We start from the raw sequence: 72089 nt of genomic DNA, 5'->3' as shown, positions 1-72089 counted from the left end.
TATACTAACGTTCACAACAGACGCCTTAAAATTCGAACCCTTCTCGCGTAAGTAACTTTTTCTTCCTAGCAAAATCCTATTCTCAATGCATTTTTGTATATACGAATGAATCTGACTGTTTCTTTCATAGTATATTGATTTCGCCACCTCGTATTTTACCATATAAAATTACCTCTGATTCCTATTTTTAACACCAGATTATTCGTCCTACTTGTACTATACTAACGTTCACAACAGACGCCTTAAAATTCGAACCCTTCTCGCGTAAGTAACTTTTTCTTCCTAGCAAAATCCTATTCTCAATGCATTTTTGTATATACGAATGAATCTCACTGTTTCTTTCATAATATATTGATTTCGCCACCTCGTATTTTACCATATAAAATTACCTCCGATTCCTATTTTTAACACCAGATTATTCGTGCTACTTGTACTATACTAACGTTCACAACAGACGCCTTAAAATTCGAACCCTTCTCGCGTAAGTAACTTTTTCTTCCTAGCAAAATCCTATTCTCAATGCATTTTTGTATATAAGAATGAATCTGACTGTTTCTTTCATAATATATTGATTTCGCCACCTCGTATTTTACCATATAAAATTACCTCTGATTCCTATTTTCAACACCAGATTATTCGTGCTACTTGTACTATACTAACGTTCACAACAGACGCCTTAAAATTCGAACCCTTCTCGCGTAAGTAACTTTTTCTTCCTAGCAAAATCCTATTCTCAATGCATTTTCTTATATACGAATGAATCTGACTATTTCTTTCACAATATATTGATTTCGTCACCTTTTATAATTCGAACCTTTTTCCGGTAACAAAGTTTTCCTTTTCACCAAAATCCTATTCCCAATGCATTTTCGCATATATGAATGAATTTGGCTCTTCGCTTCCTGGCTCTAGACGATTAATTTCTCCTTGTGTTCTTATCACGCCAGGATGGAAACCAACACAACCGAAATTTTTTCAAACACCGCCATGCAAATAAACAGTCTCAAACTCATGATCAAATGCTTAAACCAGGACCTGAGAGAACAAATAAAAAATATGGAGAAACAACAAAAAGAAATTACCAAAATGAAAGGCCACATCATGTCTGCCGAGGCCAGAATCGCCGCTGTTGAGAAATCTTTTAAAGTCTTAAAAAAGGAATTCGAAACAGAAGAGGCCATGCTCTCCGATCTAGGTGACACGAGTAAAAATGAGGAGCTCCTGTTAATGTCGGAAATGGAAGAGTCAGAAGAACCTCGCCCCGGCCCTTCTTCAGCAACCGAATAGCTCGGTTGCTATTTAACGGATCAATTCCCAATAACTTCTCCATGAAAATGTATCTGGTTTTCTGCTGTCCTTGCTTTTCCCATTAACATCAGCTCCTCTACCTTTATTTTGCCTCCCAGATCCGTGAGCATCTCAAACCCTCCTACTATCATTTTGTGCGCACTATTGTTAAATTCATCTTTAAAGTGTAACTTTTTATGCTACTTATAAATTCCTCCTTAAATAACTTGTATATTTAGTCTAATTTTTCCCACTATCTTTAAATTCCTGCTTAAATAACTTCCTTTATTCTCTATATAGTAACACTCCCTTGACTAAGATATGTTTCGTTGCAAGAATCTCTCACGACAGTCCATATAACTATGAAATATTTGCACCAGTTATAAATTCGTCTTTGAATAATTTGTATATTTAGTCTCATTTTGCCACTTTCTTTAAATTCGTGCTTAAATAACTTCTTTTTTTCTTGATATAGTAACAGTATCTCACGACAGTCCATATAACTATGAAATATTTGCAGCAGTTATAAATTCGTCTTTGAATAATTTGTATATTTAGTCTCATTTTGGCACTATTTTTCAATTCGTGCTTAAATAACTTCCTTTTTTCTTGATATAGTAACAGTTCTGTTCTTATAAATGTACCCATTCACAAACATTTATTTTCTTACAACAATCTCTCACCACAGTCCATTTAACTATGAAATGCTTAATGAAATGGAAAAGCCATGAATAGCCGACTTCAATTTCCGAGACGGGATATGCTCTATTTATTCAAAATGCCAAACATAATCCAAAAACCAGCACTCAACCTTAAATCGAGACCCAAACAAGTGTGAAATCACTTAACTTAAAAAAAGAGAATGCATCCAGGAAAATCTTCCATGTTAACAAAAGTCTGATTACTTCCAAATTGCTATTATTTGGCAAATTGATAACTTCATTTAATCTCCGCATTTACACACCCACTATCCGTACAGTAACCAGATTCCAAGATTAAAGTGAATAATTTCCCTGAGCCCACGAACACTGTATTCGTATGCCAAAGCTGTCAAGTTCGAAAGAAAAGTTTTCCGAATCCAAAAAGTGAGTACCATTTTCAAATTTTTATCAAATTTTTATCAATAAGACAGCCAATCTTATCAGCAGAGTGATGATCTATTTCTGAATCTCCTTTCACTTTTTTCCACATACTTTAAATTATTTCAATCTTTAAAAACAAGATTTACTTCCTCATGAAATCTATTTTAATACTTCTCCTTTAGCACATCTTCAAACATCTACTATTGCTACTACAATTATCATATCACAATCCCAGGAAAAACTCAAACTGATACTTTCATTTTAACCCCTTTCTAGATATGGCACAATACATTACCATCGTCCTTGGCTACAACTCAAAGGTTTGTATACAGTAACCTATTCCTTTCATTCACAAAACCTTTATTGAGCATCGAAATTCACCCATTCATCACATCTTTATCTTTTTTCCTATTTCAAAAAACCAAAATTCTTCTCATTATTGATCATAACCATATATTCTTCCAACATCTCTTTTTCAACCTTTAATTCACAGCCAACATTTCCTTATTTTAGAAAGTTATTTGGAAGCCTGAACCAATGGCTTCATTGAAAAGAAGAGTGTCGCGGCTTTTAAATTTTAGCCGAACAACACCATTCTATCTCGCCGACCGCGAAAGCAAACCCCTACATAACATCAGGTAATATGAGTTCATGTTAACGCACAACTTTTTATTCATCGACTATCATTGTGACCAACAGAAGGCCTTATTGTTACCCTTCTTCCACCCCCTGCGCATACAAAATTCTCAATTTATTTTCACCATCTTTTTCATAGACCCGGAACAACCGTTTACATCTGTCTGAAAACGAAACAGATAAGCAAAGTCGAAACACGCAAAAAAACAGAAAAAGCAAAAGGACCCACCATATCAATAAACTGTAACCAAGGGAATATTTATTTTTAAGAGTTACCATATATATATTTCTATTCTTATCCTCGAATAAATGACAAACAAAGTTGTAACCCATTGTCTATTTTCATTACTCCTTCTAGGTATTTTCCCATAATTACAATCTGGAACAATATTTCTCACGGAATTATTATATAAGAACAATAAGGCAGTACCAAGCATATTAAATCCGCATATTTTCATGAATAAGTATCGACACAACTACCCAATTAGAAAAATATATACATTATAAATTAATGCTTCCTCAATCATCTACAGCCACCATTCCGAAACACATTTAATCACCATATCAATTAAGCTCAAAGCAGCCAATTAAACAAAGCATACAACCTATATCTATCTTATTTTGCAATTAACAACCAAAATAAACCTAAATGTTTACCCCATCACCTACAACCACGCTGCAAGGTAAGAATATATAGAGTTGCCAGCACCAAACTGATTCATTCCTGATCGAGAACATTCAAACTCACACTCAAAGTGTCACAAAACACAACCGGGTAAGTTTTTAATTTAATACTTACTTGTATACCTTGAAATATTTCTTTTTTAAATTTAATGCCTTTGCAGTTTGATATTTACTCTTATTCCCAGTAAACATTTTTCTATATATTTGCCTTCAACTTCATTGCATATTTTTAGAATTGACATTACTTTTTTCACCTCATATTGGCATGTTCCCTTAGTTTTTGCTACCTACACTTACCTCGTAATTCGCGAACACGAAGTTGATACCCACTTATTCCCCTGCTATCTTAACCAGATAATCGCTATTGGATATACAAATCGAAATTCGCACTTTCCGGCACTAATGGTTAAAATTGAGAAATTTATTGCCTATTTCCATAAAATCTGCACAGTCCATAAGCATATTTAAACCAACAATAATCAACAATACGCAGATTGAAACAGAGACGACCGCGCAGACACATACTTAGATAGAGGTTTATCTACTGCCACTTTGTTTTCAAGTAAGTCAGTTTCCATTCAACCTTCCTGTTTTGAAATATAAATCTTTCATTCCTAAAAAATAGAAGCATTTCACTTTCACCATGAATTTCACTTTTTTGAATTTTGAAATTTACTGTTATTTTGTGTGCAGGTTAACCTGGTATATATTCTACCAGACAAGCTGTTGAATAAGCTGTCGAATAAATTGCGACTTTATTTTCAAGTGAGCCCCGTTTAGTTTTAGTTTTATTTTCCTCTTTTTAAAATATTCTCTTGCGCTGCCACTTCATTTTCTCCTTGATTTGCAACCTCGCAATTTTGAAATTTACTGTTATTTTGTGTGCAGGTTAACCTGGTATATATTCTACCAGACAAGCTGTTGAATAAGCTGCCGAATAAATTGCGACTTTATTTTCAAGTGAGCCCCGTTTAGTTTTAGTTTTATTTTCCTCTTTTTAAAATATTCTCTTGCGCTGCCACTTCATTTTCTCCTTGATTTGCAACCTCGCAATTTTGAAATTTACTGTTATTTTGTGTGCAGGTTAACCTGGTATATATTCTACCAGACAAGCTGTTGAATAAGCTGTCGAATAAATTGCGACTTTATTTTCAAGTGAGCCCCGTTTAGTTTTAGTTTTATTTTCCTCTTTTTAAAATATTCTCTTGCGCTGCCACTTCATTTTCTCCTTGATTTGCAACCTCGCAATTTTGAAATTTACTGTTATTTTGTGTGCAGGTTAACCTGGTATATATTCTACCAGACAAGCTGTTGAATAAGCTGCCGAATAAATTGCGACTTTATTTTCAAGTGAGCCCCGTTTAGTTTTAGTTTTATTTTCCTCTTTTTAAAATATTCTCTTGCGCTGCCACTTCATTTTCTCCTTGATTTGCAACCTCGCAATTTTGAAATTTACTGTTATTTTGTGTGCAGGTTAACCTGGTATATATTCTACCAGACAAGCTGTTGAATAAGCTGCCGAATAAATTGCGACTTTATTTTCAAGTGAGCCCCCATTAGTTTTAGTTTTATTTTCCTCTTTTTAAAATATTCTCTTGCGCTGCCACTTCATTTTGTCCTTGATTTGCAACCTCGCAATTTTGAAATTTACTGTTATTTTGTGTGCAGGTTAACCTGGTATATATTCTACCAGACAAGCTGTTGAATAAACTGCCGAATAAGTTGGGACTTTATTTTCAAATGAGCCCCTTTAGCTTTAGTTTTATTTTCCTCTTTTTAAAATATTCTCTTGCGCTGCCACTTCATTTTGTCCTTGATTTGCAAGCTCGCAATTTTGAAATTTACTGTTATTTTGTGTACAGTTTAACCTGGTATATATTCTACCAGAAAGCTATTGAATAAACTGCCGAATAAGTTGGGACTTTTTTTCAAGTGAGCCCCCTTTAGCCTTTGTTTTATTTTCCTCTTTTTAAAATATTCTCTTGCGCTGCCACTTCATTTTGTCCTTGATTTGCAAGCTCGCAATTTTGAAATTTACTGTTATTTTGTGTGCAGGTTAACCTGGTATATATTCTCTCAGACAAGCTGTTGAATAAACTGCCGAATAAGTTGGGACTTTATTTTCAAGTGAGCCCCCTTTAGCTTTAGTTTTATTTTCCTCTTTTTAAAATATTCTCTTGCGCTGCCACTTCATTTTCTCCTTGATTTGCAACCTCGCAATTTTGAAATTTACTGTTATTTTGTGTGCAGGTTAACCTGGTATATATTCTACCAGACAAGCTTTTGAGTAAGCTGCCGAATAAATTGCGACTTTATTTTCAAGTGAGCCCCGTTTAGTTTTAGTTTTATTTTCCTCTTTTTAAAATGTTCTCTTGCGCTGCCTTTGTTTTTGTCCTTGATTTGCAAACTCGCAATTTTGAAATTTACTGTTATTTTGTGTACAGTTTAACCTGGTATATATTCTACGAGACACGCTGTTGAATAAACTGCCGAAAAAATTGCCACTTTATTTTCAAGTGAGCCCCCTTTAGTTATAGTTTTATTCTCCTCTTTGTAAAATGTTCTCTTACGCTGCCTTTGTTTTTGTTCTTGATTTGCAAACTCGCAATTTTGAAATTTACTGTTATTTTTTTTTCCAGGTTAACCTGGTATATATTCTACCAGACACGCTCTTGAATAAACTGCCAAACATTTGCGACTTTATCTTCAAGTAAGCCCCACTTTTATTTTGTTAATCTTTAATAATATCAAATTTCCATTTGAATTTTTTTAAATCTTTTCTTACTCTTTGTCTTTAAAAATTTTCTAATTTCTATTATTTTCTGTGGAGCTTAAGCTGGAATATTTTTGCAATTATTTTGCCATCCTCCCTATAGTAAAACACCGTTGATATGCCACGTCGACGCCACCGACTACTTACTGTTGAAGGTCAAAGAAGACGCGAACGTCAGCGTCGTCAACAACGGCAGCAACTGCAGCAACGGCAGGAAGCTCAGGAAGCCCTGGAAGGTGAAGACCCTGCGCTTCACGACCAACGAGTAGCCCGAGCTTTACAGGAACTTCAACAGTTGCAGGAAGCACATCCTGAAGCTGAACGTGGCCATGCTCAAGCCGCCATCGAAAATATTCAGCATGAAATCCATGCTCAGGCACCACTTCAAGTTCAGGCCCCACCTCCAGTTCAAGCCCCACCTCCAGTTCAGGCCCCACCTCATATCCAGGCACCACCTCATATCCAGCCTCCACCTCATGTCCAGCCACCGCCCCCTCTTCAGCAACTACCTCGTGTTCAGTTACCAATACAACATCATTTGGGCTTGATGAATCGCTTTTGCAATCATTGCGCGGGGAAATATTTTGCAGAGGAAAGGAATACAAATGGTGTCTACACAAAATGCTGCTTTGAGGGCAGGGTCAACCTACAGCCAATTGCACCTCCAGCCCAAAACATAGTGGACCTCTTTACAGAAGAATCACCCACTTCACGCCATTTTCTTCAAAACATCCGCCATTACAACTCTGCATTTGCCATGGCTTCATGGAACGCGCCCATCGACCAGCACCCTGGAAGAGGTCCTAAAGTCATTACGATCCATGGCCAGGCCTACCATCTTACAAGTGCTGGTGAGCCACTCCCTGGTGAACGCCCCAGGTATAGTCAGCTTTACATCCTAGACACTGATCAGGCCTTGCAAGAGCGCGTTGCTGACCCTAGAAATGTCAACCTAAGACCAGAACTCATGACATTGATCCAACGAGAACTTATGGCTGCTAACCCTTTTGCAAGGCAGTACAGAAACATGGGAGAAGTAATACAACAACAACGAGCCCTTGCAGTTCAAAACAACCAGCCACTTTTACCAGTACGAATGATCATAGCACATCGTGCACTGCAAGATCGACGCTATGATGAACCGATAGTTTCCGAAATAGCAGCTGTTTTTGTCGGAGATGGAGGAGCCCCTCCCAACCCAGCAGAGAGGGACATTGAGACTTACCCAAACAACCAGCGTAACACTGTAAAAATAAAGGCAACATCTCCAGCAGCAGATCCAATGACCTACCCTCTTCTCTTCTTCAGGGGTGAATCAGGTTGGCACACACAGCTTGCACGCAACCCTGCCCCTGCCCCTGCCCCTGCCCAACAAGGGCGTCAAAGGGCAAGGGTTGCCAATCCAAGACTACGCATTTCATTTAACGAATTTTATGCTTTTAGGGTTGCCGTCCGTGATGCATTTTCCACAATTCATCGCTCAAAGCTACTCTTTCAACAGTACCTGGTTGATGCATTCACAAAGATTGAAGGCAATGAATTAGAGTTCATTAGAAGAAACCAGGCTCAACTCAGAGTTGAATCCTACCAGGGACTAATGGACCATATTCACGCACGTGCAGAAGAAGAGCATGCAAATATAGGGCGTATTGTCATACTGCCCTCCACATTCCATGGTAGTGACAGAAACATGTACCAAAACTACCAGGATGCCATGAGCATTGTCGTAAAGTTTGGAAAACCCGATATCTTTCTTACAATCACTGCCAATCCACGATGGCCAGAGGTGACTGAGAACCTCCTTCCACACCAGCAACCAAGCGACAGGCCTGACATCATCAGCCGTGTCTTCCATTTGAAACTCCAGGAGCTCCTTGATGACATCCTGAAAAGACACCTGCTAGGACATGTCATCGCGTACGTATACACTATCGAGTTTCAAAAACGTGGTTTGCCCCATGCGCATATGCTCATCTTTTTTTCAAATGCAGACAAACCACACGATGCTGCAGACATAGATCGCTTGGTTTCAGCTGAAATCCCCGATCCTCGAACCAGCCAAGAACTACATAACCTGGTCAAGAAGCACATGATTCATGGCCCATGTGGTGATCTTGACCCTCATTGCCCATGCATGGCAGAAGGGAAATGTACCAAAAACTTTCCAAAGCCATTAAACCAGCGGACAGAGTTCAATGTTGATGGCTACCCACAATACAGACGACGTGGTCAGCATGCAGCCCAGCTACGCAACCACCTCGCCAATGACTCCTGGGTAGTTCCCTACAACTCTCATCTGCTCATGAAATTCAATTGCCACATGAATGTAGAAGTGTGCACAAGCGTCAAAAGTGTAAAGTACATTTTTAAATACATCCACAAAGGGAGCGACTGTGCACACGTTGAGATCAGAGAAAACACTCTCCATCACGATGAAATCCTCCAATATTTAAACGCAAGATATGTTGGACCACACCAGGCTGTGTTCAGAATCATGCAGTACAAATTTCATGACAGAAGCCACACAATCATACGCCTTGCAGTACATCTCCCTCTACAGCAGAATGTCTACTTCCAAGAGGGGCGTGAACAGCAAGTTCTACACAGAAACCTGAACACCACACTCACTGCTTGGTTTCAGTTGAACAGCAATGATCAAGACGCACAGCAGTACCTTTACCATGAAATTCCCGAACTCTATACATTCGACAAAGCAACAAAAACATGGAAACGAAAGGTATTCTTATAATAATTATTACATTTACTTCTCTTATCATTATCCATTTTTGATTATCATAAAATAGTCGACGAATTTCCTTCCACTTATGTGCCAAGCAACATTTTCACACAATTGTAACACAACCTCATGAACAAAACTTCCATATCTCTTTCCTTTATAGGTACGTTTTGTCTCTAAAATTGTTGGCAGGATATACCAAGTCCAGCCATCCGACCCAGAGAGACATGCTTTACGACTACTTCTTCTCCATAGAAGAGGTGCAACATCCTTTGAAGACCTCAGAACAGTTGATGGTCAACTACATGACACATTTAAGAATGCAGCAAAAGCCATGGGCATATTAGACGATGATGCCGAGCTTATACGTTGCCTAGAAGAAGCTGTGATCATTAACATGCCACCGCAGATGAGACAGCTCTTTGTAACGCTCATCATCTTTCAGACTCCAGCTGACATCAGAGCTCTTTTCGACCAGTTCAAAGTGCCCATGTCTGAAGATTACATCCGACATGATAGACGGCTTCACAATGACCCAACAATTGACTTCCAGGACAGACACATGTACCTGTGCCTTTGGGACATAAACACCCTGTTGAAAGTCCACGGAAAATCAATCGCAGATCCAGAATTTTCTGAGTTGCCACAGCTGCCAGACAACTTTCGGAATCCAGAGCAAAATGAAGAAAACATCGACATTGCTCAGGAAAGAGACCTTGGACAACAAATGTTGCAGTTCCTCAACAATGAACAACGTCATATCTACGACACCGTCATGGAAGCTATCCAGACACATTCCGAAAACAACTGCTTCTTTGTTGACGGTCCAGCAGGAACAGGTAAAACTTTCCTGTACAATACAGTTGTTCATAACCTCCAAGCAGCAGGAATTACTGTTAAATGTGTTGCTTATTCAGGCATTGCAAGCACATTGCTTATCAATGGAAGCACAGCACATTCTACATTCCAGATTCCTATTCCCTTATTATCCGATTCCACATGCAACATAAAGCGTCAAAGCGTTAAAGCTCAAAAGCTTTTGCAAACTACTGTATTCATCTGGGATGAGGCCTCGATGATCCCAGTTAACGCTTTGAAAGTAATTGACATCCTACTCAGGGACATTACTCGAAATGACAGACCCTTTGGAGGTAAATTCATGTTTCTTGGTGGTGATTTTAGACAGATTCTTCCAGTTGTTCTTAAAGCAGGTAGAGAACGAATTGTGCAGGAAAGCATGAAGAATTCACCTCTCTGGCGCCATTTCCGCACGTTTCAACTCATCAGAAACATGAGAGCCATCCAAGACGAAACATACCGAGAGTTTTCTGATTGGCTCTTAAGAATTGGAAACGGAGAAGAACCACAGGATCAAGAAGGTCAAATCACCTTGCCTAACCACATGCTGGTGCAGTCACTCGACGAGATTGTTGACTTTCTTTATCCGCCACCACCACCCGGAGAGCCAGACATAATGGCCAATCCAGAAGCAATGTCAGAGCGCTGCTGTCTAACACCCACCAACGACGCCTCCCATGAAATCAATCAACTGATTTTGGATAGGCTCCGTGCCCCTACCCAGACATACCTCAGTGCTGACAGAGTAATCACTGATGATCCCGAGGAAGCTGCAGCATATCCTATTGAGTTCCTCAATTCACAGACACCAACTGGTATGCCACTTCACGAACTAGAACTCAAGGTACAGCTCTTTTCTGATAAGGAAACTTTGTTCTATATTCTTTAATCTTTTCCTAACATAACATCAATGAACCACTAACTATTTTACTTAATGTCCTTTTTTCTCCAATATCCCGGTTCTCTAGAATAACAGACACCCATTTCTCTTTTCAAACACCAAGCTTGGTGCAACAATCATCCTCCTGAGGAACATCAATCCCAAGAAGGGTCTTTGCAATGGAACCCGCCTAATCATCCGGGATTTACAACACCACCTGATTTGGGCAGAAGTCATTGCTACTGAGCACAGAGGACGCTACGTCATGATTCCTCGAATCACAATGTCCTCTAAAGACACCGCCCTACCCATTGACATTGCCAGACTGCAATTTCCTGTGAGGTTGGCGTACTGCCTTACCATCAACAAAGCACAGGGACAGTCGTTAAGGTATGTTGGCGTTTACCTCCCAGAACCTGTTTTCACACATGGCCAACTCTACGTTGCCATGTCCAGAGCCAAATCATTTACAGGCATTAAGGTTCTGTTGCCACGAGGTAATAGAACAAAAAATATTGTATACCCTGAAGTATTACAGTAAAAATACTTCTAAACCTCAGCACCCCGCCACACGCCTGCATCTATTTTGTAACAATTGCAAATGACTGCGTGTATTCACTACATTTTCATTGTATGCTTCCGTGTCTTTTCTCTTCTCATTTTCTAACATCTATTCTTTCTAATTCAATTCATTTCTTCCTGCTTCTGTGAGTTATGCTTTTACATGTTCCTCGACATTGCCTATGGGAACATGTGTTTCCTTCTCAGTGGAAACTCCAGCAGCTTATAACTTGAAATGATTTATAATTAATTACATCTACAAATTCGCTTACAACATCTTTAAACAAACTTAAAACTACATTTAATATTTTCAAGCTGTGAACCGCATTTTCCACGCAAAAAGGAAACCCCAAACAAAGGGTGCCCCTTGACGTGGTGTTTGGGCTTTCTCACTAATGCACCCGGCAAATGTTTCAGTACACTTTCATATTTTCTACATTATTCATAACAAACTAAAGTATAACAAACTAATACATGTTTCTCTTCTCTCTGAGCGCTGAAGTCAAACACCAGGATTGCCAGAAGATGATATTACACAAGAAAACTGGTTCAATTCAATTAAACACGTTCAGTTTTACAATCATGGAACAGTTATCTTATCAAATAAGGAACAGTGAATAAAGTAGAAACATATTTTCGTCAATTAACATCCTCCTTCCTCGTATTGTAAATGCTTTTTCCCTGTTTCAGAACAATTACTACCAAATAGAAACTACGACCACCTATAATTCCAACGAAACTCCACCTTACCCAAAAGTAAATAATGCAAAATAGATAAACAAAGGCATGACTAACAAATGTAACCAAACCTCTAGCCTCCTCTAAAGTCTAATTCCTTTAGTAATATTTTTAAAAAGTTTATTCTCTATTCAATTTCGTAACATCGTTGTACCTAACCTTTACAATGTTTATTTTAATTGACTTTCCACCATTAGCTAGCCAAAGTATACTACTCGACCTATTTAAAATTTACATCCTAGATTCGCTGGCAGTATGTATTTATTCTTGCAGTACCTAATAATAACAATCATTATGTTATTGATGATGATGACGAAATGATTATCTCTGCCTGCAAATAATCTGCCATTCATCCTAACGACGAAAAACGCTGCATTTGAAAATTAGATTTAATCTTCCCCAGCAAACAATCAGTGCAAACGACATCACATATCTTAATGTTTTATCCAATCATATGGTTTGGCAAAATCACTAACGATACCTTCAAGATCAACCATTAAAGGCAAAATCAAGAGAGCCTTTATAAACATACAAAAAATTTTTTTATGGAGCATATACTACACCGTATATCCTAATGTTTTATTTAACCATAAGGCATTCGTAAAATCACTAACAATAAAGAACCCCTGAAGATCACTGATGCAATTAAAATTAAAAAAAACTTCCATAAAGATAAAGAAATATTTTTAAATTTAGCACAAAACAAAGAAATATTGCGGATATTCCCTACATTAAAAAAGGGCAAGCGGTGCCATTCTCAGTAATTAAGGAAAGTTCATATAAAGATTAAATTATTTTCAAATTTGGAGGGGGTGAAGAGTAAATAAATAAATGACTTTGCTGGATGGCTCTTCGTGAAAATATCGAAATTTGAGCCTATACATATAAAATGGAGGTCAGGGACAACCAAAAAACAAGCCTATTGCTTTATAAAACTTGAAGCCCACATCCATCGGTAGTAAAATCTCAAAACGAGCCAGAGACGCCCCAGCTGATATCAACACACCACCTAGCAACATTGAAATCACGTGATTTCAATCAGAAAGGAAGATTCTGTTTAAAGTACCTAAAATCATTAACAAGAAAGCTCTCCTAAAGATCATTCATCTAATCAAAATTAAAAAAATTTTTATTGATAAAAAAATCATTTTCTAAGGGAGCATAAAACAAAGAAATATTGCCAATATTCCCTAATTTAAAAAGGAGAAAAATCAAGGCATTTTCAGCAATAAACCACCCTCTCTAAAAACCCTCTCAAAATGCAAAGGCACTTGGAAAAGAACGAAGCAATGTTCAACAGCGAATCGCACTTAATTATATTTGGTCCAGATATGTAGGCACTTGGCACAGTCAAAGCCATTACATTTATTATTGCTCATTATACACGAGGAAACAATGCTACCCAGCCCTTGCAGTGAATGACCTTAGGTCTAGATATCTGGGCACTTGGCACAGACAGAGCCATTATATCTCTTATTGCTCATTATGAATAAGGAAACAATGCTATTCGGGCCCATGCAGTGATTGACATTAGGTCCAGATATGTGGGCACTTGGCACAGACAAAGCCTTTACATTTATTATTGCTCATTTTACATGAGGAAACAATGTTACTCACTCCCTTGCAGTGAATGACCTTAGGTCCACATATCTGGGCACTTGGCTCACTAGAGACATGTCAATCAATTGCTCATTTACAACGTCTCAAATACAGTTATTTGGCAAAATTCATTTATAGATTGAGGCTTTGATCATTCACCGACTTTTAATCCGTACAGTAATAAGCCCTCCTAAAGATCACTCATCAAATTAAAAAATTAAAAATGCCTTCGTGAAGAAAAATAGTTACTTCTTAAGGAAGCATAAAACAAAGAAATATTGCAGATATTCCCCACATTTAAAAAAACAAACGATGGCAATCTCAGTAATAAACCACCCTCTCTAAAAACTCCCTCAAAATGTATGGGCACTTTGCAAACGCCAAAACAATACTCCGCAGCAAATCGCGCGAAAATTACATTTGCTCTAGATATCTTGGCAATAGGAACATACAAAGCAACCATATTTATTATCCCTCATTATAAATGAAAGAGCAGTGCCACTCAAGACCTTGGAGTGAATGACATTAGCTCTAGATATCTGCCCACCCTGCTCACTAGACACGTGTCAATCATAATTTTTTATTAATATCGTCTCATTATAAATATTATTTTAATTGCAAGAGACTCTCCCTACATTTGAAAATAATCACTTCCAAATACGATACACTTCACCACATACAGTAGAACATTTGATCCTTGCCCAAATACATCTCAATAAATTAAAATTTTGAACTACGTCCTTATTTATAGTCATTGATATTTTTTGCCTTTTTATGGAAGGGAGACTAGCCTTTCTTGGAGAACCCGCCAAGGCGGGTTCTTGCAAGCCCCTATACCCGAAACTTTTTTCCATTCTTGGAGAGCCCGCCAAAGCGGGCTCTGGGTGGACCGCCGGCCCGCGGCACGCCGAGCCAGTGGACCGCCGGCCGCGGCACGCCCACCCAGTGACCCGCAAAACCCCCCAAAGCCGAGATGCAAATTAGCAAAGAACGAACTAACGCCATGCCCAACACACAAAACCCCCCTCACACAAAACCCCAACACACACGGCTTCGCCCCCCGCAGAGGCGTGCCCCCCGCAAAGGCGTGACTCTCGCACAAAAGAGGCTCCCGCCAAAGAGAGGCTGTGGCGTGCTCCCACGCAGAGGCTGCGACAACCACGCCCTCTGCCATCACAAAATTTTTCCTCAAAAAAATGTGCAAAAAACACTCGCACTCCTGCAGAATTCAGCGCAAAAATCACTCGCGCTCCTACGCGATTTTTACTCGCACGACTGTCACAGGCGCTAGAGGGCGGGGACCTTTTCTTCCCCCTCTCCTCCCCGCCCTCTAGCGCCTGTGACAGGAGTGCGAGTAAAAATCGCGTAGGAGCGCGAGTGATTTTTGCGCTGAATTCTGCAGGAGTGCGAGTGTTTTTTGCACATTTTTTTGAGGAAAAATTTTGTGATGGCAGAGGGCGTGGTTGTCGCAGCCTCTGCGTGGGAGCACGCCACAGCCTCTCTTTGGCGGGAGCCTCTTTTGTGCGAGAGTCACGCCTTTGCGGGGGGCACGCCTCTGCGGGGGGCGAAGCCGTGTGTGTTGGGGTTTTGTGTGAGGGGGGTTTTGTGTGTTGGGCATGGCGTTAGTTCGTTCTTTGCTAATTTGCATCTCGGCTTTGGGGGGTTTTGCGGGTCACTGGGTGGGCGTGCCGCGGCCGGCGGTCCACTGGCTCGGCGTGCCGCGGGCCGGCGGTCCACCCAGTCTCAATATACTAAAATCCTACTATGCAAATTAGCTTCGAAACAACGAATGTGCTACTATGCAAATGAGGGGCAAGCACGTCTGCACACGGTCTCACCCACTCGACGCCTCTTCGAACGAGATCGGTTTCGAGGCCTCCTCGAAACGTCCCGCTTTTTCCTCCCTTCGATCCCGTCCGTCGACGTGAGTCTGCAGCTGGCCTTCGATTTTCGATTCGGTCCCGTCTTCCTGCCTGAAAATCCTCGAAACAAACTTTTTCTAGGCGGAAGTTGCTTTGCTTGCGGACCTGATTGCCTCTCCGGAGAAAAGGTTACGTCGGGTCGTTAAGCGTGTTAGGCTTTGTCAGCGAGGTCGTTAACCGCCACCTCTTTGTGCGGAGGGCAATTATCTCCGCAGAGTTACTCTGCCAAGGCTCTGCTAATCACCATCGATTTTTTTGGCACCAAAAACGGTGCTGCGTCACAGCTCGGTTCTCCCTTCTGGATGCGAGTTTCGATTCGAATTTTTGGGAATCAAAACCGGTCGAATGCGACACCTTTCTCCCAAAAACTCAGCATCGTACGAGCAAAAGTTATGATTGTCATGATTTTGCCCTGTACTGTAATGTACAGTACAGCAGTGTACGAATCCTTTGTGTTAGGACTCTGGCTCGACCGTGATTGGTCGAAAGTTTGATCGTTATAAGTACTAAGAATGCGATCTCATTGTTTAAACTAGACGCTCATGCTTATCATGTTCGAATTTAGCTGTACCACTACTTTTTACATTACGTGTCCGTTCTCTTTGCCATCTTTGTTTACTTGGTGAAATCGAAAAAATAAATGTCAAACCCTCGAAAAACTTCTTCCTGATTTTTTATAAGGGGCGTTGGATTTAAATGAAAATCACACAGAAAAGAAAAATTAAGCTAACCAAATCCTGTCCGAGTGGGGGTACGGGCCCCCCCATCCCGCCATCCCCCATCATTGTAACAAAGAATTGAAAGCTCAATAAAATCAACAAGAATTTCCTATCCACATGCACTTCACTGAGCATTCCAAACATACGATTGAAGTTAACACGGACGTAAAAATGCCGAAATTTTCGAAAATGAAACTTTACAAGAAAGTTTGTTTTGGTTGCGGACGATTCAGGATGTTTCCCTTCCTAATCAAACTAAAGCATTGATGCGAGATCATTAAGTGGCAACCTGATTGTCAGTGCGGATCGTTAGCGATCATTAACCTTTCCTTCTGCAAAGCTCCGCGGTGAAAAACCAACTTTTTCGATTTGCTAAACTTGCTGCGTCATAGCTTGCCCCGCCGTTGTTTTACGCAGTATAAGTCGGTTGACAGCATTTTTATGATGGAAAAAACTTTCTCAGTCGTTTCGAAAACAAATTGGAAGCTTATCTTTACAATTTCATTCTCGCTTGCGACACCTTTCTCCCAAAAGCTCGAGACCGTACGAGCAAAAGTTATGATTGTCATGATTATCTCATCATTGTTGCTTAAACTACTAGGCACTCTCATGGTTATCATGGTCTTTTGGCGATGCGTTCCGATGACGTAGCGATTTGCATTGTTGCAGGGACAGTTTTTTTCCCGGTAACTGAAAAATTCCCTTTTATGGGGGATCGATTGATAAATGACCGTGCAATTTGTGTCAAAACAGTCTCAACAGGACAAAACCATGATGAATTGTCGCGAAGATCATTTTCCAGCCAGGTGCATTTTAGAGCACAAAACAGCTCGCTTGCGACACTTTTCTCCCAAAAGCTCGAGACCGTACGAGCAAAAGTTATGATTGTCATGATTATCTCATCATTGTTGCTTAAACTACTAGGCACGCTCATGATTATCATGGTCTTTTGGTGATGGGTTCCGATGACGTAGCGATTTGCATTGTTGCAGGGACAGTTTTTTCCCGGTAACTGAAAAATTCCCTTTTATGGGGGATCGATTGATAAATGACCGTGCAATTTGTGTCAAAACAGTCTCAACAGGACAAAACCATGATAAATTGACCCGAAGATCATTTTCCAGCCAGGTGCATTTTAGAGCACACGGTTGGAAAGAAAGGTTTGGAAAAAGAAGTCTGTTTCTCACAATGGACCCTTGATTTTGGACGCAATTTTCACTGTGAGTATTGTTTATTCTTTTCGCTTATGTTTCTGCACCTTGCCCTGCCATTTTTCTAACAAAACGCCCTGCCCCTGCCGCGAAATATTTAATAGTCGCCCCTTTATTGAATACTATGTTTCTGTTGCTCTTTTATTAGCTACAACATTGAATTTACCGTCTGTTCTTCTGCTGTTTTTGCAGGACAGTGTCGAGAACACGATTTGAATACCTTTCCTAAATTGAATATTCATCAGGTTAGTGCGTTTGTTTTCGGCGTTATTTTCATCCCTTTTCGTTTATCTACGTTTCAAAATAGAGGTATTTTATATTTTATTATTTATCAATTTGTGCAACGAATTCTCAGCGAATTGTGACGCCTAGATTCAGGAAATTCAAACTTTATAGGACAGTTTTGCCTGACGAGTTGCGAACGACGATCAAGCTACGCCCCCTTTGTGATGTGACCCCATTGTCTGCAAGGTCGTTATTGGGGAAACTTTTTGTGAGTGCGGGTCGTTAACGATCATTAGTGACGCAACGATTAGGAACCTTGATCTTCGATATCGACATTTGATTTTGGTAAACTTGCTGCGTCACAGTTTTCATTTCGGCTATTCTTGGATTTTTGCAGGACATACCCGTTGCAGATTGACCAAAGTATTGTAAAAGATATTCTCATCCAGCTTCATTTTTGATATAGAAGATCTCTTGGTGTTTTACTTTGTTTATACTCAAATTTTGTTTCGCGTTTCTTTATATAAATACGTTGAATGAATTCTTAACGAAAAGCCAAGTGTTTATTTAGAAAAATTAAATTTTTCAATGCAGTTTTTCGTCTGTTGCGAATGCCGGTGAAGTTACGCCTCCTCCTAACCCTCGCGATTGATTGATTGCTTTCGCGATATTTTCTACGAATTTTTGCTGCCCCTTTTTGTTTAAATATTCATGCTACACCCTTAGTGACAAGATTTAGTAGAGTTTTTGTAAACTTCATGTTGCCCTCATCGTGGTATAGAAATTTAATAACTTTTTCAATACATTTTTCCGTCTATTGCAAATGCCGGTGAAGTTACGCCTCCCTAACCCCTCACAGTTGATTGATTGCTTTTGCGATATTTTCATGCATTGAAAGCTGCCCTTTTTGTCAAAATAATCATTCTGCTCCTTTTTTGTACGTGTTTTTCTACCACTTTTAGACCAATTTTACAACTGCTAAGCAATTTTTCCAGCCATTTCCATTTCGACATGGAAACATGCTTTAATGAATTGTTTCTACGCGTACACTAGCGCTGAAATTTAATAACCATTATTCCTCTTCTTTTCAGGGCATTTGTGAGACGTTTTGACACCACAATTTGAATGAAAGACATTTCTTCTTTGGCCTTTGTTTCGTTGTAATTTGATTGATTTAGAGGATCTTTGTATGTTTATTGTAAAGTTGAAGGATGATTCAAGATTTTGCATCCTGCTCTCAAATAGTTTCAGCGATTGATAGGACCCCTATTTCATAGATTTTCATACCCTACTTCCAATTGGTTTTTTTACGAGGATGTTTATGAAACACACGGTTCCCTCATTGCACTTTAACAGAGTTTGCCCCCTATGCGTTATAAACATCTATTAGATTTTGCTTTAAATGTGCTATTTAACTTTGGAGGATCCTCAACTCTAGCCATTTATTGTTACCAATCTTGCAATTGGTTTTTTACGAGGATGTTGGTGAAATACACGCCTCCCTCATTGTGATATATTTGAGGGTTTGCCTCATATATTTTGAAAACATCAGATTTTAGATTTTGCTTTAGTTATGGATTTTATTTTGAGGATTCTCCACTCTAGGGTTGGCTCACCAATAGTAACTATTAATTGTTGTTGTTTTCAAAATTAGCAAACATTTTGATAATTATTATGATGATGAAGTAAATATTTGTTTTTCTGCTAGAAATCTGCCATTGAACACAAGTTAGGATAGTTGATAATCAGTCAAGTTTTATAGCATGATAAAAAGTCCTCAAAAATGAAACATTAGTGGAAGTGCTCAAAAATGAAACATTTGTGGAACTATATATATTCTCTTTTGGCAATATTTTAGACACAGGTATTAAGTAAAATTCATATAAAGATTAATTTATTTTCAAATTTGGTCGGGGTGAAGAGGAAATAGATAAATGACTTTGCTGGATGCCTCTTCGTGAAAATATCGAAATTTGACCTTCTCCATATAAAATGGAGGTCGGGGGCAACCAAAAAGTCTATTGCTTTACCAAATTTGAAGGCCTCATCCATTGGTATTAAAATGTCAAAACGAGGCGGAAACGCCCGAGCTGATATTAACACACCACCTAGCAACAATGAAATCACGTGATTTGAATCAGAAAGGAAGATTCTGTTGAAAGTAGCTAGATATATGTGAACTGTACCAAAAATAGCGTTAACATGATTATAATCTCGAAAAATCATCTGACCTATAGACAATTAATTGACAAGGTCTTAGTAGTACATTTAAAACGAACACCACCAACCTCTCCAACAGTTGAATGGTTACCAAATTGCTTTTATTTGGCAAATAAATTAATTAATTGAGTCCTGGATGATAGACCTACTTATAATACGTACAGTAACAAGTTTCCCACATGAAACGCAATAATTAGGCTAGGCTAACCAGGGTCGCAATTTAAGATGCCTGGGTATTGTCAGAAATTGTTGTATGAAAGAACCGTTTCCACAACATCAAACCTACTGTGCACGTGAAGAACGTTGAAGCTACCAATAAATATCGTTTAATTGCCTAAAAATAAACTACAGAATGTTTGAAGCACACGGAAACAGCAAAATCACACCTTTGATAATCTACTGAGTTATTGATTTAAACTTTAACTGCTCTCTCACGCTTTTCCTTCACCAATTTAGCAACCACCTTCACTCTAATAACAAATTATGTAAAAAATCCTTCCCTAATACTGCAATTTTTCAATAATGTCCTTTCGCCTCACAATACATATATTCTGCTGTCTTCTGAGACCCATTTCAAGTTTCTCTCAAAATGGCAAACGAGCAGGCCCCAATGGTGACTGCTCAATACTCATTCGATTTGGTCCATGTTACATAAAAAATATGTCATAAGTTCCCACACTTTATCTAAATAGACTACAATCCACTGAAAAGTTTCTACTGAATGTTATTGTAAATAGACTACAATCCTCCATAAAGTGTTTACTTAATGCTATTGATATTTATTATTATGGAATGGAAGTAAACTAGCCTTTCTTGGCGACCCCGCCAAAGCGGGGTCTCGCAAGGCCCATCTGGCCTGAGTTTCCATTCTTGACGACCCCGCCAAAGCGGGGTCTGGGTGGCCCGCCGGCCCGCGACAGCCCGAGCCAGTGGACCGCCGGCCCGCAGCACGCCCAGCCAGTGGACCGCCGGCCCGCGGCCCGCCCAGCCAGTGGACCGCCGACCCGCGACACGCCCAGCCAGTGGACCGCCGGCCCCCGACATGCCCAGCCAGTGGACCGCCGGCCCGCGACACACCGAGCAAGTGACCCGCAAGCCCCCGCCTAACCCTAGGAGCAAATTAGCAAAGAACGAACTAACGCCATCCCCAACACACAAAAACCCCTCACACAAACCCCCAACACACACGACCCCAACACACACGACCCCAACACACATGACGTGCCCCCCGCAGAGGCGTGGCTCCCGCACAAAAGAGGCTCACGCCAAAAAGAGGCTGTGCCTGCTCCCCCGCAGAGGCTGCAAGAACCACGCCCTCTCCCATCACAAAATTCTTCCTCAAAAAAAAGTGCAAAAAACACTCGCACTCCTGCAGAATTCAGCGAAAAAATCACTCGCGCTCCTACGCGATTTTTACTCGCACGACTGTCACAGGCGCTAGAGGGCGGGGACCTTTTTTTCCCCTCTCCTCCCCGCCCTCTAGCGCCTGTGACAGGAGTGCGAGTAAAAATCGCGTAGGAGCGCGAGTGATTTTTTCGCTGAATTCTGCAGGAGTGCGAGTGTTTTTTGCACTTTTTTTTTAGGAAGAATTTTGTGATGGGAGAGGGCGTGGTTCTTGCAGCCTCTGCGGGGGAGCAGGCACAGCCTCTTTTTGGCGTGAGCCTCTTTTGTGCGGGAGCCACGCCTCTGCGGGGGGCACGTCATGTGTGTTGGGGTCGTGTGTGTTGGGGTCGTGTGTGTTGGGGGTTTGTGTGAGGGGTTTTTGTGTGTTGGGGATGGCGTTAGTTCGTTCTTTGCTAATTTGCTCCTAGGGTTAGGCGGGGGCTTGCGGGTCACTTGCTCGGTGTGTCGCGGGCCGGCGGTCCACTGGCTGGGCATGTCGGGGGCCGGCGGTCCACTGGCTGGGCGTGTCGCGGGTCGGCGGTCCACTGGCTGGGCGGGCCGCGGGCCGGCGGTCCACTGTCTTCTCTACAATAATACTAATGTGCGGATATGCAAATGAGCTCGCTCCGTTGATATCGGTCCGATTACATCTGATATCGGTCCGTTCCCATCGAAAGTTCTTGCACGAACTCCGCAAAAACTGCTACACCCCTTGAACTGAGCTTCGGTAGTTCGGTTCCTCTGGGGTTGCGATTGTGTGGAAAGGTCTCGAATCTTCGTTTGCTCGCTTCCCTCGCTCCGAATTTGCGACGTGTCTTCTCTCAATGGGCCTTGCTCAACGAGGCCATTTTCTTTGCTAACGCTTCGCTCTCTTTGTTTGTCTTTTCAAAGACTTTTTCTAGCGTTTTCCTGGATGTTTTGAAAACGTCGATTGTCATCCAGTCAGTAGTTGTTGATTGAAAACCTTGACCTTTGATTCTAAAGCGAATATCCCTTTTCATCCCTAACTTTTTTGAAAGAGATCGAGTACCTTTTCAAAGGATTTTTCAAAACATTTCCTCCCTCCCTTTGATGGGTAAAATACTGGCTTTTGCGTTCGCGTTTCTAAAGGTTCTTTCTCTCTCTTTTCTCTTGCTCTCTACAAAAAGTTTCAAAACTTCTTCCTCCAGCAACCCTTCAATTTGAACGGAGGCTTTTCAAATTCGTTTTGCTTTCCACAAAGAAGCTACTGTGTGCCGATAATTTCGGTGATTTGGAATTGGATAAATCTACGTGCACTGCTGCTTGGCATTCCTTTTCGAACTCGAAGCGGTTGTCGACGGTCGTGTTCTGTGCTACAGTGCTACAGCTACAGCTACAGGTGAGTCTCGCTAGCTTTTTCTAAACTTTTCGCCGTCATTTTCCTTTCCTTTTTATCGATCGATCGATTAAAACCCCGTTTGTTATTATTTCGTTTGCAAGAGCCATGTAATTCGTGCTTCTGACGATCTTCCTTTTCTTCGCTTTAGTAGCTACGCACACTGCTGCCCGTTTTTTGGTTTTGCAATGGCTGCTGGCTGTTCCACTTCTTCACTGGTATCAGAATCGATGGCATGCGAATACAAGTAAGCGTTGTTGTTCTTACGTGTTTTCGATATTACTTTTTTCAAATGATTTTGTGCTCATTTCGATGAAATTACACTAAAAACCGGCTGCTAGACCCCCGCTGCGAACGAAAACTTTTTACCTCTTCTCGTGGTTTTGTGCTTAAAGGAAACTGGATTGGCTTTATTGCAATCAAAGTATGAAGAATTGTGGTAGATCTTTCCTGCTGTTTATTCTTGATGCAAGAAAATTTGATTTTCATAGGAAACCCGTTGTAATGCGAATTTTGTAATCCCGCCAGCCCCCAACTTTTTATGTCTAACGAGAATCCTTTGCAGAAATTTTTCCTAACCGCCTTCCTTTTTTGTAGATAAACGATCGGATTCGCTGTCTTTTTGGTACAACAAGTGGGTGTTTTTCGATTAAAATTTCACTTTTTGTGCGATTTTCCCGCTGAAAAAAATGGGATTTGCCTGCCTCTTGAGTGAAAATTATTTCTAGCTTTTTGAGAGCATTTTTGGAATTGTAAAAAAATCATCCTAGAAACCATTTCAAATGACTTTATGCTTAATTGATGAAATTACACTAAAAACCGGTTGCTTACTGCTATACCCCCGCCGCGAACGGCGAATTTCTACCTCATTTCGTGGTTTTGTACTGAAAGGAAGCTGGATTGTTACGGTAGATTGTGCCTGCATCATTTTCGGAATTGTAAATTAATCATTCTAGAAACCATTTCAAATGACTTTATGCTTATTTGGGTGAAATTACACTAAAAACCGGTTGCTTAATGCTAGACCCCCGCCGCGAACGGCGAATTTCTACCTCATTTCGTGGTTTTGTACTGAAAGGAAGCTGGATTGTTACGGTAGATTGTGCCTGCATCATTTTCGGAATTGTAAATTAATCTTTCTAGAAACCATTTCAAATGACTTTATGCTTATTTGGGTGAAATTACACTAAAAACAGGTTGCTGAAAGGAGACGCTAGACCCGTCACGAACGTTTTTCTCTTAATGTTTTACCTCTTCGCAGTTTTGTAATTCAAGGAAAATAGATTTGCTGTATTGCTCGCTTAACGAGAACTATTTCAAATGATTTTATGCTTAATTTGATGAAATTACACTAAAAACCGGTTGCTTACTGCTAGACCCCCGCCGCAAACGGCGAATTTCTACCTCATTTCGTGGTTTTGTACTGAAAGGAAGCTGGATTGTTACGGTAGATTGTGCCTGCATCATTTTGGGAATTGTAAATTAATCATTCTAGAAACCATTTCAAATGACTTTATGCTTATTTGGGTGAAATTACACTAAAAACCGGTTGCTGAAAGGAGTCGCTAGACCCGCCACGAACGTGTTTCTCTGATTTTTTTTACCTCGCGTAGTTTTCTGCTTATAAGAATATGGATTGGCTGTATATCGATTTCTTTGAAACGTGCTTTCATTAACCATGGAATAACATCTTCATTAATCTTTTTGTTCTTCATCTAGATCAAAGAGCGTTTCAAGCAATAATTACGACGCAGACGTGATTCTCGGACCTTCGAAACGAAATTTATGGCATTTATGCTGGCGTTAAATCAAACGATGAAACAAGAAAAAACTTGACTGTGGAGAAAAGGACTAAAATTGTATAATATAGATTAGCTGTTGTCCGTAAATTGTATTTTGTTAATTTGTTGTTAGAGTAAGATTCCTTTCTGATGCACGAAACTTGGCTGTTTTTTATCTTTCTATTTCTTAACTGCTTTGTTCCTGCAGTGTTTCAAAAGCTAATTGTGACGAAGATGTGATATGTGGACCTCAAATGTATAGAACTGCGTAATAACTCTATAACTCTTTGGAGTTTAGAAGAGGAGTCATTAATTCTTAAGAAATTTTTAGATGATATATATCTAAACGAGCACCATGGACCAATAACGGCTAACAGGAATTTATTGTTGGAAAACTTTAATGTTTGATTCAAAATAAACAGAGGAAGTTTAAAGGTGGCCCCAAATTATACCTTAAAACAGCATCACAAGTGAACAAGAATTGAACGAAATGCTCTGATAAAGATATTCATGTTGGATTCAAAATGAGCATTACAGCTTTAAGAATGGCCTTAGAAAATATTTTCAAGCGCCCTATAAGTCGACGAGGGCTAAGAATGTATGATTGGAAAACTCAAAAATTTGTTTATGACTAAATAGGAGAAATTATAGGATTAACTCATGAAAATGATGGGGGCTGGCAGAAGTATGTAGCTGTCAAGTTTAAAGTAGAATTCAGAATATTAAACAAAGCTTTTAGATAAGCCTGCAAGATATTTAAACGAGCACCACGATTCACCGAGAGATAAAAGAAGATGCAAACTTTAAAACATTGCAATTAGAATAAGCAGTAGAAATAAAGAGGGTAACCCGTGAAAGTATTTAAACGAGGACCCCAATTAGATCGTGGCTTACAAAATGTATTGAAGCAACTTTCTGTATTGTCTTGATATTGCAACCGTTTATGTATCAAATTGATATGCACATTTTAATAAACGGAAGAGTAGCTCCCAGTAAATCCCGCTCTTCGGGCACCCTATGGCCCCAAAATCGGATAGTAAGATTAGCCTCTGAAAGTCAAGAGTGCTATTAACCTTGATTTCAAAGGGGTTCAGATGGTGATGAAAGCTATGATATTGCTAAGTGGTAATCGTAATAATCGAGGAACTACTCATTGGATTGGTTCTATTAGGAATTTCGCAAGTATGGGTATCTGGAGCCAGCAAGTAATTAAGTTTGGGTTTACTTTTCTAAAAGGATTTACTGAATTACAATCAAGGTAACAAAGCATTATCTTCCTACAGAAAAGAAGCTCTTATCTCAATAGGGTTGTTGCTGCAAGTAAATAATACTTTGTCCTCGAGCAATTATTTCCTGCTCTTGCCAATAGTATATGCTACTCACAGTAGGCGTGACTATGGATTGGTTTAATTATGTTTGTCTTTTGTCATGTTTAGAATGTGCTTGCCTGCTTGCTGTATGATATTACACTTTTTGCTTGCATTCCTTATTAAATTCAAAGAATGTAGGAGGGCATTGTTTTTTTATTCTCATTTTCAGGATAGATTCAATTTTAATTTTATTTGTCAGAGGAGTAAACAGATAAGTAAAGTTGGGAAGTCTTACCATGAAATTTTATGGAAAATTAAAACACAAGACTTAGGGGGTAACCCATCAAAATATCTAAACGAGGAACACGAATAGACCTGGGCTGCAAATGTTTTGAAGCAACTTTCAATTAACGGAAGACTAGCTCCCCTACGAAGCCCGCTACGCGGGCTTGCCAGTGACCCTACGGTCGAGTACATAGATTAGCCTCGGAAAAGACAAGAATTTTCTTAAAACCCCCTGTGAATGATAGTAAAATCAGCCTCGGCAAAGACAAGAATTCTGTCGAAGCCCCCTATGAGTATGCAGATTAGCCTCGGACAAGACAAGAGGTGTATCAACCTCGATTTGAAAAAAATTAGCTCCGCACAGGTCACGTGATAAAAAAATTACTCGCACTCCTGTGACTATCGCTAGGAAGGGGGGAGCCTCTACCCTTCTCTATTTCAGGCGACCCCCTGACTAGCGATAGTCACAGGAGTGCGAGTAATTTTTTTATCACGTGACCTGTGCGGAGCTAATTTTTTTCAAATCGAGGTTGATACACCTCTTGTCTTGTCCGAGGCTAATCTGCATACTCATAGGGGGCTTCGACAGAATTCTTGTCTTTGCCGAGGCTGATTTTACTATCATTCACAGGGGGTTTTAAGAAAATTCTTGTCTTTTCCGAGGCTAATCTATGTACTCGACCGTAGGGTCACTGGCAAGCCCGCGTAGCGGGCTTCGTAGGGGAGCTAGTCTCTAATACTAAGATGCCTATATGCAAATGAAGGGCAAGCAGCGGTGAACACGGTCCGAGGTACTCAAAGCCTGTTCGGACGAGATCGGATTTTCCGCCTCCTCGAAACGTCCCGCTTTGCCCTGCTCTCCACCCCGTCCGTCGACGTCGCCCTGCAGCTGGGCTTTCTTTTTCGATCTGTTTCGGTTTTCCTCCTCGAAAGTCCTGAATACAAACTTTTTTTCGGCGGAAGTTGCCTTGCTTGCGGACCTAATTGCCTCTCCGGAGAAAGGGTTACATGGGGTCGTTAAGCGTGTTAGGCTTTGTCAGCGAGGTCATTAACCGCCACCTCTTTGTGCCGAGGGCAATTATCTCCGCAGAGTTGCGCTGCCAAGGCTTTGCTAATCACCATCGATTTTTTTGGCACGAAAACGGTGCTGCGTCACAGCTCGCTTCTCCTTTCTGGATGGAAGTTTCGATTCGAAATTTTGGGAATCAAAACCGGTCGAATGCGACACCTTTCTCCCAAAAACTCGAGACCGTACGAGCAAAAGTTATGATTGTCATGATCATCGCCTGTACATCGCTGTACAGTACATCACTGTACGAGTCCTTTGTGTTCGAGCTCTGGCTCGATCGTGATTGGTCGAAATTTGATCGTTATCAGTGCTAAGAATGCGATCTCATTGTCTAAACTGAGCGCTCATGGTTATCATGCTCAAATTGAGCTGTACTTTTTCATCACGTGTCCATTTTTGCAAAGCTAACCAAATCATCCTGTCCGAGCTGAGTGGGGGTACGGGCCCCGCGACCCTGGAATAGACTGCGACAAAGAATTGGCCGCTCCGCCCACAAAAATCAACAAGAATTCTCTTTTCACATGCACTCAGCACAAATAGAACAGCCAATTGATAAAGTTTCACGAAATCAAAAAATATAGATGTCAACCCCTTAAAAAACTCCGTGATTTTCAAAAGGGCGTTGGGTTTAAATGAAAAGCATAATAGCTTTAATGGACAGTTTTAAATTGACTAGAGCAGCGTAAACGACAAACTTAGCAAAAATCCTGTCCGTGTGGGGGTACGAGCCCCCCGACCTCTTCATAGGCAACAAAGCACTGCCCGGTCGCAAAAAGTTACAAGAATGTCCTATTCGCATGGACTCAGCACAAAAAGAACAGCCATGTGATTAACCTTTAGATTGGGAAGGGGCCCCTCGATGAAAATGAGCATCATCGGTCGAGAAAACGAATTTCCAACGTAGGTCGCCATGAAAGACGCCATTTTCAATTTGGCGTCATGAAAGCATTACCACAACAACAAAGCATTGCAATTTTTACTTGGAACAAAATACACTGATTGTACCAAAAACAGACAAGACAGGATTAGGAATATCGAGGTGGGACACTGAGCATTCCAAAACATACTTTTGAAATTAACACAGACGTAGAAAATGCCGAAATTTTTGAAAATAAAACTTTTCAAGAAAGTTTGTTTTGGTTGCGGACGATTCAGGATGTTTCCCTTCATGATAAAACTACAGCATCGATGCGAGATCATTATGCGTCAACTTGATTGTCAATGAAAGCATTACCACAACAAGCAAAGCATTGCAATTTTTACTTGGAACAAAATACACTGATTGTACCAAAAACAGACAAGACAGGATTAGGAATATCAAGGTGGGACACTGAGCATTCCAAAACATACTTTTGAAATTAACACGGACGTAGAAAATGCCGAAATTTTTTAAAATAAAACTTTTCAAGAAAGTTTGTTTTGGTTGCAGACGATTCAGGATGTTTCCCTTCATGATAAAACTACAGCATCGATGCGAGATCATTATGCGTCAACTTGATTGTCAGTGCGGGTCGTTAACGATACTTAGCTACGCATTAACCTTTCCTTCTGCAAAGCTCCAAGGTGGCAAGCCAACTTTTTGATTCGCTAAACTTGCTGCGTCATAGCTTACCCCGCCGTTGTTTTAGGCATTATAAGTCGGTTGACGGCATTTTTATGATGGAAAATACTTTCTTAGTCGTATCGAAAAAAAATTTGAAGCTTATCTTTATAATTTCGTTTTGTTTGATTGCGAAGGGTCCAGTAAGTTTCCCTTCTTATAAAACTATAGAATTGAGGCGAGATCATTAAGCGTCAACTTGATTGTCAGTGCGGGTCGTTAGTGATACTTAGCTACCCATTAACTGTTCCTTCTACAAAGTTCCACAGTGGAAAGATAACTTTTTCGATTTGCTAAAACTTGCTGCGTCACAGCTTACCCCGCCGTTGTATTAGGGATAAAAAAATGAATAGACGGCATTTTCATGATGCAAAAATGCCCTCAGTCCTTTCCAAACCAAACTGAAAGCTTATCCCTAAAAAAGTATTTTTCGATGATATGGCATCATGATTATGTTTATTTTCATACTTAGGGACTCTTTTTCTATTGAGGGTCGCTTTTATTAAGAAGGGCGATATTCACTCATACAAACGTCCTTAATTCGAGCCAAACGGGCCATAATCTTGCTCAAAGTTTTATTAAACGATAACGGATTAATAAAATCGCTAACAATAAAGAACCCCTCTATATCACTGATCCAGCTAAAAGTTAAAAAGCATTTATTAAGATAAACAATTATTTTTTAATTAAGCATAAAACAAAGAAATATAGCGCATATTCCCTACATTTAAAAAAGGACAAACAGTGGCACTCTCAGTAATAAACCACCCTCTCTAAAAACTCTCTCAAAATCTATGGCCACTTGCCAAACGGCAAAGCAATGCTCCACAGCTAATCGCACTTCATTGCATTCGGTCAGATATCTGAGCACTTGGCACAGACAGAGCCATTATATTTATTATTGCTCATTATACATGAGGAAACAATGCTACTCAGTCCCTTGCATTGAATGACCTTAGGTCCAGATATCTGGGCACTTGGCACAGACAAAGCCGTTACATTTATTATTGCTCATTATACATGAGGAAACAATGCTACTCACTCCCTTGCATTGAATGACCTTAGGTCCAGATATCTGGGCTCTTGGCACAGACAAAGCCGTTACATTTATTATTGCTCATTATACATGAGGAAACAGTGATACCCAGCCCTTCCAGTGAATGACCTTAGGTCTAGATATCTGGGCACTTGGCTCATTAGAGACATGAATGACCTTAGGTCTACATATCTGGGCACTTGGCTCATTAGAGACATGTCAATCAATTGCTCATTCACAACATCTCAAATACAGTTATTTGGCAAAATTCATTTATAGACCGAGGCTTTGAGCATTCACCTACTTATAATCCGTACAGTAATAAGCCTCCCACATTAAACCCAATAATTAGGCTACGCGACGAAGCATAGGAATTTAGATCAATCTCATACATCCAGTATCGAGTAGATTTGTTAGGGTCCAGCAATTCGATCCCAATTGAACGTTTTTAACGAAAATACACCCCCATTCATTCGAATTTCTTTACTTTTGAACAAATAAGAAGAGGTTCTAGAAATTTTATTTTTTTAAATATAACATCATCAATACCAAAAGTTGCATCAAGAGAGGTTTTCAAACCAGGCTTTATTTGAAAAAGTCCTCCGACATTTTTCACCTGATGCCAAACGAGGTCCCCGAAACATGAAATTAGTGCCCTTACGAAAAAATACTACTATTAATCCAATTTAGTCTTGGTCAAAACCTCTGAGGGGGAAATATAAAATATTGTCCTTTCGAACAGAGAATTGCCGATTTTTAAACTCACCACCTTTTTGCAAAACAACTTCAGACTCCCTTTGGAAAAAAAAATAATGGCGATACCAGTAACCAAAATTCTCAGTCCCCTATTAAGAAATTGGAAGCTCCTACAGCATAAATTTCAAAGTTTGATTAAACCATAAAAGATTGGCAAAATCATTAACAAGAAAGCTCTCCTAAAGATCATTCATCTAATCAAAATTAAAAAAATTTTTATTGATAAAAAAATCATTTTCTAAGGGAGCATAAAACAAAGAAATATTGCCAATATTCCCTAAATTTAAAAAAGAGAAAAATCAAGGCATTTTCAGCAATAAACCACCCTCTCTAAAAACTCTCTCAAAATGCAAAGGCACTCGGAAAAGAACGAAGCAATGTTCAACAGCGAATCGCACTTAATTATATTTGGTCCAGATATGTAGGCACTTGGCACAGTCAAAGCCATTACATTTATTATTGCTCATTATACACGAGGAAACAATGCTACCCAGCCCTTGCAGTGAATGACCTTAGGTCCAGATATCTGGGCACTTGGCACAGACAAAGCCATTATATCTCTTATTGCTCATTATGAATAAGGAAACAATGCTATTCGGGCCCATGCAGTGATTGACATTAGGTCCAGATATGTGGGCACTTGGCACAGACAAAGCCTTTACATTTATTATTGCTCATTTTACATGAGGAAACAATGTTACTCAGTCCCTTGCAGTGAATGACCTTAGGTCCACATATCTGGGCACTTGGCTCACTAGAGACATGTCAATCAATTGCTCATTTACAACGTCTCAAATACAGTTATTTGGCAAAATTCATTTATAGATTGAGGCTTTGATCATTCACCGACTTTTAATCCGTACAGTAATAAGCCCTCCTAAAGATCACTCATCAAATTAAAAAATTAAAAATGCCTTCGTGAAGAAAAATAGTTACTTCTTAAGGAAGCATAAAACAAAGAAATATTGCAGATATTTCCCACATTTAAAAAAACAAACGATGGCAATCTCAGTAATAAACCACCCTCTCTAAAAACTCCCTCAAAATGTATGGGCACTTTGCAAACGCCAAAACAATACTCCGCAGCAAATCGCGCGAAAATTACATTTGCTCTAGATATCTTGGCAATAGGAACATACAAAGCAACCATATTTATTATCCCTCATTATAAATGAAAGAGCAGTGCCACTCAAGACCTTGGAGTGAATGACATTAGCTCTAGATATCTGCCCACCCTGCTCACTAGACACGTGTCAATCATAATTTTTTATTAATATCGTCTCATTATAAATATTATTTTAATTGCAAGAGACTCTCCCTACATTTGAAAATAATCACTTCCAAATACGATACACTTCACCACATACAGTAGAACATTTGATCCTTGCCCAAATACATCTCAATAAATTAAAATTTTGAACTACGTCCTTATTTATAGTCATTGATATTTTTTGCCTTTTTATGGAAGGGAGACTAGCCTTTCTTGGAGAACCCGCCAAGGCGGGTTCTTGCAAGCCCCTATACCCGAAACTTTTTTCCATTCTTGGAGAGCCCGCCAAAGCGGGCTCTGGGTGGACCGCCGGCCCGCGGCACGCCGAGCCAGTGGACCGCCGGCCGCGGCACGCCGAGCCAGTGGACCGCCGGCCGCGGCACGCCCACCCAGTGACCCGCAAAACCCCCCAAAGCCGAGATGCAAATTAGCAAAGAACGAACTAACGCCATGCCCAACACACAAAACCCCCCTCACACAAAACCCCAACACACACGGCTTCGCCCCCCGCAGAGGCGTGCCCCCCGCAAAGGCGTGACTCTCGCACAAAAGAGGCTCCCGCCAAAGAGAGGCTGTGGCGTGCTCCAACGCAGAGGCCGCGACAACCACGCCCTCTGCCATCACAAAATTTTTCCTCAAAAAAATGTGCAAAAAACACTCGCACTCCTGCAGAATTCAGCGCAAAAATCACTCGCGCTCCTACGCGATTTTTACTCGCACGACTGTCACAGGCGCTAGAGGGCGGGGACCTTTTATTCCCCCTCTCCTCCCCGCCCTCTAGCGCCTGTGACAGGAGTGCGAGTAAAAATCGCGTAGGAGCGCGAGTGATTTTTGCGCTGAATTCTGCAGGAGTGCGAGTGTTTTTTGCACATTTTTTTGAGGAAAAATTTTGTGATGGCAGAGGGCGTGGTTGTCGCAGCCTCTGCGTTGGAGCACGCCACAGCCTCTCTTTGGCGGGAGCCTCTTTTGTGCGAGAGTCACGCCTTTGCGGGGGGCACGCCTCTGCGGGGGGCGAAGCCGTGTGTGTTGGGGTTTTGTGTGAGGGGGGTTTTGTGTGTTGGGCATGGCGTTAGTTCGTTCTTTGCTAATTTGCATCTCGGCTTTGGGGGGTTTTGCGGGTCACTGGGTGGGCGTGCCGCGGCCGGCGGTCCACTGGCTCGGCGTGCCGCGGCCGGCGGTCCACTGGCTCGGCGTGCCGCGGGCCGGCGGTCCACCCATTCTAATACTAAGATGCCTATATGCAAATGAAGGGCAAGCAGCGGTGAACACGGTCCGAGGTACTCAAAGCCTGTTCGGACGAGATCGGATTTTCCGCCTCCTCGAAACGTCCCGCTTTGCCCTGCTCTCCACCCCGTCCGTCGACGTCGCCCTGCAGCTGGGCTTTCTTTTTCGATCTGTTTCGGTTTTCCTCCTCGAAAGTCCTGAATACAAACTTTTTTTCGGCGGAAGTTGCCTTGCTTGCGGACCTAATTGCCTCTCCGGAGAAAGGGTTACATGGGGTCGTTAAGCGTGTTAGGCTTTGTCAGCGAGGTCATTAACCGCCACCTCTTTGTGCCGAGGGCAATTATCTCCGCAGAGTTGCGCTGCCAAGGCTTTGCTAATCACCATCGATTTTTTTGGCACGAAAACGGTGCTGCGTCACAGCTCGCTTCTCCTTTCTGGATGGAAGTTTCGATTCGAAATTTTGGGAATCAAAACCGGTCGAATGCGACACCTTTCTCCCAAAAACTCGAGACCGTACGAGCAAAAGTTATGATTGTCATGATCATCGCCTGTACATCGCTGTACAGTACATCACTGTACGAGTCCTTTGTGTTCGAGCTCTGGCTCGATCGTGATTGGTCGAAATTTGATCGTTATCAGTGCTAAGAATGCGATCTCATTGTCTAAACTGAGCGCTCATGGTTATCATGCTCAAATTGAGCTGTACTTTTTCATCACGTGTCCATTTTTGCAAAGCTAACCAAATCATCCTGTCCGAGCTGAGTGGGGGTACGGGCCCCGCGACCCTGGAATAGACTGCGACAAAGAATTGGCCGCTCCGCCCACAAAAATCAACAAGAATTCTCTTTTCACATGCACTCAGCACAAATAGAACAGCCAATTGATAAAGTTTCACGAAATCAAAAAATATAGATGTCAACCCCTTAAAAAACTCCGTGATTTTCAAAAGGGCGTTGGGTTTAAATGAAAAGCATAATAGCTTTAATGGACAGTTTTAAATTGACTAGAGCAGCGTAAACGACAAACTTAGCAAAAATCCTGTCCGTGTGGGGGTACGAGCCCCCCGACCTCTTCATAGGCAACAAAGCACTGCCCGGTCGCAAAAAGTTACAAGAATGTCCTATTCGCATGGACTCAGCACAAAAAGAACAGCCATGTGATTAACCTTTAGATTGGGAAGGGGCCCCTCGATGAAAATGAGCATCATCGGTCGAGAAAACGAATTTCCAACGTAGGTCGCCATGAAAGACGCCATTTTCAATTTGGCGTCATGAAAGCATTACCACAACAACAAAGCATTGCAATTTTTACTTGGAACAAAATACACTGATTGTACCAAAAACAGACAAGACAGGATTAGGAATATCGAGGTGGGACACTGAGCATTCCAAAACATACTTTTGAAATTAACACAGACGTAGAAAATGCCGAAATTTTTGAAAATAAAACTTTTCAAGAAAGTTTGTTTTGGTTGCGGACGATTCAGGATGTTTCCCTTCATGATAAAACTACAGCATCGATGCGAGATCATTATGCGTCAACTTGATTGTCAATGAAAGCATTACCACAACAAGCAAAGCATTGCAATTTTTACTTGGAACAAAATACACTGATTGTACCAAAAACAGACAAGACAGGATTAGGAATATCAAGGTGGGACACTGAGCATTCCAAAACATACTTTTGAAATTAACACGGACGTAGAAAATGCCGAAATTTTTTAAAATAAAACTTTTCAAGAAAGTTTGTTTTGGTTGCAGACGATTCAGGATGTTTCCCTTCATGATAAAACTACAGCATCGATGCGAGATCATTATGCGTCAACTTGATTGTCAGTGCGGGTCGTTAACGATACTTAGCTACGCATTAACCTTTCCTTCTGCAAAGCTCCAAGGTGGCAAGCCAACTTTTTGATTCGCTAAACTTGCTGCGTCATAGCTTACCCCGCCGTTGTTTTAGGCATTATAAGTCGGTTGACGGCATTTTTATGATGGAAAATACTTTCTTAGTCGTATCGAAAAAAAATTTGAAGCTTATCTTTATAATTTCGTTTTGTTTGATTGCGAAGGGTCCAGTAAGTTTCCCTTCTTATAAAACTATAGAATTGAGGCGAGATCATTAAGCGTCAACTTGATTGTCAGTGCGGGTCGTTAGTGATACTTAGCTACCCATTAACTGTTCCTTCTACAAAGTTCCACAGTGGAAAGATAACTTTTTCGATTTGCTAAAACTTGCTGCGTCACAGCTTACCCCGCCGTTGTATTAGGGATAAAAAAATGAATAGACGGCATTTTCATGATGCAAAAATGCCCTCAGTCCTTTCCAAACCAAACTGAAAGCTTATCCCTAAAAAAGTATTTTTCGATGATATGGCATCATGATTATGTTTATTTTCATACTTAGGGACTCTTTTTCTATTGAGGGTCGCTTTTATTAAGAAGGGCGATATTCACTCATACAAACGTCCTTAATTCGAGCCAAACGGGCCATAATCTTGCTCAAAGTTTTATTAAACGATAACGGATTAATAAAATCGCTAACAATAAAGAACCCCTCTATATCACTGATCCAGCTAAAAGTTAAAAAGCATTTATTAAGATAAACAATTATTTTTTAATTAAGCATAAAACAAAGAAATATAGCGCATATTCCCTACATTTAAAAAAGGACAAACAGTGGCACTCTCAGTAATAAACCACCCTCTCTAAAAACTCTCTCAAAATCTATGGCCACTTGCCAAACGGCAAAGCAATGCTCCACAGCTAATCGCACTTCATTGCATTCGGTCAGATATCTGAGCACTTGGCACAGACAGAGCCATTATATTTATTATTGCTCATTATACATGAGGAAACAATGCTACTCAGTCCCTTGCATTGAATGACCTTAGGTCCAGATATCTGGGCACTTGGCACAGACAAAGCCGTTACATTTATTATTGCTCATTATACATGAGGAAACAATGCTACTCACTCCCTTGCATTGAATGACCTTAGGTCCAGATATCTGGGCTCTTGGCACAGACAAAGCCGTTACATTTATTATTGCTCATTATACATGAGGAAACAGTGATACCCAGCCCTTCCAGTGAATGACCTTAGGTCTAGATATCTGGGCACTTGGCTCATTAGAGACATGAATGACCTTAGGTCTACATATCTGGGCACTTGGCTCATTAGAGACATGTCAATCAATTGCTCATTCACAACATCTCAAATACAGTTATTTGGCAAAATTCATTTATAGACCGAGGCTTTGAGCATTCACCTACTTATAATCCGTACAGTAATAAGCCTCCCACATTAAACCCAATAATTAGGCTACGCGACGAAGCATAGGAATTTAGATCAATCTCATACATCCAGTATCGAGTAGATTTGTTAGGGTCCAGCAATTCGATCCCAATTGAACGTTTTTAACGAAAATACACCCCCATTCATTCGAATTTCTTTACTTTTGAACAAATAAGAAGAGGTTCTAGAAATTTTATTTTTTTAAATATAACATCATCAATACCAAAAGTTGCATCAAGAGAGGTTTTCAAACCAGGCTTTATTTGAAAAAGTCCTCCGACATTTTTCACCTGATGCCAAACGAGGTCCCCGAAACATGAAATTAGTGCCCTTACGAAAAAATACTACTATTAATCCAATTTAGTCTTGGTCAAAACCTCTGAGGGGGAAATATAAAATATTGTCCTTTCGAACAGAGAATTGCCGATTTTTAAACTCACCACCTTTTTGCAAAACAACTTCAGACTCCCTTTGGAAAAAAAAATAATGGCGATACCAGTAACCAAAATTCTCAGTCCCCTATTAAGAAATTGGAAGCTCCTACAGCATAAATTTCAAAGTTTGATTAAACCATAAAAGATTGGCAAAATCATTAACAAGAAAGCTCTCCTAAAGATCATTCATCTAATCAAAATTAAAAAAATTTTTATTGATAAAAAAATCATTTTCTAAGGGAGCATAAAACAAAGAAATATTGCCAATATTCCCTAAATTTAAAAAAGAGAAAAATCAAGGCATTTTCAGCAATAAACCACCCTCTCTAAAAACTCTCTCAAAATGCAAAGGCACTCGGAAAAGAACGAAGCAATGTTCAACAGCGAATCGCACTTAATTATATTTGGTCCAGATATGTAGGCACTTGGCACAGTCAAAGCCATTACATTTATTATTGCTCATTATACACGAGGAAACAATGCTACCCAGCCCTTGCAGTGAATGACCTTAGGTCCAGATATCTGGGCACTTGGCACAGACAAAGCCATTATATCTCTTATTGCTCATTATGAATAAGGAAACAATGCTATTCGGGCCCATGCAGTGATTGACATTAGGTCCAGATATGTGGGCACTTGGCACAGACAAAGCCTTTACATTTATTATTGCTCATTTTACATGAGGAAACAATGTTACTCAGTCCCTTGCAGTGAATGACCTTAGGTCCACATATCTGGGCACTTGGCTCACTAGAGACATGTCAATCAATTGCTCATTTACAACGTCTCAAATACAGTTATTTGGCAAAATTCATTTATAGATTGAGGCTTTGATCATTCACCGACTTTTAATCCGTACAGTAATAAGCCCTCCTAAAGATCACTCATCAAATTAAAAAATTAAAAATGCCTTCGTGAAGAAAAATAGTTACTTCTTAAGGAAGCATAAAACAAAGAAATATTGCAGATATTTCCCACATTTAAAAAAACAAACGATGGCAATCTCAGTAATAAACCACCCTCTCTAAAAACTCCCTCAAAATGTATGGGCACTTTGCAAACGCCAAAACAATACTCCGCAGCAAATCGCGCGAAAATTACATTTGCTCTAGATATCTTGGCAATAGGAACATACAAAGCAACCATATTTATTATCCCTCATTATAAATGAAAGAGCAGTGCCACTCAAGACCTTGGAGTGAATGACATTAGCTCTAGATATCTGCCCACCCTGCTCACTAGACACGTGTCAATCATAATTTTTTATTAATATCGTCTCATTATAAATATTATTTTAATTGCAAGAGACTCTCCCTACATTTGAAAATAATCACTTCCAAATACGATACACTTCACCACATACAGTAGAACATTTGATCCTTGCCCAAATACATCTCAATAAATTAAAATTTTGAACTACGTCCTTATTTATAGTCATTGATATTTTTTGCCTTTTTATGGAAGGGAGACTAGCCTTTCTTGGAGAACCCGCCAAGGCGGGTTCTTGCAAGCCCCTATACCCGAAACTTTTTTCCATTCTTGGAGAGCCCGCCAAAGCGGGCTCTGGGTGGACCGCCGGCCCGCGGCACGCCGAGCCAGTGGACCGCCGGCCGCGGCACGCCGAGCCAGTGGACCGCCGGCCGCGGCACGCCCACCCAGTGACCCGCAAAACCCCCCAAAGCCGAGATGCAAATTAGCAAAGAACGAACTAACGCCATGCCCAACACACAAAACCCCCCTCACACAAAACCCCAACACACACGGCTTCGCCCCCCGCAGAGGCGTGCCCCCCGCAAAGGCGTGACTCTCGCACAAAAGAGGCTCCCGCCAAAGAGAGGCTGTGGCGTGCTCCAACGCAGAGGCCGCGACAACCACGCCCTCTGCCATCACAAAATTTTTCCTCAAAAAAATGTGCAAAAAACACTCGCACTCCTGCAGAATTCAGCGCAAAAATCACTCGCGCTCCTACGCGATTTTTACTCGCACGACTGTCACAGGCGCTAGAGGGCGGGGACCTTTTATTCCCCCTCTCCTCCCCGCCCTCTAGCGCCTGTGACAGGAGTGCGAGTAAAAATCGCGTAGGAGCGCGAGTGATTTTTGCGCTGAATTCTGCAGGAGTGCGAGTGTTTTTTGCACATTTTTTTGAGGAAAAATTTTGTGATGGCAGAGGGCGTGGTTGTCGCAGCCTCTGCGTTGGAGCACGCCACAGCCTCTCTTTGGCGGGAGCCTCTTTTGTGCGAGAGTCACGCCTTTGCGGGGGGCACGCCTCTGCGGGGGGCGAAGCCGTGTGTGTTGGGGTTTTGTGTGAGGGGGGTTTTGTGTGTTGGGCATGGCGTTAGTTCGTTCTTTGCTAATTTGCATCTCGGCTTTGGGGGGTTTTGCGGGTCACTGGGTGGGCGTGCCGCGGCCGGCGGTCCACTGGCTCGGCGTGCCGCGGCCGGCGGTCCACTGGCTCGGCGTGCCGCGGGCCGGCGGTCCACCCAGATCTCAATATACTAAAATCCTACTATGCAAATTAGCTTCGAAACAACGAATGTGCTACTATGCAAATGAGGGGCACGGAAATCTGCACACGGTCTCACCCACTCGACGCCTCTTCGAACGAGATCGGTTTCGAGGCCTCCTCGAAACGTCCCGCTTTTTCCTCCGTTCGATCCCGTCCGTCGACGTGAGTCTGCAGCTGGCCTTCGATTTTCGATTCGGTCCCGTCTTCCTGCCTGAAAATCCTCGAAACAAACTTTTTCTAGGCGGAAGTTGCCTTGCTTGCGGACCTGATTGCCTCTCCGGAGAAAAGGTTACGTCGGGTCGTTAAGCGTGTTAGGCTTTGTCAGCGAGGTCGTTAAACGCCACCTCTTTGTGCCGAGGGCAATTATCTCCGCAGAGTTACTCTGCCAAGGCTCTGCTAATCACCATCGATTTTTTTGGCACCAAAAACGGTGCTGCGTCACAGCTCGGTTCTCCCTTCTGGATGCGAGTTTCGATTCGAATTTTTGGGAATCAAAACCGGTCGAATGCGACACCTTTCTCCCAAAAACTCAGCATCGTACGAGCAAAAGTTATGATTGTCATGATTTTGCCCTGTACTGTAATGTACAGTACAGCAGTGTACGAATCCTTTGTGTTAGGACTCTGGCTCGACCGTGATTGGTCGAAAGTTTGATCGTTATAAGTACTAAGAATGCGATCTCATTGTTTAAACTAGACGCTCATGCTTATCATGTTCGAATTTAGCTGTACCACTACTTTTTACATTACGTGTCCGTTCTCTTTGCCATCTTTGTTTACTTGGTGAAATCGAAAAAATAAATGTCAAACCCTCGAAAAACTTCTTCCTGATTTTTTATAAGGGGCGTTGGATTTAAATGAAAATCACACAGAAAAGAAAAATTAAGCTAACCAAATCCTGTCCGAGTGGGGGTACGGGCCCCGCCATCCCGCCATCCCCCATCATTGTAACAAAGAATTGAAAGCTCAATAAAATCAACAAGAATTTCCTATCCACATGCACTTCACTGAGCATTCCAAACATACGATTGAAGTTAACACGGACGTAAAAATGCCGAAATTTTCGAAAATTAAACTTTACAAGAAAGTTTGTTTTGGTTGCGGACGATTCAGGATGTTTCCCTTCCTAATCAAACTAAAGCATTGATGCGAGATCATTAAGTGGCAACCTGATTGTCAGTGCGGATCGTTAGCGATCATTAACCTTTCCTTCTGCAAAGCTCCGCGGTGAAAAACCAACTTTTTCGATTTGCTAAACTTGCTGCGTCATAGCTTGCCCCGCCGTTGTTTTACGCAGTATAAGTCGGTTGACAGCATTTTTATGATGGAAAAAACTTTCTTAGTCGTTTCGAAAACAAATTGGAAGCTTATCTTTACAATTTCATTTTGTTTGATTGCGAAGGATGCAGGACCTTTCCCTTCTTGATCAAACTATACAATTGAGGCGCGATCATTAAGCGTCAACCTGATTGTCACTGCGGGACGTTAGCGATACTTAGGTACCCATTAACCGTTCTTTCTTGAAAGAACCACGGTGGAAAGACAACTTTTCTGATTTGCTAAACTTGCTGCGTCATAGCTTGCCCCGGCGTTGTTTTAGGCATAAAAAATGACTAGACTTCATTTTCATGAAGCAAAAATTGCCTTTAGTCATTTCGAAAACAAACTGAAAGCTTATCTTTAAAAATATTGCAAGAAAACCTTGCTGCGTCACAGCTCGGTTCTCCCTTCTGGATGGAAGTTTTGATTCGAGGTTTTTTTGGAATCGAAACAGCTCGCTTGCGACACCTTTCTCCCAAAAGCTCGAGACCGTACGAGCAAAAGTTATGATTGTCATGATTATCTCATCATTGTTGCTTAAACTAGGCACTCACATGGTTATCATGGTCTTTTGGCGATACGTTCCGATGACCTAGCGATTTGCATTGTTGCAGGGACAGTTTTTTTCCCGGTAACTGAAAAACTCCCTTTTATGGGGGATCGATTGATAAATGACCGTGCAATTTGTGTCAAAACAGTCTCAACAGGACAAAACCATGATGAATTGTCGCGAAGATCATTTTCCAGCCAGGTGCATTTTAGAGCACACGGTTGGAAAGAAAGGTTTGGAAAAAGAAGTCGACATGTTTCTCACAATGGACCCTTGATTTTGGACGCAGTTTTCACTGTGAGTATTGTTTATTCTTTTCGCTCATGTTTCTGTACCTTGCCCTGCCATTTTTCTAACAGTTTTGCCTGACGAGTTGCGAACGACGATCAAGCTACGCCCCCTTTGTGATGTGACCCCATTGTCTGCAAGGTCGTTATTGGGGAAACTTTTTGTGAGTGCGGGTCGTTAACGATCATTAGTGACGCACCGATTAGGAACCTTGATCTTCGATATCGACATTTGATTTTGGTAAACTTGCTGCGTCACAGTTTTCATTTCGGCTATTCTTGGATTTTTGCAGGACATACCCGTTGCAGATTGACCAAAGTATTGTAAACATATTATCACCCAGTTTCATCACACGGTAAGCGATTTTTGATATAGAAGATCTCTTGGTGTTTTACTTTGTTTATACTCAAATTTTGTTTCGCGTTTCTTTATATAAATACGTTGAATGAATTCTTAACGAAAAGCCAAGTGTTTATTTAGAAAAATTAAATTTTTCAATGCAGTTTTTCGTCTGTTGCGAATGCCGGTGAAGTTACGCCTCCTCCTAACCCTCGCGATTGATTGATTGCTTTCGCGATATTTTCTACGAATTTTTGCTGCCCCTTTTTGTTTAAATATTCATGCTACACCCTTAGTGACAAGATTTAGTAGAGTTTTTGTAAACTTCATGTTGCCCTCATCGTGGTATAGAAATTTAATAACTTTTTCAATACATTTTTCCATCTATTGCAAATGCCGGTGAAGTTACGCCTCCCTAACCCCTCACAGTTGATTGATTGCTTTTGCGATATTTTCATGCATTGAAAGCTGCCCTTTTTGTCAAAATAATCATTCTGCTCCTTTTTTGTACGTGTTTTTCTACCACTTTTAGACCAATTTTACAACTGCTAAGCAATTTTTCCAGCCATTTCCATTTCGACATGGAAACATGCTTTAATGAATTGTTTCTACGCGTACACTAGCGCTGAAATTTAATAACCATTATTCCTCTTCTTTTCAGGGCATTTGTGAGACGTTTTGACACCACAATTTGAATGAAAGACATTTCTTCTTTGGCCTTTGTTTCGTTGTAATTTGATTGATTTAGAGGATCTTTGTATGTTTATTGTAAAGTTGAAGGATGATTCAAGATTTTGCATCCTGCTCTCAAATAGTTTCAGCGATTGATAGGACCCCTATTTCATAGATTTTCATACCCTACTTCCAATTGGTTTTTTTACGAGGATGTTTATGAAACACACGGTTCCCTCATTGCACTTTAACAGAGTTTGCCCCCTATGCGTTATAAACATCTATTAGATTTTGCTTTAAATGTCCTATTTAATTTTGGAGGATCCTCAACTCTAGCCATTTATTGTTAGCAATCTTGCAATTGGTTTTTTACGAGGATGTTGGTGAAATACACGCCTCCCTCATTGTGATATATTTGAGGGTTTGCCTCATCTATTTTGAAAACATCAGATTTTAGATTTTGCTTCAGTTATGGATTTTGTTTTCAGGATTCTCCACTCTAGGGTTGGCACACCAATAGTAACTATTAATTGTTGTTGTTTTCAAAATTAGCAAACATTTTGATAATTATTATGATGATGAAGTAAATATTTGTTTTTCTGCTAGAAATCTGCCATTGAACACAAGTTAGGATAGTTGATAATCAGTCAAGTTTTATAGCATGATAAAAAGTCCTCAAAAATGAAACATTAGTGGAACTATATATATTCTCTTTCGGCAATATTTTAGACACAGGTATTAAGTAAAATTCATATAAAGATTAATTTATTTTCAAATTTGGTCGGGGTGAAGAGAAAATAGATAAATGACTTTGCTGGATGCCTCTTCGTGAAAATATCGAAATTTGAGCTTCTCCATATAAAATGGAGGTCCGGGGCAACCAAAAAACAAGCCTATTGCTTTACCAAATTTGAAGGCCTCATGCATTGGTATTAAAATGTCAAAATGAGGCGGAAACGCCCGAGCTGATATTAACACACCACCTAGCAACAATGAAATCACGTGATTTGAATCAGAAAGGAAGATTCTGTTAAAAGTAGCTAGATATATGTGAACTGTACCAAAAATAGCGTTATCATGATTATAAAACTCTCGAAAAATCATCTGACCTATAGACAATTAATTGACAAGGTCATAGTAGTACATTTAAAACGAACACCACCAACCTCTCCAACAGTTGAATGGTTTCCAAATTGCTTTTATTTGGCAAATAAATTAATTAATTGAGTCCTGGATGATAGACCTACTTATAATACGTACAGTAACAAGGTTCCCACATTAAACGCAATAATTAGGCTAGCCTAACCAGGCTCGCAATTTAAGATGCCTGGGTATTGTCAGAAATTGTAGTATGAAAGAACCATTTCCACAACATCAAACCTACTGTGCACGCGAAGAACGTTGAAGCTACCAATAAACATCGTTTAATTGCCTAAAAATAAACTACAGAATGTTTGAAGCACACGGAAACAGCAAAATCACACCTTTGATAATCTACTGAGTTATTGATTTAAACTTTAACTGCTCTCTCACGCTTTTCCTTCACCAATTTAGCAACCACCTTCTTTCTAATAACAAATTATGTAAAAAATCCTTCCCTAATAATGCAATTTTTCAATAATGTCCTTCCGCGTCACAATACATATATTCTGCTCTCTTCTAAAACCCATTTCAAGTTTCTCTCAAAATGGCAAACGAGCAGGCCCCAATGGTGACTGCTCAATACTCATTCGATTTACTCCATGTTCCATAAAAAATATGTCATAAGATCCCACACTTTATCTAAATAGACTACAATTCACTGAAAAGTTTCTACTGAATGTTATTGTAAATAGACTACAATCCTCCATAAAGTTTTTACTTAATGCTATTGATATTTATTATTATGGAGTGGAAGTAAACTAGCCTTTCTTGGCGACCCCGCCAAAGCGGGGTCTTGCAAGGCCCACCTAGCCTGAGTTTCCATTCTTGACGACCCCGCCAAAGCGGGGTCTGGGTGGCCCGCCGGCCCGCGACAGCCCGAGCCAGTGGACCGCCGGCCCGCGGCACGCCCAGCCAGTAGACCGCCGGCCCGCGACACGCCCTGCCAGTGGACCGCCGGCCCGCGACATGCCCAGCCAGTGGACCGCCGGCCCGCGAAACATCGAGCAAGTGACCCGCAAGCCCCCGCCCAACCCTAGGTGCAAATTAGCAAAGAACGAACTAACGCCATCCCCCTCACACAAAACCCCAACACACACGACCCCAACACACACGACCCCAACACACACGACCCCAACACACACGACGTGCCCCCCGCAGAGGCGTGGCTCCCGCACAAAAGAGGCCCACGCCAAAAAGAGGCTGTACCTGCTCCCCCGCAGAGGCTGCAAGAACCACGCCCTCTCCCATCACAAAATTCTTCCTCAAAAAAAAGTGCAAAAAACACTCGCACTCCTGCAGAATTCAGCGAAAAAATCACTCGCGCTCCTACGCGATTTTTACTCGCACGACTGTCACAGGCGCTAGAGGGCGGGGACCTTTTTTTTCGCCTCTCCTCCCCGCCCTCTAGCGCCTGTGACAGGAGTGCGAGTAAAAATCGCGTAGGAGCGCGAGTGATTTTTTCGCTGAATTCTGCAGGAGTGCGAGTGTTTTTTGCACTTTTTTTTGAGGAAGAATTTTGTGATGGGAGAGGGCGTGGTTCTTGCAGCCTCTGCGGGGGAGCAGGTACAGCCTCTTTTTGGCGTGGGCCTCTTTTGTGCGGGAGCCACGCCTCTGCGGGGGGCACGTCGTGTGTGTTGGGGTCGTGTGTGTTGGGGTCGTGTGTGTTGGGGTCGTGTGTGTTGGGGTTTTGTGTGAGGGGGATGGCGTTAGTTCGTTCTTTGCTAATTTGCACCTAGGGTTGGGCGGGGGCTTGCGGGTCACTTGCTCGATGTTTCGCGGGCCGGCGGTCCACTGGCTGGGCATGTCGCGGGCCGGCGGTCCACTGGCAGGGCGTGTCGCGGGCCGGCGGTCTACTGGCTGGGCGTGCCGCGGGCCGGCGGTCCACTGGCTCGGGCTGTCGCGGGCCGGCGGGCCACCCAGACCCCGCTTTGGCGGGGTCGTCAAGAATGGAAACTCAGGCTAGGTGGGCCTTGCAAGACCCCGCTTTGTCTCAATATACTAAAATCCTACTATGCAAATTAGCTTCGAAACAACGAATGTGCTACTATGCAAATGAGGGGCAAGCACGTCTGCACACGGTCTCACCCACTCGACGCCTCTTCGAACGAGATCGGTTTCGAGGCCTCCTCGAAACGTCCCGCTTTTTCCTCCGTTCGATCCCGTCCGTCGACGTGAGTCTGCAGCTGGCCTTCGATTTTCGATTCGGTCCCGTCTTCCTGCCTGAACATCCTCGAAACAAACTTTTTCTAGGCGGAAGTTGCTTTGCTTGCGGACCTGATTGCCTCTCCGGAGAAAAGGTTACGTCGGGTCGTTAAGCGTGTTAGGCTTTGTCAGCGAGGTCGTTAAACGCCACCTCTTTGTGCCGAGGGCAATTATCTCCGCAGAGTTACTCTGCCAAGGCTCTGCTAATCACCATCGATTTTTTTGGCACCAAAAACGGTGCTGCGTCACAGCTCGGTTCTCCCTTCTGGATGCGAGTTTCGATTCGAATTTTTGGGAATCAAAACCGGTCGAATGCGACACCTTTCTCCCAAAAACTCAGCATCGTACGAGCAAAAGTTATGATTGTCATGATTTTGCCCTGTACTGTAATGTACAGTACAGCAGTGTACGAATCCTTTGTGTTAGGACTCTGGCTCGACCGTGATTGGTCGAAAGTTTGATCGTTATAAGTACTAAGAATGCGATCTCATTGTTTAAACTAGACGCTCATGCTTATCATGTTCGAATTTAGCTGTACCACTACTTTTTACATTACGTGTCCGTTCTCTTTGCCATCTTTGTTTACTTGGTGAAATCGAAAAAATAAATGTCAAACCCTCGAAAAACTTCTTCCTGATTTTTTATAAGGGGCGTTGGATTTAAATGAAAATCACACAGAAAAGAAAAATTAAGCTAACCAAATCCTGTCCGAGTGGGGGTACGGGCCCCGCCATCCCGCCATCCCCCATCATTGTAACAAAGAATTGAAAGCTCAATAAAATCAACAAGAATTTCCTATCCACATGCACTTCACTGAGCATTCCAAACATACGATTGAAGTTAACACGGACGTAAAAATGCCGAAATTTTCGAAAATTAAACTTTACAAGAAAGTTTGTTTTGGTTGCGGACGATTCAGGATGTTTCCCTTCCTAATCAAACTAAAGCATTGATGCGAGATCATTAAGTGGCAACCTGATTGTCAGTGCGGATCGTTAGCGATCATTAACCTTTCCTTCTGCAAAGCTCCGCGGTGAAAAACCAACTTTTTCGATTTGCTAAACTTGCTGCGTCATAGCTTGCCCCGCCGTTGTTTTACGCAGTATAAGTCGGTTGACAGCATTTTTATGATGGAAAAAACTTTCTTAGTCGTTTCGAAAACAAATTGGAAGCTTATCTTTACAATTTCATTTTGTTTGATTGCGAAGGATGCAGGACCTTTCCCTTCTTGATCAAACTATACAATTGAGGCGCGATCATTAAGCGTCAACCTGATTGTCACTGCGGGACGTTAGCGATACTTAGGTACCCATTAACCGTTCTTTCTTGAAAGAACCACGGTGGAAAGACAACTTTTCTGATTTGCTAAACTTGCTGCGTCATAGCTTGCCCCGGCGTTGTTTTAGGCATAAAAAATGACTAGACTTCATTTTCATGAAGCAAAAATTGCCTTTAGTCATTTCGAAAACAAACTGAAAGCTTATCTTTAAAAATATTGCAAGAAAACCTTGCTGCGTCACAGCTCGGTTCTCCCTTCTGGATGGAAGTTTTGATTCGAGGTTTTTTTGGAATCGAAACAGCTCGCTTGCGACACCTTTCTCCCAAAAGCTCGAGACCGTACGAGCAAAAGTTATGATTGTCATGATTATCTCATCATTGTTGCTTAAACTAGGCACTCACATGGTTATCATGGTCTTTTGGCGATACGTTCCGATGACCTAGCGATTTGCATTGTTGCAGGGACAGTTTTTTTCCCGGTAACTGAAAAACTCCCTTTTATGGGGGATCGATTGATAAATGACCGTGCAATTTGTGTCAAAACAGTCTCAACAGGACAAAACCATGATGAATTGTCGCGAAGATCATTTTCCAGCCAGGTGCATTTTAGAGCACACGGTTGGAAAGAAAGGTTTGGAAAAAGAAGTCGACATGTTTCTCACAATGGACCCTTGATTTTGGACGCAGTTTTCACTGTGAGTATTGTTTATTCTTTTCGCTCATGTTTCTGTACCTTGCCCTGCCATTTTTCTAACAGTTTTGCCTGACGAGTTGCGAACGACGATCAAGCTACGCCCCCTTTGTGATGTGACCCCATTGTCTGCAAGGTCGTTATTGGGGAAACTTTTTGTGAGTGCGGGTCGTTAACGATCATTAGTGACGCACCGATTAGGAACCTTGATCTTCGATATCGACATTTGATTTTGGTAAACTTGCTGCGTCACAGTTTTCATTTCGGCTATTCTTGGATTTTTGCAGGACATACCCGTTGCAGATTGACCAAAGTATTGTAAACATATTATCACCCAGTTTCATCACACGGTAAGCGATTTTTGATATAGAAGATCTCTTGGTGTTTTACTTTGTTTATACTCAAATTTTGTTTCGCGTTTCTTTATATAAATACGTTGAATGAATTCTTAACGAAAAGCCAAGTGTTTATTTAGAAAAATTAAATTTTTCAATGCAGTTTTTCGTCTGTTGCGAATGCCGGTGAAGTTACGCCTCCTCCTAACCCTCGCGATTGATTGATTGCTTTCGCGATATTTTCTACGAATTTTTGCTGCCCCTTTTTGTTTAAATATTCATGCTACACCCTTAGTGACAAGATTTAGTAGAGTTTTTGTAAACTTCATGTTGCCCTCATCGTGGTATAGAAATTTAATAACTTTTTCAATACATTTTTCCATCTATTGCAAATGCCGGTGAAGTTACGCCTCCCTAACCCCTCACAGTTGATTGATTGCTTTTGCGATATTTTCATGCATTGAAAGCTGCCCTTTTTGTCAAAATAATCATTCTGCTCCTTTTTTGTACGTGTTTTTCTACCACTTTTAGACCAATTTTACAACTGCTAAGCAATTTTTCCAGCCATTTCCATTTCGACATGGAAACATGCTTTAATGAATTGTTTCTACGCGTACACTAGCGCTGAAATTTAATAACCATTATTCCTCTTCTTTTCAGGGCATTTGTGAGACGTTTTGACACCACAATTTGAATGAAAGACATTTCTTCTTTGGCCTTTGTTTCGTTGTAATTTGATTGATTTAGAGGATCTTTGTATGTTTATTGTAAAGTTGAAGGATGATTCAAGATTTTGCATCCTGCTCTCAAATAGTTTCAGCGATTGATAGGACCCCTATTTCATAGATTTTCATACCCTACTTCCAATTGGTTTTTTTACGAGGATGTTTATGAAACACACGGTTCCCTCATTGCACTTTAACAGAGTTTGCCCCCTATGCGTTATAAACATCTATTAGATTTTGCTTTAAATGTCCTATTTAATTTTGGAGGATCCTCAACTCTAGCCATTTATTGTTAGCAATCTTGCAATTGGTTTTTTACGAGGATGTTGGTGAAATACACGCCTCCCTCATTGTGATATATTTGAGGGTTTGCCTCATCTATTTTGAAAACATCAGATTTTAGATTTTGCTTCAGTTATGGATTTTGTTTTCAGGATTCTCCACTCTAGGGTTGGCACACCAATAGTAACTATTAATTGTTGTTGTTTTCAAAATTAGCAAACATTTTGATAATTATTATGATGATGAAGTAAATATTTGTTTTTCTGCTAGAAATCTGCCATTGAACACAAGTTAGGATAGTTGATAATCAGTCAAGTTTTATAGCATGATAAAAAGTCCTCAAAAATGAAACATTAGTGGAACTATATATATTCTCTTTCGGCAATATTTTAGACACAGGTATTAAGTAAAATTCATATAAAGATTAATTTATTTTCAAATTTGGTCGGGGTGAAGAGAAAATAGATAAATGACTTTGCTGGATGCCTCTTCGTGAAAATATCGAAATTTGAGCTTCTCCATATAAAATGGAGGTCCGGGGCAACCAAAAAACAAGCCTATTGCTTTACCAAATTTGAAGGCCTCATGCATTGGTATTAAAATGTCAAAATGAGGCGGAAACGCCCGAGCTGATATTAACACACCACCTAGCAACAATGAAATCACGTGATTTGAATCAGAAAGGAAGATTCTGTTAAAAGTAGCTAGATATATGTGAACTGTACCAAAAATAGCGTTATCATGATTATAAAACTCTCGAAAAATCATCTGACCTATAGACAATTAATTGACAAGGTCATAGTAGTACATTTAAAACGAACACCACCAACCTCTCCAACAGTTGAATGGTTTCCAAATTGCTTTTATTTGGCAAATAAATTAATTAATTGAGTCCTGGATGATAGACCTACTTATAATACGTACAGTAACAAGGTTCCCACATTAAACGCAATAATTAGGCTAGCCTAACCAGGCTCGCAATTTAAGATGCCTGGGTATTGTCAGAAATTGTAGTATGAAAGAACCATTTCCACAACATCAAACCTACTGTGCACGCGAAGAACGTTGAAGCTACCAATAAACATCGTTTAATTGCCTAAAAATAAACTACAGAATGTTTGAAGCACACGGAAACAGCAAAATCACACCTTTGATAATCTACTGAGTTATTGATTTAAACTTTAACTGCTCTCTCACGCTTTTCCTTCACCAATTTAGCAACCACCTTCTTTCTAATAACAAATTATGTAAAAAATCCTTCCCTAATAATGCAATTTTTCAATAATGTCCTTCCGCGTCACAATACATATATTCTGCTCTCTTCTAAAACCCATTTCAAGTTTCTCTCAAAATGGCAAACGAGCAGGCCCCAATGGTGACTGCTCAATACTCATTCGATTTACTCCATGTTCCATAAAAAATATGTCATAAGATCCCACACTTTATCTAAATAGACTACAATTCACTGAAAAGTTTCTACTGAATGTTATTGTAAATAGACTACAATCCTCCATAAAGTTTTTACTTAATGCTATTGATATTTATTATTATGGAGTGGAAGTAAACTAGCCTTTCTTGGCGACCCCGCCAAAGCGGGGTCTTGCAAGGCCCACCTAGCCTGAGTTTCCATTCTTGACGACCCCGCCAAAGCGGGGTCTGGGTGGCCCGCCGGCCCGCGACAGCCCGAGCCAGTGGACCGCCGGCCCGCGGCACGCCCAGCCAGTAGACCGCCGGCCCGCGACACGCCCTGCCAGTGGACCGCCGGCCCGCGACATGCCCAGCCAGTGGACCGCCGGCCCGCGAAACATCGAGCAAGTGACCCGCAAGCCCCCGCCCAACCCTAGGTGCAAATTAGCAAAGAACGAACTAACGCCATCCCCCTCACACAAAACCCCAACACACACGACCCCAACACACACGACCCCAACACACACGACCCCAACACACACGACGTGCCCCCCGCAGAGGCGTGGCTCCCGCACAAAAGAGGCCCACGCCAAAAAGAGGCTGTACCTGCTCCCCCGCAGAGGCTGCAAGAACCACGCCCTCTCCCATCACAAAATTCTTCCTCAAAAAAAAGTGCAAAAAACACTCGCACTCCTGCAGAATTCAGCGAAAAAATCACTCGCGCTCCTACGCGATTTTTACTCGCACGACTGTCACAGGCGCTAGAGGGCGGGGACCTTTTTTTTCGCCTCTCCTCCCCGCCCTCTAGCGCCTGTGACAGGAGTGCGAGTAAAAATCGCGTAGGAGCGCGAGTGATTTTTTCGCTGAATTCTGCAGGAGTGCGAGTGTTTTTTGCACTTTTTTTTGAGGAAGAATTTTGTGATGGGAGAGGGCGTGGTTCTTGCAGCCTCTGCGGGGGAGCAGGTACAGCCTCTTTTTGGCGTGGGCCTCTTTTGTGCGGGAGCCACGCCTCTGCGGGGGGCACGTCGTGTGTGTTGGGGTCGTGTGTGTTGGGGTCGTGTGTGTTGGGGTCGTGTGTGTTGGGGTTTTGTGTGAGGGGGATGGCGTTAGTTCGTTCTTTGCTAATTTGCACCTAGGGTTGGGCGGGGGCTTGCGGGTCACTTGCTCGATGTTTCGCGGGCCGGCAGTCCACTGGCTGGGCATGTCGCGGGCCGGCGGTCCACTGGCATCTCTAATACTAAGATGCCTATATGCAAATGAAGGGCAAGCAGCGGTGAACACGGTCCGAGGTACTCAAAGCCTGTTCGGACGAGATCGGATTTTCCGCCTCCTCGAAACGTCCCGCTCTGCCCTGCTCTCCACCCCGTCCTTCGACGTCGCCCTGCAGCTGGGCTTTATTCTTCCATCTGTTTCGGTTTCCTCCTCGAAAGTCCTGAAAACAAACTTTTTTTCGGCGGAAGTTGCCTTGCCTGCGGACCTAATTGCTTCTCCGGAGAAAGGGTTACATGGGGTCGTTAAGCGTGTTAGGCTTTGTCAGCGAGGTCATTAACCGCCACCTCTTTGTGCCGAGGGCAATTATCTCCGCAGAGTTGCGCTGCCAAGGCTTTGCTAATCACCATCGATTTTTTTGGCACGAAAACGGTGCTGCGTCACAGCTCGCTTCTCCCTTCTGGATGGAAGTTTCGATTCGAAATTTTGGGAATCAAAACCGGTCGAATGCGACACCTTTCTCCCAAAAACTCGAGACCGTACGAGCAAAAGTTATGATTGTCATGATCATCGCCTGTACATCGCTGTACAGTACATCACTGTACGAGTCCTTTGTGTTCGAGCTCTGGCTCGATCGTGATTGGTCGAAATTTGATCGTTATCAGTGCTAAGAATGCGATCTCATTGTCTAAACTGAGCGCTCATGGTTATCATGCTCAAATTGAGCTGTACTTTTTCATCACGTGTCCATTTTTGCAAAGCTAACCAAATCATCCTGTCCGAGCTGAGTGGGGGTACGGGCCCCGCGACCCTGGAATAGACTGCGACAAAGAATTGGCCGCTCCGCCCACAAAAATCAACAAGAATAAAAAAATATAGATGTCAACCCCTTGAAAAACTCCGTGACTTTCAAAAGGGCGTTGTATTTTAATTGAAAAGCAAATTAAACACAAACAATTCTAGCTAAAATGGACAGTTTATCATTGACTAGAGCAGCGTAAACGACAAACTTAGCAAAAACCCTGTCCGTGTGGGGGTACGAGCCCCCCGACCTCTTCATAGACAACAAAGCATTGCCCGGTCGCAAAAAGTCCTATTCGCATGGACTCAGCACAAAAAGAACAGCCATGCGATTAACCTTTAGATTGTGAAGGGGCCCCTCGATGAAAATGAGCACCATCGGTCGAGAAAACGAATTTCCAACCGAGGTCGCCATGAAAGACGCCATTTTCAATTTGGCGTCATGAAAGCATTACCACAACAAGCAAAGCATTGCAATTTTTACTTGGAACAAAATACACTGATTGTACCAAAAACAGGCCTTTCTTTTCAATTTTGTTTTGTTTGATTCCAAAGCATGAAAGATGTTTCCCTTCGTTATCAATCTATAGAATTCAGGCGAGATCATTAAGCGTCAACTTGATTGTCAATGCAGGTCGTTAGCGATAGTTAGGTACCCATTAATCGTTCCTTCTGCAAAGCTCCACCGTGGAAAGAGAACCTTTTCGAATTTCTAAACTTGCTGCGTCAGAGCTTGCCCCGCCGTTGTTTTGAGCATAAAAAATTAATAGACGGCATTTTCATGAAGCAAAAATCGCCCTTAGTCGTTTCCAAAAGAAAATGACAGCTTATCTTCAAAAAAATTTCATTCGTGATATGGGATGATGATTATGTTTACTTTGATACGTAACGGCTTTTTAAGCAACGCCAAAAAACTCTAGCTAAGGGACAACCTTCACTCAATGAATGAAATCCGCCCATACCAGATTTCCCAATTAAATATACCAGATTTCCCAATTAAATATAACAATTTTACCACAACTAGATTAGACAAGAAATCACATTTGTTAATCATGCAAAAAACCATGAGGAACTCGCCGAGTAGAGAAATCTTGAGTCCTCTTAATGATAATGATGAGGAAAAATGAAACCTGGCAGCAATATTTCCCTCATCACAACTCTATAAATGAAACCTGCCCATACGATGTTTCCCAATTAAACCCAACGATTTCGCCACAACTAGATTACACAAGAAATCATATTTGTTAATCATATAGCAAACGATCAAGTAGCGAAACCCTGACCCCTCCCCTGTTAATACTAATGATCAACAAAAAATAAACTTCAGAGCAATATTTGGGTCGTCATTCTCACGTAAGTATATAAAAGGGGAAAGCTCAACAAAGATTTCAATTCTTCTTGAACACAGTTTCTAAGACGTCGATACAAACTGAACTGGGTAAGTATCTTTAAATATATACTTTTAAGTTCCTTTCTAATCATATTCATCTTTATCTCAAGATTCATCTTTATCGAGTTCTTTCCTTCACAACACATTGATTTCGCCACCTCATATTTTACCATATAAATTTACCTCTGATTCCTATTTTTAACACCAGATTATTCGTGCTACTTGTACTATACTAACGTTCACAACAGACGCCTTAAAATTCGAACCCTTCTCGCGTAAGTAACTTTTTCTTCCTAGCAAAATCCTATTCTCAATGCATTTTTGTATATACGAATGAATCTGACTGTTTCTTTCATAGTATATTGATTTCGCCACCTCGTATTTTACCATATAAAATTACCTCTGATTCCTATTTTTAACACCAGATTATTCGTCCTACTTGTACTATACTAACGTTCACAACAGACGCCTTAAAATTCGAACCCTTCTCGCGTAAGTAACTTTTTCTTCCTAGCAAAATCCTATTCTCAATGCATTTTTGTATATACGAATGAATCTCACTGTTTCTTTCATAATATATTGATTTCGCCACCTCGTATTTTACCATATAAAATTACCTCCGATTCCTATTTTTAACACCAGATTATTCGTGCTACTTGTACTATACTAACGTTCACAACAGACGCCTTAAAATTCGAACCCTTCTCGCGTAAGTAACTTTTTCTTCCTAGCAAAATCCTATTCTCAATGCATTTTTGTATATAAGAATGAATCTGACTGTTTCTTTCATAATATATTGATTTCGCCACCTCGTATTTTACCATATAAAATTACCTCTGATTCCTATTTTCAACACCAGATTATTCGTGCTACTTGTACTATACTAACGTTCACAACAGACGCCTTAAAATTCGAACCCTTCTCGCGTAAGTAACTTTTTCTTCCTAGCAAAATCCTATTCTCAATGCATTTTTGTATATACGAATGAATCTGACTGTTTCTTTCATAGTATATTGATTTCGCCACCTCGTATTTTACCATATAAAATTACCTCTGATTCCTATTTTTAACACCAGATTATTCGTCCTACTTGTACTATACTAACGTTCACAACAGACGCCTTAAAATTCGAACCCTTCTCGCGTAAGTAACTTTTTCTTCCTAGCAAAATCCTATTCTCAATGCATTTTTGTATATACGAATGAATCTCACTGTTTCTTTCATAATATATTGATTTCGCCACCTCGTATTTTACCATATAAAATTACCTCCGATTCCTATTTTTAACACCAGATTATTCGTGCTACTTGTACTATACTAACGTTCACAACAGACGCCTTAAAATTCGAACCCTTCTCGCGTAAGTAACTTTTTCTTCCTAGCAAAATCCTATTCTCAATGCATTTTTGTATATAAGAATGAATCTGACTGTTTCTTTCATAATATATTGATTTCGCCACCTCGTATTTTACCATATAAAATTACCTCTGATTCCTATTTTCAACACCAGATTATTCGTGCTACTTGTACTATACTAACGTTCACAACAGACGCCTTAAAATTCGAACCCTTCTCGCGTAAGTAACTTTTTCTTCCTAGCAAAATCCTATTCTCAATGCATTTTCTTATATACGAATGAATCTGACTATTTCTTTCACAATATATTGATTTCGTCACCTTTTATAATTCGAACCTTTTTCCGGTAACAAAGTTTTCCTTTTCACCAAAATCCTATTCCCAATGCATTTTCGCATATATGAATGAATTTGGCTCTTCGCTTCCTGGCTCTAGACGATTAATTTCTCCTTGTGTTCTTATCACGCCAGGATGGAAACCAACACAACCGAAATTTTTTCAAACACCGCCATGCAAATAAACAGTCTCAAACTCATGATCAAATGCTTAAACCAGGACCTGAGAGAACAAATAAAAAATATGGAGAAACAACAAAAAGAAATTACCAAAATGAAAGGCCACATCATGTCTGCCGAGGCCAGAATCGCCGCTGTTGAGAAATCTTTTAAAGTCTTAAAAAAGGAATTCGAAACAGAAGAGGCCATGCTCTCCGATCTAGGTGACACGAGTAAAAATGAGGAGCTCCTGTTAATGTCGGAAATGGAAGAGTCAGAAGAACCTCGCCCCGGCCCTTCTTCAGCAACCGAATAGCTCGGTTGCTATTTAACGGATCAATTCCCAATAACTTCTCCATGAAAATGTATCTGGTTTTCTGCTGTCCTTGCTTTTCCCATTAACATCAGCTCCTCTACCTTTATTTTGCCTCCCAGATCCGTGAGCATCTCAAACCCTCCTACTATCATTTTGTGCGCACTATTGTTAAATTCATCTTTAAAGTGTAACTTTTTATGCTACTTATAAATTCCTCCTTAAATAACTTGTATATTTAGTCTAATTTTTCCCACTATCTTTAAATTCCTGCTTAAATAACTTCCTTTATTCTCTATATAGTAACACTCCCTTGACTAAGATATGTTTCGTTGCAAGAATCTCTCACGACAGTCCATATAACTATGAAATATTTGCACCAGTTATAAATTCGTCTTTGAATAATTTGTATATTTAGTCTCATTTTGCCACTTTCTTTAAATTCGTGCTTAAATAACTTCTTTTTTTCTTGATATAGTAACAGTATCTCACGACAGTCCATATAACTATGAAATATTTGCAGCAGTTATAAATTCGTCTTTGAATAATTTGTATATTTAGTCTCATTTTGGCACTATTTTTCAATTCGTGCTTAAATAACTTCCTTTTTTCTTGATATAGTAACAGTTCTGTTCTTATAAATGTACCCATTCACAAACATTTATTTTCTTACAACAATCTCTCACCACAGTCCATTTAACTATGAAATGCTTAATGAAATGGAAAAGCCATGAATAGCCGACTTCAATTTCCGAGACGGGATATGCTCTATTTATTCAAAATGCCAAACATAATCCAAAAACCAGCACTCAACCTTAAATCGAGACCCAAACAAGTGTGAAATCACTTAACTTAAAAAAAGAGAATGCATCCAGGAAAATCTTCCATGTTAACAAAAGTCTGATTACTTCCAAATTGCTATTATTTGGCAAATTGATAACTTCATTTAATCTCCGCATTTACACACCCACTATCCGTACAGTAACCAGATTCCAAGATTAAAGTGAATAATTTCCCTGAGCCCACGAACACTGTATTCGTATGCCAAAGCTGTCAAGTTCGAAAGAAAAGTTTTCCGAATCCAAAAAGTGAGTACCATTTTCAAATTTTTATCAAATTTTTATCAATAAGACAGCCAATCTTATCAGCAGAGTGATGATCTATTTCTGAATCTCCTTTCACTTTTTTCCACATACTTTAAATTATTTCAATCTTTAAAAACAAGATTTACTTCCTCATGAAATCTATTTTAATACTTCTCCTTTAGCACATCTTCAAACATCTACTATTGCTACTACAATTATCATATCACAATCCCAGGAAAAACTCAAACTGATACTTTCATTTTAACCCCTTTCTAGATATGGCACAATACATTACCATCGTCCTTGGCTACAACTCAAAGGTTTGTATACAGTAACCTATTCCTTTCATTCACAAAACCTTTATTGAGCATCGAAATTCACCCATTCATCACATCTTTATCTTTTTTCCTATTTCAAAAAACCAAAATTCTTCTCATTATTGATCATAACCATATATTCTTCCAACATCTCTTTTTCAACCTTTAATTCACAGCCAACATTTCCTTATTTTAGAAAGTTATTTGGAAGCCTGAACCAATGGCTTCATTGAAAAGAAGAGTGTCGCGGCTTTTAAATTTTAGCCGAACAACACCATTCTATCTCGCCGACCGCGAAAGCAAACCCCTACATAACATCAGGTAATATGAGTTCATGTTAACGCACAACTTTTTATTCATCGACTATCATTGTGACCAACAGAAGGCCTTATTGTTACCCTTCTTCCACCCCCTGCGCATACAAAATTCTCAATTTATTTTCACCATCTTTTTCATAGACCCGGAACAACCGTTTACATCTGTCTGAAAACGAAACAGATAAGCAAAGTCGAAACACGCAAAAAAACAGAAAAAGCAAAAGGACCCACCATATCAATAAACTGTAACCAAGGGAATATTTATTTTTAAGAGTTACCATATATATATTTCTATTCTTATCCTCGAATAAATGACAAACAAAGTTGTAACCCATTGTCTATTTTCATTACTCCTTCTAGGTATTTTCCCATAATTACAATCTGGAACAATATTTCTCACGGAATTATTATATAAGAACAATAAGGCAGTACCAAGCATATTAAATCCGCATATTTTCATGAATAAGTATCGACACAACTACCCAATTAGAAAAATATATACATTATAAATTAATGCTTCCTCAATCATCTACAGCCACCATTCCGAAACACATTTAATCACCATATCAATTAAGCTCAAAGCAGCCAATTAAACAAAGCATACAACCTATATCTATCTTATTTTGCAATTAACAACCAAAATAAACCTAAATGTTTACCCCATCACCTACAACCACGCTGCAAGGTAAGAATATATAGAGTTGCCAGCACCAAACTGATTCATTCCTGATCGAGAACATTCAAACTCACACTCAAAGTGTCACAAAACACAACCGGGTAAGTTTTTAATTTAATACTTACTTGTATACCTTGAAATATTTCTTTTTTAAATTTAATGCCTTTGCAGTTTGATATTTACTCTTATTCCCAGTAAACATTTTTCTATATATTTGCCTTCAACTTCATTGCATATTTTTAGAATTGACATTACTTTTTTCACCTCATATTGGCATGTTCCCTTAGTTTTTGCTACCTACACTTACCTCGTAATTCGCGAACACGAAGTTGATACCCACTTATTCCCCTGCTATCTTAACCAGATAATCGCTATTGGATATACAAATCGAAATTCGCACTTTCCGGCACTAATGGTTAAAATTGAGAAATTTATTGCCTATTTCCATAAAATCTGCACAGTCCATAAGCATATTTAAACCAACAATAATCAACAATACGCAGATTGAAACAGAGACGACCGCGCAGACACATACTTAGATAGAGGTTTATCTACTGCCACTTTGTTTTCAAGTAAGTCAGTTTCCATTCAACCTTCCTGTTTTGAAATATAAATCTTTCATTCCTAAAAAATAGAAGCATTTCACTTTCACCATGAATTTCACTTTTTTGAATTTTGAAATTTACTGTTATTTTGTGTGCAGGTTAACCTGGTATATATTCTACCAGACAAGCTGTTGAATAAGCTGTCGAATAAATTGCGACTTTATTTTCAAGTGAGCCCCGTTTAGTTTTAGTTTTATTTTCCTCTTTTTAAAATATTCTCTTGCGCTGCCACTTCATTTTCTCCTTGATTTGCAACCTCGCAATTTTGAAATTTACTGTTATTTTGTGTGCAGGTTAACCTGGTATATATTCTACCAGACAAGCTGTTGAATAAGCTGCCGAATAAATTGCGACTTTATTTTCAAGTGAGCCCCGTTTAGTTTTAGTTTTATTTTCCTCTTTTTAAAATATTCTCTTGCGCTGCCACTTCATTTTCTCCTTGATTTGCAACCTCGCAATTTTGAAATTTACTGTTATTTTGTGTGCAGGTTAACCTGGTATATATTCTACCAGACAAGCTGTTGAATAAGCTGTCGAATAAATTGCGACTTTATTTTCAAGTGAGCCCCGTTTAGTTTTAGTTTTATTTTCCTCTTTTTAAAATATTCTCTTGCGCTGCCACTTCATTTTCTCCTTGATTTGCAACCTCGCAATTTTGAAATTTACTGTTATTTTGTGTGCAGGTTAACCTGGTATATATTCTACCAGACAAGCTGTTGAATAAGCTGCCGAATAAATTGCGACTTTATTTTCAAGTGAGCCCCGTTTAGTTTTAGTTTTATTTTCCTCTTTTTAAAATATTCTCTTGCGCTGCCACTTCATTTTCTCCTTGATTTGCAACCTCGCAATTTTGAAATTTACTGTTATTTTGTGTGCAGGTTAACCTGGTATATATTCTACCAGACAAGCTGTTGAATAAGCTGCCGAATAAATTGCGACTTTATTTTCAAGTGAGCCCCCATTAGTTTTAGTTTTATTTTCCTCTTTTTAAAATATTCTCTTGCGCTGCCACTTCATTTTGTCCTTGATTTGCAACCTCGCAATTTTGAAATTTACTGTTATTTTGTGTGCAGGTTAACCTGGTATATATTCTACCAGACAAGCTGTTGAATAAACTGCCGAATAAGTTGGGACTTTATTTTCAAATGAGCCCCTTTAGCTTTAGTTTTATTTTCCTCTTTTTAAAATATTCTCTTGCGCTGCCACTTCATTTTGTCCTTGATTTGCAAGCTCGCAATTTTGAAATTTACTGTTATTTTGTGTACAGTTTAACCTGGTATATATTCTACCAGAAAGCTATTGAATAAACTGCCGAATAAGTTGGGACTTTTTTTCAAGTGAGCCCCCTTTAGCCTTTGTTTTATTTTCCTCTTTTTAAAATATTCTCTTGCGCTGCCACTTCATTTTGTCCTTGATTTGCAAGCTCGCAATTTTGAAATTTACTGTTATTTTGTGTGCAGGTTAACCTGGTATATATTCTCTCAGACAAGCTGTTGAATAAACTGCCGAATAAGTTGGGACTTTATTTTCAAGTGAGCCCCCTTTAGCTTTAGTTTTATTTTCCTCTTTTTAAAATATTCTCTTGCGCTGCCACTTCATTTTCTCCTTGATTTGCAACCTCGCAATTTTGAAATTTACTGTTATTTTGTGTGCAGGTTAACCTGGTATATATTCTACCAGACAAGCTTTTGAGTAAGCTGCCGAATAAATTGCGACTTTATTTTCAAGTGAGCCCCGTTTAGTTTTAGTTTTATTTTCCTCTTTTTAAAATGTTCTCTTGCGCTGCCTTTGTTTTTGTCCTTGATTTGCAAACTCGCAATTTTGAAATTTACTGTTATTTTGTGTACAGTTTAACCTGGTATATATTCTACGAGACACGCTGTTGAATAAACTGCCGAAAAAATTGCCACTTTATTTTCAAGTGAGCCCCCTTTAGTTATAGTTTTATTCTCCTCTTTGTAAAATGTTCTCTTACGCTGCCTTTGTTTTTGTTCTTGATTTGCAAACTCGCAATTTTGAAATTTACTGTTATTTTTTTTTCCAGGTTAACCTGGTATATATTCTACCAGACACGCTCTTGAATAAACTGCCAAACATTTGCGACTTTATCTTCAAGTAAGCCCCACTTTTATTTTGTTAATCTTTAATAATATCAAATTTCCATTTGAATTTTTTTAAATCTTTTCTTACTCTTTGTCTTTAAAAATTTTCTAATTTCTATTATTTTCTGTGGAGCTTAAGCTGGAATATTTTTGCAATTATTTTGCCATCCTCCCTATAGTAAAACACCGTTGATATGCCACGTCGACGCCACCGACTACTTACTGTTGAAGGTCAAAGAAGACGCGAACGTCAGCGTCGTCAACAACGGCAGCAACTGCAGCAACGGCAGGAAGCTCAGGAAGCCCTGGAAGGTGAAGACCCTGCGCTTCACGACCAACGAGTAGCCCGAGCTTTACAGGAACTTCAACAGTTGCAGGAAGCACATCCTGAAGCTGAACGTGGCCATGCTCAAGCCGCCATCGAAAATATTCAGCATGAAATCCATGCTCAGGCACCACTTCAAGTTCAGGCCCCACCTCCAGTTCAAGCCCCACCTCCAGTTCAGGCCCCACCTCATATCCAGGCACCACCTCATATCCAGCCTCCACCTCATGTCCAGCCACCGCCCCCTCTTCAGCAACTACCTCGTGTTCAGTTACCAATACAACATCATTTGGGCTTGATGAATCGCTTTTGCAATCATTGCGCGGGGAAATATTTTGCAGAGGAAAGGAATACAAATGGTGTCTACACAAAATGCTGCTTTGAGGGCAGGGTCAACCTACAGCCAATTGCACCTCCAGCCCAAAACATAGTGGACCTCTTTACAGAAGAATCACCCACTTCACGCCATTTTCTTCAAAACATCCGCCATTACAACTCTGCATTTGCCATGGCTTCATGGAACGCGCCCATCGACCAGCACCCTGGAAGAGGTCCTAAAGTCATTACGATCCATGGCCAGGCCTACCATCTTACAAGTGCTGGTGAGCCACTCCCTGGTGAACGCCCCAGGTATAGTCAGCTTTACATCCTAGACACTGATCAGGCCTTGCAAGAGCGCGTTGCTGACCCTAGAAATGTCAACCTAAGACCAGAACTCATGACATTGATCCAACGAGAACTTATGGCTGCTAACCCTTTTGCAAGGCAGTACAGAAACATGGGAGAAGTAATACAACAACAACGAGCCCTTGCAGTTCAAAACAACCAGCCACTTTTACCAGTACGAATGATCATAGCACATCGTGCACTGCAAGATCGACGCTATGATGAACCGATAGTTTCCGAAATAGCAGCTGTTTTTGTCGGAGATGGAGGAGCCCCTCCCAACCCAGCAGAGAGGGACATTGAGACTTACCCAAACAACCAGCGTAACACTGTAAAAATAAAGGCAACATCTCCAGCAGCAGATCCAATGACCTACCCTCTTCTCTTCTTCAGGGGTGAATCAGGTTGGCACACACAGCTTGCACGCAACCCTGCCCCTGCCCCTGCCCCTGCCCAACAAGGGCGTCAAAGGGCAAGGGTTGCCAATCCAAGACTACGCATTTCATTTAACGAATTTTATGCTTTTAGGGTTGCCGTCCGTGATGCATTTTCCACAATTCATCGCTCAAAGCTACTCTTTCAACAGTACCTGGTTGATGCATTCACAAAGATTGAAGGCAATGAATTAGAGTTCATTAGAAGAAACCAGGCTCAACTCAGAGTTGAATCCTACCAGGGACTAATGGACCATATTCACGCACGTGCAGAAGAAGAGCATGCAAATATAGGGCGTATTGTCATACTGCCCTCCACATTCCATGGTAGTGACAGAAACATGTACCAAAACTACCAGGATGCCATGAGCATTGTCGTAAAGTTTGGAAAACCCGATATCTTTCTTACAATCACTGCCAATCCACGATGGCCAGAGGTGACTGAGAACCTCCTTCCACACCAGCAACCAAGCGACAGGCCTGACATCATCAGCCGTGTCTTCCATTTGAAACTCCAGGAGCTCCTTGATGACATCCTGAAAAGACACCTGCTAGGACATGTCATCGCGTACGTATACACTATCGAGTTTCAAAAACGTGGTTTGCCCCATGCGCATATGCTCATCTTTTTTTCAAATGCAGACAAACCACACGATGCTGCAGACATAGATCGCTTGGTTTCAGCTGAAATCCCCGATCCTCGAACCAGCCAAGAACTACATAACCTGGTCAAGAAGCACATGATTCATGGCCCATGTGGTGATCTTGACCCTCATTGCCCATGCATGGCAGAAGGGAAATGTACCAAAAACTTTCCAAAGCCATTAAACCAGCGGACAGAGTTCAATGTTGATGGCTACCCACAATACAGACGACGTGGTCAGCATGCAGCCCAGCTACGCAACCACCTCGCCAATGACTCCTGGGTAGTTCCCTACAACTCTCATCTGCTCATGAAATTCAATTGCCACATGAATGTAGAAGTGTGCACAAGCGTCAAAAGTGTAAAGTACATTTTTAAATACATCCACAAAGGGAGCGACTGTGCACACGTTGAGATCAGAGAAAACACTCTCCATCACGATGAAATCCTCCAATATTTAAACGCAAGATATGTTGGACCACACCAGGCTGTGTTCAGAATCATGCAGTACAAATTTCATGACAGAAGCCACACAATCATACGCCTTGCAGTACATCTCCCTCTACAGCAGAATGTCTACTTCCAAGAGGGGCGTGAACAGCAAGTTCTACACAGAAACCTGAACACCACACTCACTGCTTGGTTTCAGTTGAACAGCAATGATCAAGACGCACAGCAGTACCTTTACCATGAAATTCCCGAACTCTATACATTCGACAAAGCAACAAAAACATGGAAACGAAAGGTATTCTTATAATAATTATTACATTTACTTCTCTTATCATTATCCATTTTTGATTATCATAAAATAGTCGACGAATTTCCTTCCACTTATGTGCCAAGCAACATTTTCACACAATTGTAACACAACCTCATGAACAAAACTTCCATATCTCTTTCCTTTATAGGTACGTTTTGTCTCTAAAATTGTTGGCAGGATATACCAAGTCCAGCCATCCGACCCAGAGAGACATGCTTTACGACTACTTCTTCTCCATAGAAGAGGTGCAACATCCTTTGAAGACCTCAGAACAGTTGATGGTCAACTACATGACACATTTAAGAATGCAGCAAAAGCCATGGGCATATTAGACGATGATGCCGAGCTTATACGTTGCCTAGAAGAAGCTGTGATCATTAACATGCCACCGCAGATGAGACAGCTCTTTGTAACGCTCATCATCTTTCAGACTCCAGCTGACATCAGAGCTCTTTTCGACCAGTTCAAAGTGCCCATGTCTGAAGATTACATCCGACATGATAGACGGCTTCACAATGACCCAACAATTGACTTCCAGGACAGACACATGTACCTGTGCCTTTGGGACATAAACACCCTGTTGAAAGTCCACGGAAAATCAATCGCAGATCCAGAATTTTCTGAGTTGCCACAGCTGCCAGACAACTTTCGGAATCCAGAGCAAAATGAAGAAAACATCGACATTGCTCAGGAAAGAGACCTTGGACAACAAATGTTGCAGTTCCTCAACAATGAACAACGTCATATCTACGACACCGTCATGGAAGCTATCCAGACACATTCCGAAAACAACTGCTTCTTTGTTGACGGTCCAGCAGGAACAGGTAAAACTTTCCTGTACAATACAGTTGTTCATAACCTCCAAGCAGCAGGAATTACTGTTAAATGTGTTGCTTATTCAGGCATTGCAAGCACATTGCTTATCAATGGAAGCACAGCACATTCTACATTCCAGATTCCTATTCCCTTATTATCCGATTCCACATGCAACATAAAGCGTCAAAGCGTTAAAGCTCAAAAGCTTTTGCAAACTACTGTATTCATCTGGGATGAGGCCTCGATGATCCCAGTTAACGCTTTGAAAGTAATTGACATCCTACTCAGGGACATTACTCGAAATGACAGACCCTTTGGAGGTAAATTCATGTTTCTTGGTGGTGATTTTAGACAGATTCTTCCAGTTGTTCTTAAAGCAGGTAGAGAACGAATTGTGCAGGAAAGCATGAAGAATTCACCTCTCTGGCGCCATTTCCGCACGTTTCAACTCATCAGAAACATGAGAGCCATCCAAGACGAAACATACCGAGAGTTTTCTGATTGGCTCTTAAGAATTGGAAACGGAGAAGAACCACAGGATCAAGAAGGTCAAATCACCTTGCCTAACCACATGCTGGTGCAGTCACTCGACGAGATTGTTGACTTTCTTTATCCGCCACCACCACCCGGAGAGCCAGACATAATGGCCAATCCAGAAGCAATGTCAGAGCGCTGCTGTCTAACACCCACCAACGACGCCTCCCATGAAATCAATCAACTGATTTTGGATAGGCTCCGTGCCCCTACCCAGACATACCTCAGTGCTGACAGAGTAATCACTGATGATCCCGAGGAAGCTGCAGCATATCCTATTGAGTTCCTCAATTCACAGACACCAACTGGTATGCCACTTCACGAACTAGAACTCAAGGTACAGCTCTTTTCTGATAAGGAAACTTTGTTCTATATTCTTTAATCTTTTCCTAACATAACATCAATGAACCACTAACTATTTTACTTAATGTCCTTTTTTCTCCAATATCCCGGTTCTCTAGAATAACAGACACCCATTTCTCTTTTCAAACACCAAGCTTGGTGCAACAATCATCCTCCTGAGGAACATCAATCCCAAGAAGGGTCTTTGCAATGGAACCCGCCTAATCATCCGGGATTTACAACACCACCTGATTTGGGCAGAAGTCATTGCTACTGAGCACAGAGGACGCTACGTCATGATTCCTCGAATCACAATGTCCTCTAAAGACACCGCCCTACCCATTGACATTGCCAGACTGCAATTTCCTGTGAGGTTGGCGTACTGCCTTACCATCAACAAAGCACAGGGACAGTCGTTAAGGTATGTTGGCGTTTACCTCCCAGAACCTGTTTTCACACATGGCCAACTCTACGTTGCCATGTCCAGAGCCAAATCATTTACAGGCATTAAGGTTCTGTTGCCACGAGGTAATAGAACAAAAAATATTGTATACCCTGAAGTATTACAGTAAAAATACTTCTAAACCTCAGCACCCCGCCACACGCCTGCATCTATTTTGTAACAATTGCAAATGACTGCGTGTATTCACTACATTTTCATTGTATGCTTCCGTGTCTTTTCTCTTCTCATTTTCTAACATCTATTCTTTCTAATTCAATTCATTTCTTCCTGCTTCTGTGAGTTATGCTTTTACATGTTCCTCGACATTGCCTATGGGAACATGTGTTTCCTTCTCAGTGGAAACTCCAGCAGCTTATAACTTGAAATGATTTATAATTAATTACATCTACAAATTCGCTTACAACATCTTTAAACAAACTTAAAACTACATTTAATATTTTCAAGCTGTGAACCGCATTTTCCACGCAAAAAGGAAACCCCAAACAAAGGGTGCCCCTTGACGTGGTGTTTGGGCTTTCTCACTAATGCACCCGGCAAATGTTTCAGTACACTTTCATATTTTCTACATTATTCATAACAAACTAAAGTATAACAAACTAATACATGTTTCTCTTCTCTCTGAGCGCTGAAGTCAAACACCAGGATTGCCAGAAGATGATATTACACAAGAAAACTGGTTCAATTCAATTAAACACGTTCAGTTTTACAATCATGGAACAGTTATCTTATCAAATAAGGAACAGTGAATAAAGTAGAAACATATTTTCGTCAATTAACATCCTCCTTCCTCGTATTGTAAATGCTTTTTCCCTGTTTCAGAACAATTACTACCAAATAGAAACTACGACCACCTATAATTCCAACGAAACTCCACCTTACCCAAAAGTAAATAATGCAAAATAGATAAACAAAGGCATGACTAACAAATGTAACCAAACCTCTAGCCTCCTCTAAAGTCTAATTCCTTTAGTAATATTTTTAAAAAGTTTATTCTCTATTCAATTTCGTAACATCGTTGTACCTAACCTTTACAATGTTTATTTTAATTGACTTTCCACCATTAGCTAGCCAAAGTATACTACTCGACCTATTTAAAATTTACATCCTAGATTCGCTGGCAGTATGTATTTATTCTTGCAGTACCTAATAATAACAATCATTATGTTATTGATGATGATGACGAAATGATTATCTCTGCCTGCAAATAATCTGCCATTCATCCTAACGACGAAAAACGCTGCATTTGAAAATTAGATTTAATCTTCCCCAGCAAACAATCAGTGCAAACGACATCACATATCTTAATGTTTTATCCAATCATATGGTTTGGCAAAATCACTAACGATACCTTCAAGATCAACCATTAAAGGCAAAATCAAGAGAGCCTTTATAAACATACAAAAAATTTTTTTATGGAGCATATACTACACCGTATATCCTAATGTTTTATTTAACCATAAGGCATTCGTAAAATCACTAACAATAAAGAACCCCTGAAGATCACTGATGCAATTAAAATTAAAAAAAACTTCCATAAAGATAAAGAAATATTTTTAAATTTAGCACAAAACAAAGAAATATTGCGGATATTCCCTACATTAAAAAAGGGCAAGCGGTGCCATTCTCAGTAATTAAGGAAAGTTCATATAAAGATTAAATTATTTTCAAATTTGGAGGGGGTGAAGAGTAAATAAATAAATGACTTTGCTGGATGGCTCTTCGTGAAAATATCGAAATTTGAGCCTATACATATAAAATGGAGGTCAGGGACAACCAAAAAACAAGCCTATTGCTTTATAAAACTTGAAGCCCACATCCATCGGTAGTAAAATCTCAAAACGAGCCAGAGACGCCCCAGCTGATATCAACACACCACCTAGCAACATTGAAATCACGTGATTTCAATCAGAAAGGAAGATTCTGTTTAAAGTACCTAAAATCATTAACAAGAAAGCTCTCCTAAAGATCATTCATCTAATCAAAATTAAAAAAATTTTTATTGATAAAAAAATCATTTTCTAAGGGAGCATAAAACAAAGAAATATTGCCAATATTCCCTAATTTAAAAAGGAGAAAAATCAAGGCATTTTCAGCAATAAACCACCCTCTCTAAAAACCCTCTCAAAATGCAAAGGCACTTGGAAAAGAACGAAGCAATGTTCAACAGCGAATCGCACTTAATTATATTTGGTCCAGATATGTAGGCACTTGGCACAGTCAAAGCCATTACATTTATTATTGCTCATTATACACGAGGAAACAATGCTACCCAGCCCTTGCAGTGAATGACCTTAGGTCTAGATATCTGGGCACTTGGCACAGACAGAGCCATTATATCTCTTATTGCTCATTATGAATAAGGAAACAATGCTATTCGGGCCCATGCAGTGATTGACATTAGGTCCAGATATGTGGGCACTTGGCACAGACAAAGCCTTTACATTTATTATTGCTCATTTTACATGAGGAAACAATGTTACTCACTCCCTTGCAGTGAATGACCTTAGGTCCACATATCTGGGCACTTGGCTCACTAGAGACATGTCAATCAATTGCTCATTTACAACGTCTCAAATACAGTTATTTGGCAAAATTCATTTATAGATTGAGGCTTTGATCATTCACCGACTTTTAATCCGTACAGTAATAAGCCCTCCTAAAGATCACTCATCAAATTAAAAAATTAAAAATGCCTTCGTGAAGAAAAATAGTTACTTCTTAAGGAAGCATAAAACAAAGAAATATTGCAGATATTCCCCACATTTAAAAAAACAAACGATGGCAATCTCAGTAATAAACCACCCTCTCTAAAAACTCCCTCAAAATGTATGGGCACTTTGCAAACGCCAAAACAATACTCCGCAGCAAATCGCGCGAAAATTACATTTGCTCTAGATATCTTGGCAATAGGAACATACAAAGCAACCATATTTATTATCCCTCATTATAAATGAAAGAGCAGTGCCACTCAAGACCTTGGAGTGAATGACATTAGCTCTAGATATCTGCCCACCCTGCTCACTAGACACGTGTCAATCATAATTTTTTATTAATATCGTCTCATTATAAATATTATTTTAATTGCAAGAGACTCTCCCTACATTTGAAAATAATCACTTCCAAATACGATACACTTCACCACATACAGTAGAACATTTGATCCTTGCCCAAATACATCTCAATAAATTAAAATTTTGAACTACGTCCTTATTTATAGTCATTGATATTTTTTGCCTTTTTATGGAAGGGAGACTAGCCTTTCTTGGAGAACCCGCCAAGGCGGGTTCTTGCAAGCCCCTATACCCGAAACTTTTTTCCATTCTTGGAGAGCCCGCCAAAGCGGGCTCTGGGTGGACCGCCGGCCCGCGGCACGCCGAGCCAGTGGACCGCCGGCCGCGGCACGCCCACCCAGTGACCCGCAAAACCCCCCAAAGCCGAGATGCAAATTAGCAAAGAACGAACTAACGCCATGCCCAACACACAAAACCCCCCTCACACAAAACCCCAACACACACGGCTTCGCCCCCCGCAGAGGCGTGCCCCCCGCAAAGGCGTGACTCTCGCACAAAAGAGGCTCCCGCCAAAGAGAGGCTGTGGCGTGCTCCCACGCAGAGGCTGCGACAACCACGCCCTCTGCCATCACAAAATTTTTCCTCAAAAAAATGTGCAAAAAACACTCGCACTCCTGCAGAATTCAGCGCAAAAATCACTCGCGCTCCTACGCGATTTTTACTCGCACGACTGTCACAGGCGCTAGAGGGCGGGGACCTTTTCTTCCCCCTCTCCTCCCCGCCCTCTAGCGCCTGTGACAGGAGTGCGAGTAAAAATCGCGTAGGAGCGCGAGTGATTTTTGCGCTGAATTCTGCAGGAGTGCGAGTGTTTTTTGCACATTTTTTTGAGGAAAAATTTTGTGATGGCAGAGGGCGTGGTTGTCGCAGCCTCTGCGTGGGAGCACGCCACAGCCTCTCTTTGGCGGGAGCCTCTTTTGTGCGAGAGTCACGCCTTTGCGGGGGGCACGCCTCTGCGGGGGGCGAAGCCGTGTGTGTTGGGGTTTTGTGTGAGGGGGGTTTTGTGTGTTGGGCATGGCGTTAGTTCGTTCTTTGCTAATTTGCATCTCGGCTTTGGGGGGTTTTGCGGGTCACTGGGTGGGCGTGCCGCGGCCGGCGGTCCACTGGCTCGGCGTGCCGCGGGCCGGCGGTCCACCCAGAGTCTTAGATACTAAGATGCCACTATGCAAATAAGGGGCAAGGTAGGTTGACCACGGTCGGAGGTACACAACGCGCGATGTAACGGGGAGCCGTAGAATCCCCGGCCCCGCCGTTGCGCCTTCTCCCTGCGGGGACCCGGACTGGCCCGAGGAGTAGTAAGCGAGCTTTTCTTTTGCGATCTGCCTCGGTTTTCCTGGTCGAAAATCCTTGAAACAAACTTTTTTTCGGCGGAAGTTGCCTTGCTTGCGGACCTAATTGCTTCTCCGGAGAAAAGGTTACATCGGGTCGTTAAGCGTGTTAGGCTTTGTCAGCGAGGTCGTTAACCGCCACCTCTTTGTGCCGAGGGCAATTAACTCCGCAGAGTTGCTCTGCCAAGGCTCTGCTAATCACCATCGATTTTTTTGGCACGAAAACGGTGTTGCGTCACAGCTCGCTTCTCCCTTCTGGATGGAAGTTTCGATTCGAAATTTTGGGAATCAAAACCGGTCGAATGCGACACCTTTCTCCCAAAAACTCAGCATCGTACGAGCAAAAGTTATGATTGTCATGATCATCGCCTGTACATCGCTGTACAGTACATCACTGTACGAATCCTTTGTGTTCGAGCTCTGGCTCGACCGTGATTGGTCGAAATTTGATCGTTATCAGTGCTAAGAATGCGATCTCATTGTCTAAACTAAGCGCTCATGGTTATCATGCTCAAATTGAGCTGTACTTTTTCATCACGTGTCCATTTTTGCAAAGCTAACCAAATCCTGTCCGAGCCGAGTACGGGGTCGCGGGGGTACGGGCCCCGCGACCCTGGAATAGACTGCAAACAATTGGCCGCTCCGCCCACAAAAATCAACAAGAATTCCCTATTCACATGCACTAAGCACATATAGAACAGCCAATTGATAACGTTTCACGAAATCAAAAAATAAATGTCAACCCCTTGAAAAACTCCGTGATTTGAATGAAAAGCAAATTAAACACCAAAAATCCTAGCTAAAAGGGACAGTTTATCATCGACTAGAGCAGCGTAAACGACAAACTTAACAAAAATCCTGTCCGTGTGGCGGTACCAGCCCCCCGACCTCTTCATAGACAACAAAGCACTGCCCGGTCGCAAAAAGTTACAAGAATGTCCTATTCGCATGGACTCAGCACAAAAAGAACAGCCATGTGATTAACCTTTAGATTGTGAAGGGGTCCCTAGACGAAAATGAACACCATCGGTCAAGAAAGCGAATTTCCAACTGAGGTCGCCATGAAAGACGCCATTTTCAATATGGCGTCATCAAAGCATTACCACAACAAGCAAAGCATCGAAATTTTTTCAAAGGAACAAAATACATTGATTGACCAAAGACAGACGAAATACGATTAGGAATTATGAGGTGGGACACTGAGCATTCCAAAACATACGTTTGAAGTTAACACGGGCGTAAAAATGCCGAATTTTTCGAAAATCAAAGTTTACAAAAAAGTTTGTTTTGGTTGCGGACGATTCAGGATGTTTCCCTTTATAATAAAACTATAGCATCGACGCGAGATCATTAAGCGCCAACTTGATTGTCAGTGCGG

The 72089-nt window shown here is 40.9% G+C and overlaps 2 protein-coding genes and 3 long non-coding RNA genes across 6 annotated transcripts; all 5 read left to right on the top strand.

Annotated features, from left to right (window-relative positions):
• The first annotated feature begins 6580 nt into the window (after positions 1–6580).
• LOC135685876 (uncharacterized) lies at positions 6581–10946 on the top strand. The gene is made up of 2 exons (XM_065201967.2): positions 6581–9199; positions 9363–10946. Exons 1-2 carry the CDS (start codon positions 6581–6583, stop codon positions 10944–10946), a joined length of 4203 nt encoding a protein of 1400 aa, XP_065058039.2.
• A 6621-nt stretch (positions 10947–17567) lies between these two features.
• LOC135691467 (uncharacterized) lies at positions 17568–43211 on the top strand. 2 transcript variants are annotated; one of them, XR_010516752.2, is made up of 4 exons: positions 17568–17696; positions 17880–17932; positions 41886–41948; positions 42594–43211. It is a non-coding gene; the product is annotated as an uncharacterized LOC135691467 (long non-coding RNA). The 2 variants fall into 2 exon arrangements; XR_016145246.1 differs by lacking the exons at positions 17568–17696; positions 17880–17932 and adding an exon at positions 39802–41602 and having other exon boundaries at positions 42594–43210.
• On the top strand, positions 22100–24813 carry LOC148957350 (uncharacterized). Its single transcript, XR_016145248.1, has 4 exons — positions 22100–22875; positions 23024–23119; positions 23470–23506; positions 24592–24813. It is a non-coding gene; the product is annotated as an uncharacterized LOC148957350 (long non-coding RNA).
• A 2906-nt stretch (positions 43212–46117) lies between the features above and the next one.
• Positions 46118–49538, top strand: LOC148957349 (uncharacterized). The gene is made up of 3 exons (XR_016145247.1): positions 46118–47922; positions 48206–48268; positions 48914–49538. It is a non-coding gene; the product is annotated as an uncharacterized LOC148957349 (long non-coding RNA).
• Positions 49539–61526: 11988 nt separating this feature from the next.
• LOC148957348 (uncharacterized) lies at positions 61527–65892 on the top strand. The gene is made up of 2 exons (XM_089115480.1): positions 61527–64145; positions 64309–65892. The coding sequence occupies exons 1-2, from the start codon at positions 61527–61529 to the stop codon at positions 65890–65892; spliced, it is 4203 nt and encodes a 1400-aa protein (XP_088971606.1).
• The last annotated feature ends 6197 nt before the right edge of the window (positions 65893–72089 follow it).

Source organism: Rhopilema esculentum, unplaced genomic scaffold, assembly GCF_057945365.1.
Source record: "Rhopilema esculentum isolate cy_ngs unplaced genomic scaffold, ASM5794536v1 HiC_scaffold_32, whole genome shotgun sequence".
NCBI lineage: Eukaryota > Metazoa > Cnidaria > Scyphozoa > Rhizostomeae > Rhizostomatidae > Rhopilema > Rhopilema esculentum.
This window is presented reverse-complemented; position numbering and strand designations above follow the sequence as displayed.

Coding starts and splice junctions, on each gene's coding strand:
- LOC135685876 (XM_065201967.2), top strand. CDS start 6,581: ATGCCACGTCGACGCCACCGACTACTTACTGTTGAAGGTCAAAGAAGA. Junction 9,200..9,362: donor CAAAAACATGGAAACGAAAG/GTATTCTTATAA, acceptor TTTCCTTTATAG/GTACGTTTTGTCTCTAAAAT.
- LOC148957348 (XM_089115480.1), top strand. CDS start 61,527: ATGCCACGTCGACGCCACCGACTACTTACTGTTGAAGGTCAAAGAAGA. Junction 64,146..64,308: donor CAAAAACATGGAAACGAAAG/GTATTCTTATAA, acceptor TTTCCTTTATAG/GTACGTTTTGTCTCTAAAAT.